At 38.0% G+C, this 72,089-nt stretch overlaps 1 protein-coding gene across 2 annotated transcripts; it reads right to left on the bottom strand.

The window, feature by feature from the left end:
• Positions 1-25,004: 25,004 nt before the first annotated feature.
• On the bottom strand, positions 25,005-48,688 carry SLC35B3 (solute carrier family 35 member B3). Of its 2 annotated transcripts, none has more exons than XM_054284957.1 (10): positions 48,648-48,688; positions 45,035-45,313; positions 43,647-43,768; positions 41,637-41,791; positions 40,081-40,188; positions 37,931-38,028; positions 35,141-35,233; positions 34,628-34,739; positions 31,673-31,742; positions 25,005-30,680 (listed from the first exon to the last, which is right to left on the bottom strand). In XM_054284957.1, exons 2-10 carry the CDS (start codon positions 45,233-45,235, stop codon positions 30,530-30,532), a joined length of 1,110 nt encoding a protein of 369 aa, XP_054140932.1. In that variant the 5' UTR covers positions 45,236-45,313; positions 48,648-48,688; the 3' UTR covers positions 25,005-30,529. The 2 variants fall into 2 exon arrangements, with proteins under 2 accessions (XP_054140932.1, XP_054140931.1); XM_054284956.1 differs by lacking the exon at positions 48,648-48,688 and adding an exon at positions 48,502-48,564.
• Between the last annotated feature and the right edge of the window lie 23,401 nt (positions 48,689-72,089).

The following is a 72,089-nucleotide window of genomic DNA, read 5'->3' on the forward strand; positions in this document are numbered from 1 at the left end:
ATTATTGTTACCACAATGAGCTAGCAGGATTTAATTTGCACAGGTCTCACTCAGCTGCTCTCCTGCAAAGTCCACTGAACTGAGTTACTTATCTGAGTTACTGGAAAAGCAGCTGTAGAGTGACCACTCTTCAGGCTCTGATGTGGGATTTTTAATCCTTCCACAACTTGTAAAATCTTGTAAGATTGGTCTTCCTTGAATATATGACACAGAACAAAAATGTTTGTAAACAAACATTTGGCCACAGGACATTCCTGGCATTGCTGATGAGTTTTAAATTTTGATTATCCATCAGTTTATATAGAAAATGGAGCATTTTGAACAACAAGTCAATTTAGACAGTTCATCGAGTTTTATAAGTTCCTTCTCCTTTCTCACCTCAAGTCTCTAACAGGAATAGATTAATGTATTACATAAAGTCATTGTTAGTCCCAGGTGCAGCAAATTCTGCCAATGAACAGCTACTTAACTAATTAAAGAAATCACCTTAGCAACATCTGTAGTCACTCCTGGATGCTGATGGAGACCTGTGAACATGCACAGATGACCTTCAAGCTGCAGAAGCCATGAGAGGGCATCAGAAAGACAAAGAAGCAAAACAGCTGGCAAGTTTGAGAACAATGTGGGCTAATGTTTTAGCTGGGCAGTGCCCTGTATTTCAGTCACAAAACATTAAATCCTACATGATATGCCATCCTATCTGGCAGTACAGATGCCAAGGTCTTTTCTATCAAAGGAGCTTCTTAAAATTCATGAGAAGCAATCAGAAAGACTTTATATGTGTAGAAAGTGAGGAGAAAGTGATTGATACATCAGGCAAATGCATACCTGCCCAAGTCATTAACATTAGGGAGGGAGAAAGGATACCATGGTTCACAGAGAAAATGCAGTTTATAGAAATATCTGAAAGCATTCAGCTAATTAAAGGCCTGACACAGGAAAGTATTACCCACATGAGTAGTCAAAATGGTAATCAAACCACCACTGTAAGGACAACTCATGAGTAAAGGTTTGCTGTCAAGACCTGAATGAAGCAAATGCATGAAAAGCCTCCACTGATGATTAAATCCTGTGCTTGTTAAAATGTAATAATTCCAGTGACAGGGAAGAGATTTGATTAGTGTGCTTTGACAGGAAGGCATTATTATGGAGGAGTGATTTATAGTATAGAGAGACACAAAACTTGCAGGTATTTTTGTACATATTCAAACACAATCCAAGGGTATTCCTTTTTACAAAGTAAGGCCTTGTGCAATTGAAAGCATTCTTTGATTTTACTGAAGTGGATAGAAATTTCTACAGGTTTGTAGTAAAAAAATTATCTTTCTAGTTTGTAAATGTTGGCTTGGTGGTTTGATCTATTTATTTTCCATATTAAATAAAGTTCATAAGGACTTTGCTCTTGAATAATTGAGACTCTGTGTGGATAGGTGGCATAAGATCTGTGCCAGAGTGACTTCGTGTGCTGTAGATCATGAGGAATAATAGTACCTGATAACTGAGTATAAATTTCATGAAAAAGTCAAATGTAGTCCACTTAAGTCTCTGGGAATGTTTCTGCTGCTGTGGTGGACTTTTCTCCAAGTCAGCAGATCTACTAGATCTTCAGACAGTATTTTCTTCTACATTTAAATGCAAATTAATAAGGATTTACTCTGTTATGTATTTTCCAATACAACAGCTATTGGGATATTAATGGAATAGGAACAAATTCAAAGCAAAAGAAAGAGGGTTCTTTATAACAATTCTTTCTGTATTATGAAAGCTTGAGATTCACGTGGAGTCCAGGACTGGACAGGCTCATTGAGGAGAAATCTGGTGATGATTTCATAAACAGAAACTACCTCTGACTCCAGAAGTCCCAGAGTTGCAAAGTTTCAGAAAACTGAAGTATATTCAAGGCTAGTATTGTTTCATACTTACTTTATTCTTGTACTTTTTCTTATGCATCTACTATTTATCGCCTTCAGAAAAAAGGTATTGAATTAGATGATCTTTTGATCTGACTTAATATAGCTGTTCTTTTGGTCTTTTCTCCTTTTCTGGTGTGTTGAGATAATTTTTTTCTTCTCCCCTGGAGCTCTTGGCTAAAGAATGCCCAGCCCTCTGGGAGCAGTGCACGTGCACCTTGCTCATTGCATGGGGCTGCTTAATGCAGTCAGGCTCTTCAGAGACTTCAGCTGTCAAAATCTTTCCAATTCTTGACAGCAGACTTCACAGAGGGTTTATAGAGATTTGAGATTTGATCAAATTTGTGCTAAAGGCATATATCTAGTATGATCTTCCCACTTTCCAACTTTTGCACTAGAACATAAAATGTGGGGCATATAATCAACAAATAACTGCAAGATTCTTTTATTAGAACCAGAAAACCACATTTTCTCTGAAAAATACTTAGCCCTTTTTGCTTTAAAACTATTAGTGATACAGATTCTTGCCCTGAAAAATTATTTCATTACAATTACTTAATTAATTAAATGAAAAAAGGTGATGCACAAATGAAAAATATGGTCTCATACTGGAAGGTGTTGGACAGATTTAATATCATATGTCACATATACCTATACTTTGAGTTGTGCTGGTTTCTAAACCATACAAGTTAGTCTGGACTTCCAGAGCTCACAGTCTGTAGAACAGTGCAGTTTAAATCCCATTTAGTTTAGTTAACAAGATGCAGAACTGGGGTGAAGAAGTCACAGACTGAAAACAAAATAAAATAAGTAGAACAGGCTTATAAGCTTGTGCTGTTCTTGACCATCCAATACCTTGAATCATCTTCAGCTTCAGATTCATTCAGAGTTACAGAGAGGTACTCCCATGTTCTACATAATAATTTCTGGGGGGCTGGATTGAGGGAAAAGGAGGAGATTTTATGAACCCTCTGAAGCCATTTTTGGAGACTACATGCTTGTGAGAGATTGGTCACTTTGCAGGCTACCCAGAGCCAGCAAACACAAACCAATTTTGTCATGCAGAATCCCTGGTCTGGCCAGCCAGGCTACAATACACAGGTTCACAGCCCCCCAGCCTGCTGACCAGGCAACAGGAGGATGTGATGCAGGTATGATGGCCACACTACATGACACGGTGCCTTAGAAGGCCAGGCCTTTTCACAGCCCATGAAACTTCACAGATTGTGCAACTTCTGACTGCTCACACACCTCAGTGGAGTCCTGTAGTCTAGGGTTAAGTATCTGTCTCTTGGAGAGGGGTTCTGAGTTTGTAGCATCTAAGAAGGCTAGTAATAAATTTCTCCTAGTCCTTCTCTTTGTAGTGGCAGCCTGGTTTTGGTGGCAACTATTCCTTAATGGGTGTTAATGTTGCGTAGGTCCCATTATGATTATGATTTTATGTGAGGCCAGAAATGCAAGTAAAATAGTGACTACATGATGGTAGTAATATTTTCTGGGTAGTTAAGAAGAAGACAAATAAAATATCCAGATCTGATATAATTTATTCAAATGGTTTTTGCTGGAAAAGTATCTCTTGATGTGCAGCTGCTGTGGCCTAATCTAACCTGTTTCTAGTGAAATGCTGTTAAAACAAACAATGGTTCAATCAGCTTCGTGTAGCCAAATACGTGGCAGAACCCAGTGAAGTTGTAAACTCTTTATAACAGAAAAGAAAATCAGCTGTGTGGAGAAAAAAAAATGTTTGTTTGTTGATTTTTTAAATTCTGATAACAGATAAAACAAGAACTTGTTTTGTAAAGTACTGTAGTGTCCTACTGAGGTATATGCAAAATTAAGAGAAAACCAGTCATTCAGTTAGTTCAGTTCTCTTTTCATTCTAACTCAGGATCTCAGTTTCCAATTTCAAAGGAACTCATTTTGGTCCACAAACCAAATAGAATTTGGACAGTATATCACACTGGAATAAGCCTTTGTGACAAAGAGGTATTCAAAGCTCAGTGAAGTGAGAAGTATATTAAAACTGGTATATTCAACATATCCATGTGTATTCCTGAGATATATATCTATATATTTTTTTATTACTAATACTAATAAAGGCAGGGCACGGGTGCAGCAGGCCTTAGTTTCTGTCTTTGGGGACTTTCATCTTTAATATAGTCTCTTAAAAATACATGCATTGCTACATTTTTCATTACCCTTAATTTTTTCATCAATCACGTTAATTTATACAGGGGGCACTTAATAATAGCTAATTAACACTTATGACTTTTTAAATTAAAAGACCTTTGGAGAGATTACTGCTGATTGCAAAAAGGTTTTTGTTCCTCCCATTAAAAAGAAAAGGAAAGAAAGACTGAAGATCTGGCTTGGGTGTATGAGGGGAACTTCTCTCTTGCTTCATTGATCATACAACAAATGAAAACAGCAAAGGCCTGTGCAAAGGCAATACTGCTATTAGCCTACACTCCTGAAAGGTGCCTTTATTTTAACTGATTATTAAGCAGCATATATATTATTCAGAGTGACCTTTAAATAGCTGAAAATTAAATTATAATTTACTGGGGAGATAGCTAAACCCATGTAGCTATTATAACAAAAAATCCCCATGATGTCATGTAATGTCCTGAAAATATATTTTTATTATTACCAAATGAAGTGAAGAGAGAAAAAGCTTTGAATTTTGACAGTAGATTATTGCAATCTCATGGATTGCAATAATATTTTTAATAACTCCCCTGTTATTACAGTGAGAAATAGACCGTGTTTAGTTTTTGACTGCAATCACTTTTGGATATATCAGGGAGCTGTTTGGATTCACACCACTTTCCTTCTCTAATAATGACAGTATGATTCGTTCCTTTTAATAAACATATGTGTCCCTCAAAATTGAGCATATGTGCTGGACACTTCCAGTGTTCTCTAAATCTCAATGATCTGGCCAGAAAACTTTGTTTGAAAGCATCAAGTGAGGACTTTTTTTTTTCTTTTCTTTTTTTTTTTTTTTGTGGTTGCTAGTGTCATTGTTATAATAACTATTACTATAATAACAGCAATATTTTATGATGATAACGATGATGATGATGAAGATGATGATGATGAAGATGATGATGATGATTATATCCCACCAATTGGTATCTCCATTCCCTGACAGAGCCCACAAAAATACTCAGTGTCTGGAACACCTGTAAGATTCTACCTCAGTCTGGTGAAGACAGGAGGGACTCCAGTCTAGAATGACAATATTCCATCCCTGAGGTAACCTCTGAGCACCTCCCTTGCAATGGCCTCCCTCCAGCTGCCCAGGGTCCGAGGGAAGGCTGTCAAACACACACAGTGATTCCTCCCATATTCACCCTGGGTCATGATGCTTTTACTCTTTACAGGTGAGCGTATCTGGCTACCAGTAGCAACTACTGTTTTATGAATATCTTTTCTAGGTAAGATGAAAGCAGGCTCTTGCAGTATAAAAAGACCAACATCATCCCTGTTTGAGAGTTTCACTCCTTTTTTTTAGGCACACAGCAAAAGGTGCCACCCTGGTGGCAGCAGCATTCTGTAGGCCACATCTCACAGTAAGGCCTATCAGTTTCATACAGTCGGCCTATCATGAATTCAAATCACATGGGGTGGTTTGCTGCTGCACCTCAGACCCAATAAAAATTGAAGCCAATTGAAATGATATCAGTTGCTCCTGGTAAGGCTTTCCCTCCATTATCCTTCACCATCTTTGTAGCTCTCCTTTGGACCCTCTCTAATACCCTTATATTCTTTTATATTGTGCCTCCCAGAACTGCCCCCAGCACTGGAGGTGAGGCTGCCCCAGCTCAGAGCAGAGCAGGACAATCCCCTCCCTTGCCTGCCTGGCCATGCTGTGCCTGATGCCCCCAGGACAGGGCTGGCCCTCCTGGCTGCCAGGGCACTGCTGGCTCATGTCAGCTTGGCATTGACCAGGAGCCCCAGGTCCCTTTCCATGGGGCTGCTCTCCAGCCTCTCATTCCAGTCTGTCTGTACATCCAGGGTTGTTCTGCCCGAGGTGCAGAATCTGTCACCTTCCCTTGTGGAATTTCACACAGCTGGTGCTTGCCCAGTCCTCTGATTTGTCAAGGTGTCTTTGCAGGACCTCTCTGCCCTTGAGGAAGTTGACAGCTCCTCCAATTTTGTGCTATCTGCAAACTTAGTATTTCTTCAAGCCCCACATCCAAGTAGTTTATGAAGATATCAAAGAGCACAGGGCTGAGGATGGAGCCCTGCAGAACTCCACTAGGGACCGTGCTACACAAGGTGATGTCTCAGCTCTCCCACAGCTCCAAAGTGGAGGAAAGAGACAGACAAACGAACAGCGGTGCCAGTTCAGAACACTGAATGCCTGTTTTCCCCTTTCAATCAAGATTTTCTGCAGTAAAGCAGTACTGAGTCACCAAAAAATAAAGATGGGAAAATTATTCTCAGATGCCAAGACAGTCTTAGAGCTGGGCAGCAGGAGTCAGCAGCAGTGTTATAAGAGGAAACATGTACCAGCCCAGCTGAGCGATGGGACTTGAAGTGTGATAGGGGCATTTGCTCACTTCTCATCCAAGGAAGGAGGCCAGCCTGTATCAGGAATCAAAGCAGTGCAACAGACAAAACTCCTGTGAGAAGATAGTAAGGCAGTGCAGCATGGCTCTGAAATTGCCTCATATCTCGATGAACTGGAGCAGGATTTACATATAAATGATGTCAAACAAACATATTCCCCGTAATGCTTTGCCAGTAACCACCTCAGCATTATTCATTTTGATATCACTCCACACTGTGAAAACATGCATGAACCAGATGAGCTTTACTGTGTTCTACAGGGTAGAAAAAACAATTATATAAAAAAATAAAACCAAAAAGCAAATAGTCATTATTATCTATTGGCAATTTACTTCATAATGGCCCACACAGTTACAACCAACATCCCTTATGTCAGAATTTCATGCCACAAGTGCCCTCACAGTTTAAAATAGAATTGCTCTTGTATGCTCTATTGAATTACCAAATAACTGAATAATAATAATTAAAAAGGAATTTGAAAAAACTAAGCTTCAATTTACAATGAGTTGCAATTGAACACTGAAATTTTTAAATCTCTTAGGCTCTTTAATCCACATTTCCAGAAGGCTCCTGATTTTTTCTCTCCCTAAAAACAGACAAATATTTTTGCATCATTATCAGTAACAGCACCAGTGATTCATACTTACTTTACTCTCTCAGAAAGCCTCAAATGTTCTGCAGATTGAAGTGTAGGAAATTCTGACCCTGCATATAACAACAGGCACTGGAAACATCATCTGTTACGGATCAGGAAGAAGGACATGTGTTTAATCTCTTGATTTTCTGCAGAGAGAAAGGTTATAGCAATACTTAACACAACTTGGGACAACAAATATTCAAGGGAAGATGGAATTCATGGTTATTGGTAGTGTGTTCTCAGAGAATGGATTTTTTTTCCCATACTATCTTCATACGTAAAGAGCAAAGATACTTTGCCAACTAATTCATCTCTCTACTTATCTGTTCAACAATTTAAAATTATCATCCATTGTTTTTTACATGACAGCAGTAGACATGGTGAAACCCCCAGTGGATTTCATTAAGTCTTTGGCAAATCTTCCCTTTCTGGGATTAAATCTCTTCTTTGTCTCTTTTTGGGAAGCGTATGGACATTTAAGGTTTACAGTGAGTAGACAGTTAAGCTTCAGGGGCTTAAATTACATGTTTGACTCAAAGTGGAGTTTCTCTGAAGGCTTGGCTGTTTTCCCTGGAGATTGAACATCTGTTTGATCTCTACTGGAAGACTAGGCACTGTGAGATCCCCTTAACTGGGGAAGATGTCCCCAGCATTTATGTGCTGCTTCTGGGGCTTTGTGAACTGCCTTGTCCCCAGGAAGCACTGCTATCATGGCAGTGCATAAATCAGAACTGGAACTTTGATGTAAATGGGGCTGAATCCATTAATTGCTTTAAAAGTCTTTGTGATTTGCATTGTCCCAGAGGACATGCAGTTATAGTGATTCAAAGATCATACCATGCTTTGATGTTGCCAGGGCTGGATTCATTATTGCCTGAAATTGTAAGAACAAAGCTTTACATGGACACTGGAAATTAGCTGGGAGCCAGTGCAAGGATGGGAACCATGGTATCTCCTTCTCCAGGCTTAATGAGCCTTGGAAGACCCCGGCACTTTCTGGGTACACAGGAGTTTAGTTTCTTTTCTGGATTGCTGTCAACATGGTTTGTGAAGAATCAGGATGACAGCTGTGCACGAATCTGCCTTATTGCGCACATGAGACAGTCTCTCTGAACATCTTTTAGCTGAAAATCACCTTTCAGCTCTGTGCTTAGAGTCTCCAAAAGCTGTAAAGATATCTTTGCTCACAGATATATCCTTAAACTCCAGAGTTCAAGTCCCATTGTTCAGAAATTGTACTCAGACTTCAAAGCCCAAAGTTGAATTATTTGTACAAATTTTAGTTTAGCTCTGTGGACCAGAAAAACAAGTCTAGTACTTCCCAGGATTCAGTTAATTCATTATACTGTATAGAAAGCTAACACACATGTAAGAAAGAAATTTTAGTTTCTTTGTTACAAGAATTTTACTTCAGGTTAGTTTTGTAGCCTGCACAGAAATAATTTTAAAATATACACATAGAATGGAAAAATGGGCAACAAAATAACAGTAATGAAATCAATAATAATAATAATTGTAATTAGCAATTCCTTTCAGTTTTCCAGACAGAGTAAGGAAGGGTTAAAACAGTTTGTACCAATTATTGACTACAAGATCTGCAAATGATTGCATAAAATTTCCAAAATATGCCTGCAAGCTTCTATTATTGATGTTGTGCCCCAGGACATGCACATATGGATTTAATTGTCTAAAGTGTTTTATTAATTAAATTGCTATGATTTACCTCTCCCATGTTAGCATTTACAGTTTATGAAACAGCTCGTAATTAGGAAATGACTATACTGATGTTGCTTGTTTACTTTGCAAGCAATACATAATAGTGCCACATTCCTCTTTTTAAACCCACCCTCCCAGGCTACCTTTTTTTCTAGCCCGATTAACAGGCAACGGCTGCTGGTGCGTTAAATTGCTTTTTGGAGATGTTTAGGGGCGAAGATAACTGCGAGGGCTACTGCTACTGTTGGAGTGCACAGCAGCATCCTTCTTCCTGGACTAGAAGCTTCATCCAGAGCTCAGTGAAGTTAACAGACCTCTTACATTGGTTTGTTTTGGATCTGTCCCAACAAGCAAAAATCAGTATTTTTTCCCCCTAAATACAGTATCATGTAGATTGTGGACCATCCTGAATACTCTAACCAGATACATACTGCTTTATTCTCAGAGACAAGGTTTTGTGGTTTCTTTACTGGCTCTCACAAAGATTTTCTAAGATACTCATGAATAAATGCCCTGAAGTTGCACAATTGAATTTATCCTAATGAAAGAGAGGCTGTAAGTTTAATGTGGAAGAATATTTGCAAATGAAGAGATCAAAGGTGCATCAAAGGGTTACTTAGCTGATGAAATGGACAATCCATCTCTGTTTGAAAGTTAGTATCATTGAATTTATAATTAAATTCTATAGTCTCAAAATTTTGCACATTTTTTGTTTACTTGGAAAATGCAAATACCATATAAATGACTCATGTGTATATATGGAGGAAGAGAGAGAAGACTGGAGTGTTATTATAGCAGGCAGTTTGACTTCATGATTGTTGCGGGTCCCTTCCCAAAGAAATTTCTATTCTATTCTATTCTATTCTATTCTATTCTATTCTAGTTTAGTCCAGTCTATGTATTAAGACCAGAATGGAAGAGAATGATCTCTTGAGTAAAATTTGCTATAAAATGTCACTTGCTAGCATATATAAATATTCTTTCTCTTTTTCCATTCTCCTACTCTTCACTCTGGGGTACGATCTTACATAGGCATGGCCCCTTGTGCTTCCATAAATTCCAAAAGCCTTTACAATCCTTGTTGATGCCAAATAACTCAGTACTCTGCTCTCACCAGCTTCCTGCTGAGTTCAGGGAGAATAGGGATGGGCATTATGCAATTGATGACATTAATTCATCTTAAATGTGTGCTGGCTCATTTGTCATGCAAGCCAAAACCCACATGCACCTTTGGTTGAAAGTTGCATTTAAAAAAGATATTTCGCAAAGAAAAGAAGATATGAGGGATGGGAAACGGGACTTGAGATGTTCATATGAAAACTGGTGCTTTCCTCTGAAAGTGAATTCAACCCTTCATATGAAACAAAATTCTTGCCCTGCTTAAAGTTTCATGTTATTAGTCTAGCTGTGCAGTAGATATCTGGTAGTGTCAAATTTTGGATTCCCTTGCCAATGTAATGTTTAATAGAAGCCTTTCACCAGACATCAGAATATAAGGTGATCTTTCAACTACTGTCATTGTTCTTAGCAGCCTTGGACTATTTTAGCGGTTCTGGTAAAACATGAGGTTCTCTTAGAAATTTGTGCTGCCCCAGTGGCTAATTGAGCCTTTGGTGTGCACGGAATTGTATTTCAAAGTGGTACATTAAATAAAGGGGCTTTTGTGAGAGATCATTAAATGGGATTTACTGACTCTGTTATCTACACTTTGGTTCAGTTTGATGAATTAGTGAGGTCATGTTCATCTTCAGTTGGGCTGATAAGTTAGTTTCTTCTGTCTTCTTTGCTATCTCAGGAATGGAAAATTTCTGTGATCAAGCAATGCAGTAGAAGAGAGTTGAAATCAGATAAATAGGGAGTTTTCAGGGGGAGCCTTATTTAATGTCTCTCGTTTAATGTCTCAAAATGTTCATCAAAGCCTATGCTGCTAAGTCCTATGAGGCTTGCTGGACAGGCAACATCTTTGAAAACAAGATGCTCATTGTAGGTGCAAAAACCCTGAGAATGCTGACCAAAATACCACTGTTCCCTCAGAGGCAGACTACCATGTTACACAAATATTCCTTTTTCCAGGCCAAGTTTTTCAAACATTAAGAAATTAGTCTCCTGCTGGTTTACTCTTGTAAGTACACTAGTACTCTTATTGGTACAATCACAATTATGGAAATAGGGATTTCAGGATAGACTCTACTGCATAAAACCACAGGAAGAAAAATAAAAAGTCTAATCTTTTTCTGCCATTTCCAAAGTTGCAGTGGACTAAGAATATGGACATACCCTAGACTTATCTATCCTTAGGAAATGTGAAATGGTGGTTATTATTCTACACTTGCTGGAGTACCCAAGCTACACTGATTCAGTGTTATCTGTTCATGCCCTTATTCCTCTTTGATTGATGGAGAGTCACAGCAAGGTGATCTGGAGGAAGGTGATTTGGGTCTAGGTTATTGCTGTAGAGACTGGGAAAACTCTCCTGTGTACTGAGCTAGGTACAGCCATGTTCTGTGTCAGCTCTTCATTCCATCTGAAAATCAGCTCTGCACATCTGCCTGGTGCTCCGATTTTCCTACGGGTAAACAAGACATGAATGAAAGCCAAAGAGTTCATTGCATCTCACAGGAGTCCTTACCTGTAGCCACTGCTGCCTCTTGGAGGAATCCCTCTTTTTCTACCCACTGCTGAGAAAACCTAGAAAGACATACTGGAAAGCTCAGCTTCCTGCTCTTGCAGTGGCAAAGTTTGCTTTCCCCACATCTGGGAAGCTTTGAGCAGACTGTTCCTTAACCATGTCACAGGCTGTTCTCTTTATGAATGCTAATGCACAGAGTCACCTCCTTCACCATCACGTACATGCTTCAGGCATCCCACACCTTCACAAGGTGATTTCATTAGGATTCCAATTAAAAGCCTGCAAAGAAATATCTCTGTTGCTCTTTTCCCTGTAAATATTGTAACTTCGGCTTGCTGCTGGAATTTCAAAGCCTGTATCTGTGCAATTAAAGTACCAATTAACTGCTTTTCAGTTTCATTTTCTCATTCACTTCTGGGTAAACTCCCTTACTATAGCTAATAATAATAAAAAATGAACTAATCAGAAAAAGAAAAAAAAAAAGAAGAAATGCATGAAATCCTCAAAGATATGATCTAACCTTTATGGGACTCAGAAAACCACTTAGTACCAGCACTTGTTATAATGTTTAGCTCCATGAGGGCAGCAGCGGTAAACCTACTACAGCAATGTTTTTGCCTCTTTAGAATAATAATTGATTGAATTTAAAATGGCAACATCAGTGTCAGCATGACATCTTGAAATCCCTGCCATGATTTTCAGCGTGTGTACAGAGCATTTCTGGCTGGAGCAGCATGTGGACAGCCTCTGGCTGGTGCAGAGCTCTGCTTGATCTCTCTGCTTGGCTGCTGGAAGCCCTAAAGTGTTTTCTTCCCCTTATGGAACAACTCACCTTTGCTGTAATGGACAACGTAGCAAGCAACAAGCACTGGATATGGGTAATGCTGCTGTGCACTCCTGCACCCTGTTGAAGCTCTTTGCTTCTCAACTAAAAATGACAGAGAAAAATTAATCTAGTATGTTTTAACAGAAGATGTTTTTAAAGGCATCCATACATATCTTGCCACCAAACAATTTTTTCAACAATAAAATATAATTCCTAACTGAGGGCTTGATACAAAGCCCAAGAAAATCAAGGAGAGTGATTTCTGCTCACTTTGGGCTATGGATGAAGCTCTTCAAGCAAAACTTTTTTCTCTCATCCACAGCTCATGTAAGTGACATGTAGGATCTCTGATCCAAAAAAGTGTTCCATAAATTGTGCTTTCTAAGAAATGAGGAGCAGAAGTTTTTCCCATGCCTTGTCACATCTAAAATATACCTGAATCTGTGAAATACTGCATATTACTGTGGCCATAAATGTAAAAAGATCTCACCTGTTTATATGCAGGACCACATGTTCAGAAATGCTCATCCTGCACAGGAGGACCAAATTAGATAGCCAAAGCTTGGATGATATCAGTTGTAGTCCTCTGGTGGCCTTAGGGCAGGATATGATGGCTGTGGATCCATCCCATGGCTTCCAGTGACCACCACCACATTAGTCCATATTTACAATGGTCTCTTTTCTAAGCTGCAGATAAAGGTTATCATTTCAGGTGCCCAGAAACAGAAGTTAAACCCTTTTTTTTGAGCCTTTACTTGAAAATTTAGCCTCCTATATGCCTCTGCCAGGGAGCCATGAATAAATGCTATAGTAACAAGGAGGTTCCAGCACAAGTGGAAGCTACACTTGGCACCCAAGAAAAGATAAATCCATGTCATTTTCCTCTTCAGTTTTATCTCTTGTGACAACATTCAGTGGCCCCAAGTGACATATTTTATGACTGCCTTATTTTATTAAGCACAAAGCAAAACCTGTATTTCTCCAGAGCACTGAGGGGCCACCAGTGTGAATGTCATTAACATGCTAAAGAGTTCTGCTTCAAGAATAGTGTGACCTGTTCGTTTGTATGTTAATAGAGCTCATGTCTAGAAAGATTGGAAGGCAGTCCTCCACCAGGCATAGGCTGCTCCTGAGAACAATGGACAGGGCTCCTGTGAAATAACAACAGCAATGATAATAAAGTTGGTACTTTTTATCCCCCTTCTATAGCACCTTTCATTCAAACAACTCCAAGCATTCTGAAAATTAATTAGGCCTGACAGCAATTCTCGTACATTGCATTCCCAACAATCTGTTGTGGGATCTGAGACAATGTAGATGGGAAAAGAGTGAGATTTGCCCTATACTCCAAGGGAGGTCAATGGAAGAGCTGTGGATAGAAGCTGTAGTCCCAATTCATATTTCCCTGAAGTCAGACTATAAGGCAACTTCATCTATACAGTGCAAAGAACACAGGGAGTTTAGAAGATGGAGAAAGAATTTTCTCATAAATAAAGTATCCATATCAGTTATTAATTTTCAGTCTGGGTTCCTGAAATCAGCTTCTGTATAAACACATAAAACTGCCCTGCTTTTCAGTGACACTGAGCACGCACAGCTAGATCTCAGTTTAAGTCTAGGCACCTCAGTATGAATTTCAACTTCTTGTTGAAAGGATCTGGGATTCAAACTGGAGGCAATTCAGCATCACAGCTAATGGAATCTGGTTATTTTCTTGATGTACAACTGATCTGTCTGTTTTGTGCTTAAGGTGCAACATGCCTGTGTTATACTAATAGAACCATAGGTCTATAATAGATCTGTTTTACTCATAGGACCAGGTTATGCTGCAAAGACATTTGGCTGACAGGCAGAACCACTGCTGAGAGGTTCATGTCCTGTGTGGTTTCAGTGGCATCACCTGAGTGCAGGAGTGACAAAAGTCTGTGGAAATTTTCTTCATACTGACCCAGGAACCTGAATCCTTCTATAGGCACAAATTTGTTCCCTTTTTGTGGTTACATCTCTCCTGTAGATTATCCCCTGTATTTAAATGGATATATAAGTGCACTCCTCTCAGCAATATTAAATACTTTTGAAATAAACTCAAAAGACTCACTGCAGAGAATGGAAAAGGTTATCTCTGCTTCTTACCCCAATTTCTTTTTTCACATACATAGAATTAAGGGGAAGGATCAAATCAATTTCTCTTCCTCACTGAGTCCAGATTTAAAAATACACCTTCCCAGGAAAGCTGTGAATTGCGCATTCCCAGCTCAGTACTTGCTCTAGACAGCTTTTTGTATCACACAAACAGTGTAAATGGGCTGACTGAAATTTAGTAGGGCAGGGCAGCAAAGTCCAAGTTTTGCCCTGTCCCCAGATTTGCATGTTTTGCAACTCAAGACATCCTTGATTTTCCTTGTTGGTCTTTCACAGGGACTGATAAACCAAACAAAGCAGGTGCTTCTGTGTAGCAGCAAAGTTACATCTTTAATCAGAAGGCGATTATGTGGCTCAGCTCTGTGCCTGTGCACTTGCTGTTGTGCTGACAGTGGATGCAGAGCAGACCATGAAACCAGCAGCATCTTTGCCCCGAAGAGCATTTAATCTGAAGGACAAGGAGAAACAACCAGTCATACATGTAATTACTTTGCCACAGGAATAAGGCAGTTTCATCCAGCCGATTACAAGGATATGTATTTAAATGAAGAATTCAGGGGAAAAAAGTAATTGCTTTACTGAAATAATGGCAGGTACCTGGGAAGAGATGCATAAAAAAGACTACACATGATTCATTAGGCAGGAATCAGAAGAGACCTCAAACGCACACCAAGGATTTTCTCACTGCATTCAGATGAAGCCAAAAGTTGGCACTCTATAATTACAATTTTTTTTTTTTTAAATTCAGATGGAAAATGTCTAAAACTGCTGCATAATCTGCACTCGTGGCTCTCATCCATGCCATGGTCTAGCCACATTGTGTAGAAATTCTTGGTAAAGTAAAAGTAGAGTCTAATAACACGGGGTTTTATAAAAAGAAAAAAAAATAAAAAAGAACACCGGGTAGTTTCCATTTGATTCCTTTTAAGGATGGAATGGGTCGAGGTTTACTTGAATTCAAAGAGATAAAATCAACTAAATCATACTCTGTCTGTGGGAATTGAAATCCATGTTGTCTAACAATAAAGGGAACGTTTTGAAAACCCAAGAGATGTGAAAGAAAAAAAGAAGCATAATGATTTAAAAAAAAAAAGAAAAAAGAAGAAAAAAAGCAGAATGGAGGAGACCTAAAATAGGGAAACTGTGAGAGAACACAACATTTTGGAGAGGGCCTTCTGCAAATGAAATTCTTTGGGTGCATCTTCCATATAGGTTCACATCTTACAGAGTTCATTCAGGGTAATTGAACCTAGAATGTTTTTAGAGGTTATTTTGCTAATTACTATATTCAGAGCTTCCCATCAACCATGCAAGGCTGTGCCACTTCAGGCCATTTGATATATCTCAGCCTACTGGTAAAACTAGCAATAAAATTTACTTAACTGATAGAGTCATATCAAAACCAGCAATACACTGCTAATTGCAACAATCCAATTTAGAACTGACAAACCAGCCAAGGGAAAGTTAAGCATCAGCACATGATAGCATTTTTGACCTTCTTCTGAAGGGCAACACAGCATTTTGGTAAAAGTATTAATGTGAGTTAGATTAGGGTTACAAGTTGCTCTGGGAATTGCCTGTCAGCTAGAAGTAGAAGAAATGATGTCTATTTTACTGAAGTCCAGAGATGTAAATTTTGTTGCAGGTTGTGTGAAACAGTTTCCCTAGGTTTTTAACTTGAGAAACAAACATTTTTACATTTTTACATTATTTAAAAATTTAGCCAGATTTCCATCTTATTAAAGGGGGAAAAACCCCTCCTAAAGCTCCCGCACAAGCTCCAGTCTCAAAGGGTGACATAGGAGCACAGTATGTGGGTGTGGAAAAAAAAAAGGAAAAAACAGAGAATGTTTAACATTCAGAATTTGTCCACAGCTGATAATTTATTGGAACTCATCTGTAACAAGGTCTGGCACTGATTTATAAGTTGATTTGAAAAATAAATAAAAGTGATAGAAACCTGCATTTGGTTTTAATGATAGACTGTTGCAGCATGAAAAGTAAGGATATGAAACATTGCAAGGAAATTAGATATTATGCCCTGAAGACAACTGCAGCTACCAGCCCATTAATTGTTAGATATTTATTATTAAAAATTTCTTTTCATGAGTGACTGCAGAATATTTGCACTCTTAAAGTTGTTGAGTTCTGACATGAATGAAGCATATGAAGCTCATTTTTTCTCCCCTCTCTGTGTGTCCGTGTGTTTGTGTTTGTGGAGCTGACAAGGTAGCTGACCCAAGAATGTGATGAATCTTTCCTGCACAAACCAAACACACAAGTGCTGCTTCTGAATTGAGACTGAATAGAATAATGAATACTGGGAAGTTTGCTGCTGTTCTGAATTGCAATAGCAAGGGGCTTGGCAGTGCTTGGAAAATAGTCTTTCTGAAAGTAGAGAGGGCCCAGCTCTGTTTCCAGTGAGATGAACAGCATCCCCCCAAAGCTCTGACAATCAGTATGGATAGTGTATCATCCCCTGTGTGTCCCCAGAGCTGAAGCAATTGTACACCAAGTGCTGCAGAAAAGGAGAGACAGGTAATGAGTCCAAACCAGCAGTGTATATGTAAAAAGTAAAAAAGAAGGAAAATAAAATATCTCTTCAAAAAGTCCTCTAAAGTTCTTGGCAAACTGAGGCATTATATCATGCCTTAAAAATCCAATGAAATTAAGCCTGAAACAAACCAAGTTTATGGAAAGGCAAGACTTTCTAACATATCTTCCTGCTTCTCCACTCCCACCTTAGAAAACAGCCATTCCACCTTAGAAAGCAGTATCTAAAGAAAAAGCACACACAGGAGGCACAGGGAGGTGTGTGAGTGTTGATTGCCACATTGACCTGCTGAGTGCTGACTGTGGATGCTGACCTGCCTGTAGGAATACAGATACTAATATGCCCTTTCTTTTAAAAGCATTTTGAGGGCAACTAAGGAAAATGGGAAAGGCACAGGGAGAGAAAAAACATAATGTTTTATTATTACGTGGTTGTTAGATTGTGTTAACATCTAGACTCACAAAATATTGCCTACATACATAAAGAGAAATGGTCCCCATTTCAATCTGCCTATGATTTATCTCAGAATTTGCTATGAATTATTAATAGCAGTTATAATAATTAAGTATGCTAATAATGTGACTACAGAGGCTTAGTAGACAAAGATAGGATTTAAAATCCATGCTACTTAGATTGTCTGAGGCAAGCCATGATGAGCCTGTGCAGCATTTGGATCATGAGAGGCAGCTATTGACTCTCACCAGGAAGGAGTACATGCCTCCTTGTTCCTCTTTTCCCTTCAAGGTTGTATAAACAGTTTATCTGCATTTCTCCATCCTCATTTCACTTGGAAAACTCTCTGTAAGGTTTCATGCTCTGCACAACAGGACTTCTGAAAGCAGGGATGTGTTCAGCTCCTGGTAAAAGGTATCTGGTACTTCATCCTTGGGATGTGAACACTTCTCTCTCTATAATGAAATATAACTTACATTCTACATTACTGTTCTTTCCTTGCTGATATTTCTGAATGGTTTCTAAAGAAGATAAAATCAGGGAGGCCAAGACTTCCTTTTCAGAACATGAATTTAAAAACAGAGGAACATTTTATGCAGTGCAGAAAAAGACAGGCAGCTATTAAAGAAGATTCACAGTTATAGGCAAATATATTAATAGTGGGGTTAGCTCTTGAAATGAGAATTTATAACATTCCTTAACCTAATCCCTCATTAAGATAATTTATTCCCACCCTCAAGGTCTCACATCACAGCTAGCACTAGGCAAATAATTAGTAACAAACAATTCATTTGATCAATTTCAACTCCTCTTTTAAAATGAATTGCTAGCCAGTGTGGTACAATTTTCTCAAATATATTTATAATGTAATATTATTTTCCATTTTTTTGTGACATATTTGTAGCCTGTTGTTTATCCAGGAAGAGTTGGGTGTTTCACAGTAGCTAGTCAAGGCATTTTGAATTTTACTTGCTGAACACCCATGCTTTCAAGATTCAAACATTATTTCCCCTAAATTAAGTTAAGTACAAGAACCTTTTAATCCACAACTCACAGATGACAATGGGAGCTCTTTGCTCTGAGGTCACATTGCCCAAGAGACTCACAGCTTCCTTTGTATTAAGATGAGAGGGAGACCTGTTTTTATCCTGCTGCTGAGAGAGCATCCTTGCATAGAGAAGGTTGCAAGCCTAGGTGCTAATTAAGGAAGCCTTAGGAAGTTACTGCACCAGAAGCATTTCCTGATGAAACTCTATCAAGCATCCAACACTTGCTGAAGTACTGACTCTGCTTCTTGCTCATCTGCCCTTCTGCCTGCTGTGGAGAAACCTGTGGGAGTCTAGTTAGTAAACGTGGCATCCAGAGGACTGAAAGGCTGTGAAATGAATTGGGGTCTCTGACACAGCCCTATCTGGGCCACCACAACAGCCCTGGAAGGTATTTTCAAACTACATTTTTTCATGTTATATCAGTCAGAATGAGAGCAGTTATCAAGCTAATGAAATTAATAAAATAAATAATTAATAAGACAAAGGAAGAGCAATACAGAGGTTATGGTACAAAGGCACTGGGCTGGGATCCAGCAGGTCCACATTTGAGTCACTCTCTTTTCTTTTCCTCTGAAGTGGGGAGAAATATATTTTTTCACGTGTGGCTGACTGCCTGTTGGTTTGGTTTGCTTCCCATGACAAAGGTGACTCTGCACCACAGGGCTGTTTGCAAGGCAGAGCTGGGTATGTGTTACCCCAACACAAACAGCCACAGCTATGTGGTTCAAATAACCTCCCTAAGACAAGCACGGTAAATCCAGAAAATTCAACTGAAGTTCCACTTATGAAATTATGGGGAACAAAGCAGAGAACGTCACTAAAGCCCTCAGCCTCACCTCAGACTGCAGAGACATGAAGCTGTAACTATTCAGTGACAGACAGGCATTTTAGATCTTCAAATTAAAGACTTTTAAAACAGCATTACATATTTTTCCTTCAGCGTTTTACCCTTTGCATGCCTTGATGCAAAGCAGGGAAAAGGTGTGGGCTGTTTGGGATAGGAGGGCAAAGTGATAAACTGGGCTGTTCTGGTTGGGGATAGTTATAACCTTCCCACAAAATTTATATTCTGCACATTTACATTATCAAAATGTGAACTCAAATTTAATTTAGCTCAAGACTCCTTAGGATAAACTATTAAAATCCTGTTACATTAATGCCAATTAAGAAACTCTACTAAGTACTAGCACTTAATATTCCTAATGAAGGTACCATTAAAATTTAAAAATCCTGAGCACTCATGCAGACCTTTACTCCAAAAAAAAAATGGCTAGAGCAAAATCAAAGGACAACAAGTATGCATTTTGACAATTTTTTTCTCCCATTTACTTGGTGTTTTAGAGGACTTTCAGAGAGGCAAGATTTTAAAAGGACAGGTAAAACAAAACCCTGGTATTTCTCCAGATTGAGAATGCTCTCTGGAACCCCTGCTAAACAGCCATGCCAGCCTTATTCTGGAGGAGTAACAGAACTGTGAAGGTCAGATTCCCGGGTGCTGATGCTCCAACTATAATGCTAGTAAAATATAAAGAATAAAATTAGAAAGAATATTTTGTGCTGATTCTATTTTGTCCTATAAAACTGGCAAGATACAATACACCTTTAATATAGGACCTACATAGAAGACCTAATTCTTTTATTTCAGTTCTCTCCTAGCTACAAAACTTCCCAAGTAAATTGTGTTCCACAATGTGGTGGAAAAGTGCCCATCTTGTCATCCTCTTATTTAAACCTCCTCTATAAACTTGTAACATTACAGTCTTCTCAAGGAAAGGGACTCCAGGAGTCAGGATGACTGATGTGGTAACTGGATCACTGCATAAAGATCTATTCCAGCACTTAACTAAAAATGTGACATCTTGTCTTAGATCAAACAGTATTTCCAGTAAGACTGAATTGTTCTTTCTTAGCTTTTGTTGTTCCTACCTTTTCTACCACCAAAATATTCCCTACACTTTCCCTAAGGATGAAATTTGTCCTCAGCCCAAGCCAAATCATACACACAATTACTCCAGTTTGGCTGTTGAGTTTGAAGGAGTTTAAATTGCTGAAACTCAGCCCCAGGGAGGAGGTGGTTGACCTCATTTTGTGGTAAACTGTATGTTTTTGCTTTTCTCTCCAAGAGTTTCTTCTAGTCTCAATTTGTATACACAGTTTCTTTAAAAACCATTAATTGTTGTCCATTCTGCAAAAACACACTAATTTCATGAATATTAAACATATGAGCTCATACAAGTGTGCTGTCCTCCATTGACAAGGCAAGGTCTCAAATATTTTCTTTTTCTTCAGGAAAGATCTTATTTTTTGGCAGAACAGAACTAATTCCTCTGTTTCAACAGGAGATCCCAAAGATAGGAGATTCTGTTCTCTTCTGAAATGTAAGTAGCAGTTACAGTCTTCTTGCAGTGAAGTCACAATAGATCTGCAGTCCATGCAGCTCATAACTGTCAACAGGCTTCATGGTACACTGTGCAATGCACTACATTCAATAGGATTTGGACAAATTTGTAGTTAACACACTTCTTGCAAACTAAAAATACAGATTTTCACAGATAGCTGTGGAGAAACAGGGAGTTGTGTCTGAACAAAACTTTATTAATACATTGTTTAAAAAATAAGATGCAGTAGCGCCAGACACAGACTTCTAAGCAACAAATACAAGTAAATCACTTGGTTTGCTTTTGGATACTAGAATTCCAGAGGCAAAGAGATGAAATTAAATTACACTCATAAGTGTCAGTTATTTCACTGTCAAAATAAATCTGCAATTGACTATATGGTAGTTAAGAGAGCCTGGATGTAGCTCACACTTTAACAGAAATGAAATTATACCTGATAGAAAAATGTTTTGGTTTTGTTTATTGGTAGGATAATATAACAGGTATAAATTCAGACTTAATATTAACTGGTTTAGCAGAGAGGGGAAATGTTCATCCCTACAGCAGTGGGAACTCACAGGCTACTGGTACTGCTGTTTTGATAGCTGGATATTAAAAGACCACAAGCAGTGGGCTTTGCTGTGATTTTTTCACCATTTTTTCTGCTAAAGAGACTGCTGAAGTTATGAGGCTACACATGTACTTAAGGAGGTATTGGCGGCATCCCTCTGCTCATTCCCAGATATTCTCCAGCTCTTTGCAGAATCTAACTGAGTACAGGTCACAGACACATCAAAGCTGCTGCAAAGTATGGAAGAATGTGATTTTATACTGTCAGCTATTCCACAGTGACATCCCATGTGCTCAACACATGAGATAATTTATGGGTTTTTCCAATGATAAGTGTGCACACATGGGCAGCTCCTACTGCGTGGAATTTTTCTGAGTCTCACAATCTCACATCACAGAAATTTGTGGACACAAACTCTTTGCTGTCTATCATCCATTTTAAGGATGGATGATAGCAAAACATTTACATATTTTTAGGGATCTGGTCCTTATTTTTAATAATTCAAGAACTTTGCACAAAGAAATAGTCCATGTATCTTCTGTTCAAAAGGAGAACAAAATGAACATTCAATAAGGGCATAGTTGTCATGGTGAAAGGAATACAAAACAACCAAAAAAATCCTGCACAGTACAAAATTAGTAACTAGGATGCCAGGTTTTTAAATGTATTCTCCAGTTATGAGAAAATGAAAAGGGTAAGGGCAGAGGAGCAAATATGGAGATAAAGCCACAAGCAATTTAGTGTGGGTTGCACCTCTGGCTAAAATAAAACAACATTCTCCCAAAGGCTCACATCCCCATGTAGCTACTTCAGCTTTTTTTCTGTTGCTGCCTTAAAACACCAAAGAGCAGAAAAATCAAGCTTTTTGCAAGAAATTACAGAGGTAATGGATGTACTGCCAGGCCTCCCTGCTGTGGCAGTTTGGAAAGGATGATGCACTATGCACCATCTTATTTGCTGTTGTGATGAGTTTCAGACATGTACCATTATTTACTACATGAAGTTGAGAAAATAATGCAGGTCACCAATTCTCTTGAAGAGAGATTGCAATAACAGAAATGAAGATGGACAAGAAGACATGCAGTTTTTAATGTGAGTCTCAATAAATAAGCTAAACAGAGGATAAAAGACTAATATTGAAAACTACTTATAAATAATCCCCTGCACCATAAAATTCTAATTAGGAAAAATAAAACAAATTAAAAAGAATCAACCTGAACTCCCTAAATTGTGCAAAACACAAGTATCTGAATTTTCTAAAAAAACACATTTTAACACTCTAAGTCATTAGCAGAAAGAGAACAGTTAAGCTGATCAAACAACTACAGCTCCAGAAGAAGAAATCTAGCATAGTGAGGAAATTGCACACTAAATTATAAAAAACTCCCTTTGGCCGCTTGTGTACCTACCAAACATTGTTCAGTCATTTTCAGTTTTGCACAGATGTTCGCAGATTTGGAGGACCTGCACTGAAGATGACTGACAGAAGCCATCCTTTTTCCAACCACAAAGTCTCAGCATACCTACATCAAGCAAGATATACATTTAAGATTAATCTGTCTTCACTGTGGATCTCCATAGAAAGGAAGAGAAGCTTTCCACAGAGAGAGGCAGCCTGATGCGCTTCAGTAGTGGTTGAATTTGATATTTTCAGAACAGTAAAATAGTAAAGGCTCAATAGTATTTAAATTGTCTTCAATTCCTTTGAAAAATCCCTGTCCTGAGCCTTAGTTTGATTACTGAAAACTGCTTTGCATCTGTTGCATTCAATGTTATGAAATGTAAAAGTAGGATGGCCAAGAATTAATACTATTGCTCTCCAACACATCTTGATTTTCATTCCTTTCTTTATCCTACCCCAGTGCAGAGTGCAGAAATATAATCAGTAAAAGATATCACATTGCACCTTTCTGATACACAGCTACACCTGTTCTCAGCACAAATTTAGCTCTCAGTAGGAAGAAAGTTGGCTCTCTTCACTAGTGACATTTTTACTGAGATGCCAAACTATATATCATTTGTACGCAGCCTATCCTTCAACTTCCTGGGAAAAAACCTGAATTCTCATCAAAGAATAGATTCTATTGAAGCTGTGTTTTGATGCAAAATTTACCAAATCTAAGATGGTTGATTCAAGCAGCCCTTACCTATGTGCCTAGGGATCCAAAAGCTTCAGGCAATAAATGGTCAGACGTGGCAAGCATGCAAGCATGATAGCTTAATCTCAGGCTGTTTTAATCCCAGGAAAGTTGAAGTCTGCAAGCCAAGCTTGTACAGCCAGGCATGAGCTATTTATTAAGAATAAGGAGTCCAGGGAGTCCAGGGAAATCAGGTGTGACTCAAAATAAGGATTAGCTACCTTTAAACTAGTTCTTATCTACAAAGTTACACAGAATTTGTTTTCTTTTATATATTTCCTAACAGTGAGAATACAGTCTTCATTTGAAGAGGCCAAGCATTCACTCAGTTATTTGTTTATAAGCTGCACTGCACAGGACAGTGTAAATTAGGTATACAGCACTACCAGCTGTCAGCTTGAACTGCTTATTAAGGGCAACTTTTAGTGTATTTCTCACTAAAACGATTTTCCAGTACCAAAATTTGGATAGTACATAAAATGAATAATCCTAACTTAAGGCTAAATCAACAAAAGATTAAAGGCATGTTAAAGCCTAAAGAGCTTAAATTCTGCTTGTGGCTGCCAGAAGCCTATACAAACTCTTCTTTTTGCATTAAAGCCTTCCAGGGGCCTCAAATTGCCTTTGAGAACATAGAATAGTTTGGTTTAGAAGAGACCTCTAAAGGTCACTTGGTCTAACCCTCTGCAATGAGCAGGAACACTTTCAATTAGATCAGGTGGCTCAGAGTTCTGTCCAACAGAACCCTGAATGTTTCCAGGGATGGGACATCTACCACCTCTCTGGGCAACTGTTCCACTGGTTTGCCACTCTCATTGTAAACAGTTTCTTCCTTATACCCAATCTATATCTACCCTATTTTAGTTTAAAACCAGTACCCCAGCACAACAGTCCCCAATAAACAGTTTGTGCATGTTCCTTGCAGACCCTGTTATGTACTGGACTTTTGCACAGATCTGCCCCCATGAATGCCTGTTACTACAGAGCTGTATTTAAGTGGAGTTCATACTCAGGTTCTGAACAAGTGAGAGGGCATCTACCACAGCTGCCCATGTTCATGCAGAATGCTGACAAGAAGGCAGCAGGCAGCGTAGCAGCACTTCCAGTGTACCTGCGAATCAGGTGCTGCACTAGAGCAGCAGAGAGCTTTGCAAGCTCTAAATGTAGAAAATAAAAAGCAACTTTGAACTCCTTCTATATTGACAGTATCAATTTCACCTACAAGTGTCTTGCATTTGCTGTCACATACTCTTGTTTTGCACTGAGCAGCAGTTACCAAAGGAAGGTGTCTCTCTCCCCACGGGATTCTGCTCTGGAGGTACTCCCTGTGCAGCCAGAAAGAACCACACTATCAGATGTTTTCAGCATGGCGCTGCCAGCTCCAGCAGTTACTGTAGCCAACTCAGAGATACTAATTTTAATCATATTTATTAACAATTTGTAAACATGAGAAAAAGTAGAAGATAGACAAAGACAGCAAGGTTAAAGATCAGAGTGACTGAGGTTGGAAGGTGCCTTTGCCCCTGCTCAAAGCAAAGCCATCCACAGCCAGCTGCCCAAGACCACACCCAATTTTTGAATATATCCAATGATGGAGACTTCTCAACTTCTCTGGGCAATCCATGCCAGTGCTCAATCACCTTCACAGTAAGAAAGTATTTCCTCTATTCAGAGGGAACTCCCTGTGTTTCAGTGTGTGCCCACTGCCTCAGGGCTGTCATTCCTGGTTCCCCCATCTTTGTGTCCTCCCTTCAGTGTTTGTACACATTGATGGAATTCCCCCCAGCCTTCTCTTCTCCACGACGAAAAATCCCAGGTCTCTCAGCCTTTCCTCACACGTGAGATGGCTGAGTCCATCATCTTCTCGTCACTTTGCTGGACTCTCTCCTGTAGCCCCATTTGCCTCTCGAGCTGGTGAGCCCAGAACTGGTCACAGCACTACAGATGTAATCAAAATTACAATGTAAAACTCCACACTTAAAACCTAAGCAATTAAAAAAAAAAAAAAAAAAGGAAGCATAAAACTGAGAAATCTAACAAAGAAAACATCTAAAAAGTAGAGACAAGCAATACATTACTAACACATCTCAAAAAACTAGCATAACAACACAATCCAGGTGTAGAGAAGTGTTAAGTCAGCATTGCATTCTAAGCTGACTACTTGTGCATGAATATTCTTTATTGCAATAGTCTTTGCTTCTCTACAAGAGAATGGCAAAGTGATACAGACCCCACAATGCATCATTATGCTTAATTCCTCATGTGATGACAATTCCTCATAGTTTTCCCATGGCAGCAGCTTTTGACTAGTAGCAAAGTGAACCAGTCACCTTAAAGTGAAGGATATTATGCTTCTCATAAATCTACTACTGTGTCCAGCTTGCTTCCACAGAGGTGCTCACAGAAAACAACAAATCAACAAAAAATGACAATGCAAAAAACTTCAAATAAAATGCAGAAAAAGCTATTTTATGGCTGCCTTATTTTCCCTTGAAATTGTACTTATACAGAACAAGGAAAAGAAACAATTTAACATCTCTAGTGCTGGGGGTAAAAGAAAACTGACCTTACTTTGGTACCATTTCATTTAAAGTACAGATGGGCTCTGCTGGACTTGGGGCACACTGGACTTAGGGTATAAACATCTATTCCTTGCTCATCAGACTTACCAAGGCAACTTTGGGCAAGATACCATTTATGCTACATCTCTGAAATGGTGATAGGGCTTTCCTGCCTCATAGGCAAGACTGAAATTAATCTCTAAAAGCTGAAACATCAGGAGTTTTATATTAAATATTAAAATTAATATAAAGACTTTTAAACAGGTAAAATGTAAAAGAAAACCCCTTCCACTAAAAAATTCTGAGCTATTAACTAAACCATATAAAAAATCCCTCCAGAAAAAAAGTATTAATCCATTTAATTACTTCCTTAACTTGTGAAGTTTACTTATTATTTCCTGCCCTCCAGAGTATACATGCAATTTTATACCTCTTTTCAGAACAGTAAACAACTCAGAAAGTTTCCATGATTGAACAAGCAGCAGTCAAACATGAGAGAGGGGCTTGTTTGTGCCTGGGAGCATGGGAGGCAGAAATAAAAGAAACAATTAAGACATACCAGGTTAGTGAGGAAGGCACTTATTAAAGGGAAAAAAAGAGCACTTGAAATACTTTATTTCCTCTTCCTCTAGTTCTCACAGGCAGGCAAAGGAGAAGAGAGATTTTCTTGGAAGATGGAATGAGGTCAAGGAGTTAACTCATATGTGCACTCATCAAGACCTTTCCAAAAATAATGAGAAGTATGAAAGATTTTTTCATGGAGAATAAAGAATTTAAAGTAATCACCCAGATGGTAAATGATAAATGATATCAAACAGAAAATCTGGAATGTGACCAACCTACAACAGTGTGATGTAAGCCCTTAAATACAGGAATACAAACCTGAAACAATCCACAGTGCATAAACATAACATGTTAAAAAAGGATTTCACATGCAAAAGCAAGAAATACAAGTAAGAAAGTCAAGTAGGAATGATATAAAGCCCAGGCTTTAGCTTAAAAAGTTTGGTAAGTTCAAAGCACAGGAGAGGTAAAACAAGATGAAGACAAACAATTTAATGCAAGATCAGGAAGCACTGTAGGTTTGGAGGGCAGGGCATTAGTTCTTCCACACTTGTATTCCCACACAGGTACCTGTGTAATCAGCAGCTCTGCTGATACTGAAGTACTGAAACACTGAAGAAATCCACTGCTCAGTCAATTGCCTCTTTACTGAAGTGTGCCAGAAAAATGCAAAAATGTAATATGAAAGCAACTGCAAATGCATGTTGATTTAGAAAAACAGAGCTCCCTCACCTATCCAAAGGAGGCAGAAGCAGGTATCATAGAAGTAGATTCCTGACATCAGAGAAGATGCTGGTCAGACTTAAATTTTACTCAGAATTTCAATGTTGTTATAACTAATTCCTACATCATAGATTTTTTTTTATAGAGAGGAAAAAGTTGTGTAGCACAAGAATAAAAAGCAACTAATTCACATTATATTTAGATTACAAATTTTCTGGTGAGATAATTGACTGGCTTTTTCCTATAGTTTCACCATGCCTACTGCAGAGCCCAGGAAACAATAAGTATAAAATGCAACAGTTACTATGACCAGCCTTCAACACTGGGAAGGGTTAACCAATACCCCGATATAAGTGCTCTTACACAAAAAATAAATAATTTACAGGTACTTTGTGGACAAGCCCTTATTCACATTTCACAGACAACACAAAACCAACATACATACACAGTACAGAAGACTCAACCCCAAAATTTTGTAGTAAGAACACTTGCAGGTTTGTAAGGTTTTCTAGCTTGCATGCACTATGAAGCTTATTAAAAAACCCCACAAACAGTAATTCACTGAAATGAAGGTTTTCTTAAAGAAGGCATCAAACTGCACAGACCATGATGTGTGGCAAATTATAAACTAATCTCACTTGTGTGTGCATTTTCTTTAACACACATATTGTTGATTGGCAAGTACTAGACTCATACCTATGAAAATAAAGGGCTAACTCTTAAATCTATGCTATTAACAGTAAACCTACAATATCCATTTGTATATAAAAATAATTTTGAAGTACACCAGTAAAACAAAACATACACTTCTACAGTTAAGAAAATGATAAAAAAAAATAAATCAAAACTTCCCCTAACGATAGTCCATGAACTCAGCCCTGTGTACAACAGAAAATAAATAAAAAGGTGAACTACTGTGATTCAACTATTCTCTTCAAAGAGAGACAATAGAGACAAAACTGGATTATATTAGCTGTCCAAAACCATACATACTACATTTGAATTCTAGTCAGAAACTTTGTGAGTGACTTCTCATCTATTTAAATAAAACAGATGCCAAATGAATTATATTTATTATGACTTTCTGCATATATTGTAGCTTTCACATAATTTGTTTTTCTAAAGGTTAATAAAGTTTAGCAACAGGCAGAATTTATGGCTGGCAGAATGAGGACTGTAAAATTATCTTAACCTCACTGGAAAGACCAACTTCATTTAGTGAAAAGAATGCAAGGGAATGTAAGAGTTGATAAATATTACAGGCAAAGAAGTGTATCAATCCCCTTGACTTGGTCAAATGCACTCTTACACCAAATTTGAAATTGGAATGCTTTATTATACCTTACCATAAAACTTGGGCTGCAACATGAAAATTGACAGCCATGGCAGGCCATCTGTCTCCCTCAAGGTGTGTCTGTTCATCAAATTCTCACCTCTCTACCTCATCCAGGACACAATCACGCAGCAGCTGGGAATTTAAAACCCAAAACTCTTGCATGCAATAAATTCTCCTGATTTGGCAACAGTGGGTTTGTATGTGTTGAGAAGCTTTGCTGACACCCCAGAGAAGTGTCAGCACTGGAACAGTGCAGTTATGTCAGCACAGCTCTTCTCTTGTTCATCCATTTGTGCTCAGCTGGCTGTTACTCCATGCTCTATTCCATAACATATTTAACATAGCAGATGCAAGCTACCAAATAAATAAGAAAAATTTAAGGCACATTTTGTGTCTGTGCTTTGATTACAAGCTCCTTTGAACAGCAATTCTTAAGTGTCTGAAAAACATTTTGTATATCTCGAATATTTTCATCAACTAGTATTTTTGACAGAAGGCCATCCTGTGAGATTTTTTAATTCTCAGTATGTTCTTTCTGACTATGTATTTCTATTATCTAATTAATTTGTGTCTAAGTTGAAAGAACACACACCAAGATGCATCTAAGGGACACAATAGCAAAAAAACCATGACCATGTAAGAATAATGATTTGTAAGGTGATTAGTATTTTTAAAGTGCTCTTGTTAAATATATAAAATGAAAGAGATGGCAAGTGATTCAAAAGCAAGTTGACTATAAAAGAACGAGAGATAAAGGGACTTAGTCTTCCTAAATTCATGATGAAAAAGACAGACTGGTAGCACATTGTCTCCTCCTGCCACTGAAGAAAGAAAACTGTAATCTGTACCCTAATCCTCTTAACTTCATCAGAAGACCACACGGACTGACATAACACATATTCCAATCACATTAGCTGAGGCTGTTATTATTTACCCCAATACTGAAATTGAAGAATTTTGATTTGATGATATAAATTTAAGAACTTCCATGTCTCTTTATACCACTATCAGAGAGAGGGTCACAGGCCACTAAAAATGATGTATTTGACCACAGATTAAGCAAATAACAGTTTCTTACACCAATGTTTCCATCTCACCCCATTCAAGCTTAAAAGCCCATTTCCTCCTAGCATAAGCATAAGTGTTGACTGCACAAACTCAATCTCAGTTTTGTGACTTGCAAGCAATACTCAAAAAGAGGAACACTAGGATTTCAATAAAATTTCAATTATTAAAACAAATATCAAGTTCTGTGATGATCTAAAAAATAACTTAAACAAACCCCAACATTTTTATTTAAAATATAAAAGAGTGAAAACATACTGTATTCTAAACCTTCCACCTTTGAATTCACGATTTGGTCAACCAGTTGGTGATTAGTACAGTATTACATTTAAATTACCCCACCTAGACAATTAACAAAGAACCACTAATTTCAGATCAGTCACACGGTCAATATTATTAAAATGCCCAAACCAGTCTTCTACTGTGTCTCACTTGAGTGCAGCTTCTCAGCAGTTTGCCAGGAGCTGCTGTCCTTCATTGCTGATAAAACCATCTGGCAATGGCCTACAACACCGTTTGTGATGAATTCAAGTGCTCTGAAGAATGGGCTCATGAAAGTGTGCACTTATAGCAATCTGCAAGCAGACAATATGCCTTCAGCTCCTTTGGTTTAAATAACATTCCCTTTGGAAAGTGAATCAGTTGAAGACTGTATAATGAAATAGTAAGTCAAAGTCTAGACAAGGCATGAACCACTGTCTATACAGTTTGTGACAACGTCCTTGATTTTCTTTCTTCCACAATTTTTTTCCAAAGACCAAGCAGTGAAGGCAGTTTGATTTTGTCCATATTCTTACTGTAAACATTAAGAAATATACCAAGGACAACCAGTAAGCCTGACCACACGTACCTAAACGGGAGGCAGAGGAGAGAGAAAAAGTTACCATTAGCACTTCATCTTTAGCAATTACATACCAATATTTGTGGATCAAACAAACCTCACATTAAGAAGAGAAGAGTTAAGTAAAAATCCCCCAAAAATCAGTGGGCTCTGAGATAGAATTTCCCTGAATATTTATTATTAATATCCTTCCACCTTTCTTTATTCCTGTCCTGGCTGGAGAGCTTATTGAAATGCATTTATAAATTAAATAATAACTAAATAGTATCTGTTCTTTCTTACATGAATAAAATAATCCTGAGGGGTTTCAGTATGTTTTTCCTTCCTATGATTATGGGAGCTATACTGGTCCAAAACATTTTCTCACTCAGTACATTATATTCATTCTTCCCAATATAGGCACATTTTTTTTCAGCTCTCCATTCTTTTAAGCCTCAATATTTTTAGCTGTAGTAAATTCCATTTGGGATTTGCATGCAAGCTTTTTTCTTAAAGCAATTTGTATATAGAAATAAAATAGAATTTTATGTTCTTTCAAACCTGAAGCAATTAAAATCAAAGTAGCAACTTCGCTGCATTTACTCCAACATTTGGCACTATAATACATCAAGATAATACAGTTATTTAAAAGGGCTAGCTAAGAATTCAAATTTGAGCTTATAAAAGCAGGAGCAATACCATAATGGAGAAAATCCCTTCCTTTACACAAGTTTTCCAACACAGAGAAAGTACCCAAACAATTTATAATGTATCATAAGCACTAGATATTATGATTAATTTTCTTTGCTGTCTTCCAGACCTTTAGAAAAATGTAAACTCTTTTCTCTAGCATGATTAGAATTAACAAGCCAGTCAATATTTACAATAGATTGCCAACATTTGCAGAAGATATGAAAAGATATTAACCCCCGAATATGATTAGTAAGTGTTGTTATATTTCCATGATGAACATAATTTTTTATAAAATACTTTGTAAACCACTGAAAACTGTAAGTACTTACTGTAACGTGAATGGCTTTGCAAAGAACAAAAAAGAAAGCACAATGGACATTGCTTTTCTTCCTGTTGTTACTACAGAGGAAAACAAGTATTAACCTCTTTAAGAATTCAGTTACAACAAAAGAACATAACAAAGGCTTAGCAGGTCATAAAATAATTGTCTCACTAAAATGATGATCACACCCTTGGTGCAAACACAGACTGCAATGCAATGCAAAACAGCACTGGAACCATGTGATTTTTGGAAACAAGTACACTGTGTCAGTAGTGCCATCTCAAGTCACACTACTCACAGCAAGGAAATTTCCAGAACAAGATCTGCTATTTAATAACTTCATGCTAATCAATCCACAGTCTCTGAGAGCAACATGCAAATAACTGATATAAACTCATCTGTTAAAGCTTGGACATAGACCAAAGGTCAAATATCTTGCTGTTTACACCTCATGTTATTACAACTCCGTGGTGTTTCGGGCTCTATTTTTGAGTGGAATGGGATTATCCTCTCATCATTCTTTTGAAGTTACTGAAAATTTCCATAACAGTGGAATTACAAATTTGCGTAGAAGCTTAAGAGACCAAGAATGTCTGACTTCAGTGACTGCAATAGGAAGTTTCCCTCAAAACCACTAAGAGACATTCTTCTACACCTGATCCATTCACTAAAAAGAATCAAGTAGTAAGAAGAGTGGAGAACACAATCCTGTTTCCAAAATAAAGATAAACTCTTTGTTGCTCTGAAATTAACTATAGCTCCAACAATTTTTTGAACAATTTCAATGCTACCTGCAATGAACAAGGATAAAGCATTACTAGCGAATTGTGTACCAGGAAACCTATGTAGTTTTTCACTGAAGCAAAACCAATAAATGAGTGAAAGTTGTAGAAAATGTTTAAAAACAAAGTAAGAAAGCACACAAGTTTAGCTATGGAAGCTAAGGGGCTGAGAAGGTGTTATTTTATATAATGGCACAGGGTTCTCACTTGAGAAAGACCCTTGCACAGGGTCTGCACCTAAAGAATATTATTACTTTAATATCAGAAAATATTTTGCTTACCATGAAGTCCCTTTAACTATATCATACTGCAAAGTCCCATTTGTGAAACTACATCCAAATTAGTCTTACTGCAACACACTGGCCAAGGGAACCAATGACTACTGATGCCTTTCCACAGTGCTTTGGCTAGAAAAGCAAGTTTCATTCTTCCCAACTCTACCCCACAAACAAATATTCACTTAAGAGTGTTTTATAGTAGAAGAAACAGCCTTCAGTACTGCTACATCTGCCCCAACTTCAACTTTTTAGTAATAATTTTCTTTTTACATTTTAAGAAATTTATGCACATCAAATAAAATGATTTTCTATTACATGAAAAATTAAAGAAGAATGAAAAAGAAAATTGAGTTTTAATTAGAAAACAGTTTACAAATGAATAATTTAAAAAAATGGTTAAATTACTTCAGTTTTTCTAATTACAATTATTTCTGTTCTTTCAAATCAGTTATTAATTAAAATATTTATGTAACCATTTCCTTCTAAATTAAGTGCCTTTTCTTCTTTTTCCCAATTAAGTCTGATAATTTCTCATTCTGCTAATAGAAATACAATTTTCATTAAACTCTTTCACCCCACTCCCCTCAAGAAGAGGGAGGGTGGATGGGGGAGCTGGGAGGGACAGTAATGAATGTGGTGTTCTTCCAAGGAACAATAAACATTTTCAAATTGCTACAGGCAAGACAGAAAGGGCTCAAGTGGTAGAATTGTCAAGGTCAGGCATAAGAAAACTGGGGAAAGGCTTACTATTCTACAGCATTTTTAAACTTTTTTTTAGTACAGTCAGACTTTTTTTTTAAGAGGTATTTTAATACATGAAACAACCCTCTCCTCTGGGTCAATTTCTAGTCAAGAGAGCTACTGAACTTGGTTAAAAGCAAATACAAAACAGATATGCTGGATAGGAAATAACTGATAGGAAATCAGAGCATGTAACCCTCAGGTCAGAGAACAATGATGTATTTTCCCTTCCACTACTGTGAATGAAGTAGAGCATCACCTGACAGAAACCAGGGTGTCTTTTAGGAGAAGAAGAAAGGCAAGTAGCTACATGACATCTTGCCACACCTTCCCCCCACCAGGCCCTTGGGACTAATGTTTGTAGTTTCACATGCTTAGAAACAATGTTACTGCCTACTATGCCTTCTGGAACATCCTTACCTTTCCTTTTGCATTTTAATTGACACATGTCTTTTCCTTTATGTATTTTCCTATGAAAGCAGGCTGAGAGACTTGGGATTATTCAGCCTGGAGAAGAGAAGGCTCTGGGAAGACCCTATAGCACCTCACAGTACCTAAAGGGGGCCTACATGAGAGCTGGAAAGGGACTCTTCACAAGGGCATGTAGTGACACGACAAGGGGGAGTGCCTTTAAACTGAAAGAGGGCTGCTTTAGATCAGATATTAGGAAGAAACTCTTTACTGGCAGAGTGGTGAGACACAGATTGTCCAGAGAAGCTGTGTCTGCCTTATCCCCGGAAGGGTTCAAGGCCAAGCTGGATGGTGCTTTTGAGCAAACTGGTCTAGTGGAAAGTGTCCCTGTCCATAGCAGCGGAGTTGGAACTAGATGGTCATTGAAGTTCCTTCCAACCCAAATGATTCTGTGATTCAATTTCAACTTCTCCACTTCGGACAGTGTTTGCTTCTGCACTAAAACATAGCACGGACTATATGCACAAGTTTACTTAACAGGCTCTTCATGGTTGAAACTGTGGCACAAAAAGAATCAGGAAGATCTCAAACACATTCTACCATGTGAAGATCCATGCTACACAAATCAGTCAGCACAAGGAACAGAAAAAAAGCCAGAGTAAGAACTATTCTCAAAAGCTCTGTCCTAAATAACAGAATAGGATTACTTTGTTTTTATACAAAGGCAGTAAAAATATAATTTGTTCATACCTGTTACAGCGAGAAGGGCACCAAAGATTTTAATCAAAGCTAGAACAAAGGATATGCCAAAATACCCAGTCAGGGAGAAAAGGAATGCATAACCATAAGTCTGAACTGGATGCTGCAACAATAAAAAAAGCCGGTTAGGAAAATGTAAAACAAACCCTGAGGTATTGCAAAATGACATAAAACTACAGGCTTTAATCAACTGCTTGAGCAATAATAAGCTGTTCAACAATGCATTCATGCAAAAATCCTTATTTAATTTTAGTTAAATAATGGAAAAATAATAATGAAATTATAAGCTCATAAGTCTGGTCCTGTGATTTTGTTGCTTTTTAAAACATTACCCTATCTAACACATCAAAGACTGGAAAAACTTGCTTACTGTATGAATTATACAAGTTAACCTGTTTACATTTTGAAAATAGAACTTTAGAGAGAGAAGTAAGATTTCTGAATCATAGAGAGCAAGGTTTTCCAATGAGGTTCTTCATAGAAAAGGGAAATCTTTACACTTACCTTTGAGCAAAATGTTACTGCAGGGCTTAATCCACTAGTGCATGTTAATCCAAATAAAATATACACAAAACCTATTGAATAGGAATACAAAACCTAGAATAGTGTAAGAGAAAATAATTACTAGGTGATACTTTTCAAAAGGACAAAATTAAATGCTTTCAGATGCTTGGCCCTATTAATATGCTCAGAAACTCAGAGCTGAATTTGAAGGGTTTGATGATATTTTTACTAGCATTTATATAATAGTTGATGTACAGTGAAAAGTCAACTTTAAGTGTTAGACACATTCTTCCTACCCACAACAACATAAAAAGTTTGGAAAGCTAGCCAGTTAATAATGTCCTGAGGTCAGTGTCAAATGTGGTAAATCCTTCAGGTTCAGGATTTCACAGCCCAAATAAAACTTCCCACAACTATGCAATTTAATAGTCTGAAGAACACGTTAAAATTATTTCATTTTCTGCTACTTATCCAGCACAGTAAACACCTGCATTACATTAAATGTGCAAAGGGTAGCACAGAACCATCACAAGTGTCACGTAAGTTTCATCTGAGTCACTTCATTTCACATGCATGGCACACATGCATGGTTATAACATGCAGGATTTTTAAATATGACCAGTTTTGGCCTAGTTGAGTGCTCAAAACACTCAGGAAACAGGTGAGCTCTTTATTTGTCTGCACCCTTACTCAATTAATAGGTGCACTGAGCAACAAAACAATCTTCATCTAGCCTTTCCCACACCAAGCCCGAAGTAGAAACTGGAACTGTCCGTCCGTCCATCCATCCATCCATCCATCCTCCCATGCAGCAGGAGTCATTCAGCTGTTTGGGCAACATTTAGTAGTCTTTTCTTGTCAACAGAACTATTCTACACAATACTGGCTAGCACATGCTGATCTACTATGCTTTCAAAACTCAGTGTCTTGTTATATCTCAGTTATTGAGAAAAAACCATTAAAAATTGTTAGCAACTCCATGAGACGACAGACCACTTATCACTGCTCTATAATAAAGACGGATGCATACATGTTTAAAGAGCAGACCTGCTTTCAAACACTTAAAAATCAATGACCTGATCCTCAGAGCTTTTACTTTACACTGTTTATACACAGAGAAGTCAGTCCCTGGTTGTTCACTTGCCTCTGCATCCAGCTTGCCTCCCTAAGTACCCAAAGACTTGACAGCCAGGAATAAGCACCACATTGCTATTTCCTTGTTAGGCAGTGTAATATATGTCACTTCCATAAAATGACACAAAAGGCAAAAATCAGGTAAAACCTTCCAGAACTCCAGTTACTATTTTAGCCACAAAACATCTTTTTTCAGAATTGCTTAAATCTAGGGCAATTTCCAAATTTGACAGAGTAAGAGAGACCCTGTGGATGACATGTACCTTTATTGTTCAATTTTATTTCCAGATCACTGTCCATTAAATATGATCTCCAATTCCGGTTCAATTTTTACCTAGAGTCTTAAGTATAAAAAATGATTTCCAAAATTCTGCTTGTACTTCTGCATTGAATTCACTGAACAAAATCCTGAAGTAGAATGTCCAAACCACAAAAAAAACCCTTTAGATCCTAAACCATTATACTCATTCCCTACAAGCAGTATGAGTATACAATATGAAGACCAACATTGTCAGACTAATGCAGAATAAAAGGCAAAGTCCTGGAGACAGCAGGAGTTTTGTAGGTAAGGCAGCAATGACTGTCAAATGCAAAGTGGGCAAGAAAAAAGCTACAGATTGCACTTTGGTTTTGGATTTTGGAAATGACAGCCAAAGAAGGCTGCATCAGGTCACATAGCCAAATCTCTGTTCCTAGCAGACCTCAACAGTGAACACTAAGAAAAAGTACAAGAATAAAAACAGGAATATAGTGGTACTTTTAGGTATACAATCTTCCACTTTCCAGAAACCTGTAGCTCAAACTTCTCAAGCCATCCTAAATCACTTCTAGCTTTAAATGAAGATAGTTTCTAACTTTTTCTCCATTTCTGAAGTTAGTCTCATGAAAAATTAGATTTTTCTTTTTAAATATCAAATACATGCCAAATATAGAAAACAAATTTCAGTAACTTTTTACTTGTAGCATATTCATATCATGCCTTTTATAGTAAAAGATTTACTTATATTTACTCAACTTCAGAGAGAAATATGCAAAATTCAAACAAGTCTTGTCTAAAAAGAAAAATAACTTCAGACCATATGAATAGATAATCTGCATTCCAAGTAAGTATATTAAAAAAATGGAGCAAGACATTGTCAAAATTGTATTTCACTGAATCAGGAACAAAAATATTCACCCAGAGTTTTACAGATCTCAAAAGATTTTAAAAAACCTGCCTCCCAGGTGCTAGCACACTCTGGAATATAAAGTATAGCAAGTAAAGTAAAGCAACATGCTCCATGTAACACATGCCCAGCTACACCAGAGGAACAGTGTGTATTTCTCAGAGATGAAGTGCATGATCATACAAAAAGCACTACATTGATCTCAGGCCTGCAGGGTAGACAAAGGAATTGTTGATAGAAATGAGTGTTTCTGTAGCTATATTGTGTTTGTATTTGAAGTTGCACTCAGAAAGCAGCACCCTTGAAAGATTGAAAATGAAACAGAAAAATCAGCAGAACTCCTGAGACAAACAGAAAACCCCAAGAACAGTACGCCAAGAGCTTTTCCCTCCAGAAGCAAGAGAAAAGCACATTAAGTCCCATGCTTTGTCAATGGATGCCTTGCCCATGATAAAACATGTTCTTTTAAAACTGCAAATGTGGTATTTACCATTTCTGAATTTGAACCATTGTGCAACTTCATAGCTTTTTCTTGTACATTTCCTATAATTGCATCTGCGCAGAGGGCAAGGGATATTAGGATCACACCTAATAAAACAAACAAACAAACAAAAAACACTCTTCAGAATATTCATTGCAGAATGGTGGCAAAAAGTCCAAGGGATAGAGCAATAATAACCAGCCCTCCCCTACAGAAGTCAGCAAAAATATTTCATGACACCAGCACAAGGAAGTTCCCACCTCCACTCTCCCTCCACCAATTAACCCCTGAGCACTGTGTGTCTCTAAGCTCGATGGGAACATCTGGACATTGCTATAAAGAAGCCAGCTGTAGCTTTTGTAGTAACAAGAGTGACAGAGTATCATCTGCAGTCAGTTAATGAAGACATATAACCAGAGAAAATGAAAATACTCTTTTTCAGTAGTTAATCCCACTTTTTTTTTTCCTGACAAAGGCAAATAGAAATGTTAGATGTGATGGTAAAACAAATGCAAGAGGATTGAAAAGTAGAGATCTTTAATTACTGAGACATTAATGTAAAAGAAAAACTACTGTTCAGGTACAAACTCCATGGTTTTAGGTTACCATTTATGCTGACAAGGAAGTCACTATATAGTCACTACTGCAATGAGCTTTCCAATAACAAAAAACCCAATAACTCTAGTCATGTCAGTCACAGCTCATTTCCCAACCTACAAACTTTCATGACTGTTGTATTTAATGATGAACACAGGTTGAAATATCACTTTTCCTAAGTATACAACATTACAGAAGATACTAATCATCAAAATGCAAATCAAAACTCGCTCTAGTCTTGGTTCCTTAAAAGATCATGTCAAGGAAGAAACTAGAAGACTGGAAACAAGCAGTGTTTTATTTTTTTAATCCTATGTTCTTACAGTCAGAGGTGGAAGATTTTCACATTTTTAAGGCCCATGAAGTTTAAGGTGGTATTTTCTTGAAAAGAACTTTAAATCAATGTTTTTAGTTTGGGAACCATTTCCTTTCCAAGGCCAGACTTTCCAGGTCTCTTCATCATTCAAGATTATCAGGCACTGGACAAGGTATAACTCAATGGAAAAGACACGATAACATGAATAATATTGGTAATGCTAAAATTATAGGTATCTCTTCTGCACAGATTCAGCTCTAGTCCAAAGATATAATAACGGCTCCAGTTCAGCAATTCCACTCTGTAAAGTGAGGGATGAATGTCCCTCCATGGCCATTCTTCATCATGATTCATGTTCTGGCCAGGCTTAATAGCCCAGGCACACCACTGGACAAATGCATGGATTAGCACTAGACTGAGATTGAAAGGTTACCTGGAACCTGAAGCACCAGTGCACATGGAGAGAAATGTGGGGAACAAGAAAAATGTTAATCTTATGCCCATTACACATTTTGGAGTGTGAGGAGAATTGCTCCAGTCATTGTGGCAGTGCTGAGCAGAAGCAGCAGCAGCAAAGTCATGGATAAGACCAAGAGTGTTTTATTGGATGTGTAAAGCATGAGTAAAAACAATTGGAAAAATTGGACTGAAATTAGTTCTGAAAGAAATCGGCATAAACACAGTTCCATACAAATCACTGGAATGAACTCAGGAATTCAGTTACCCTTTGTCATTTAACAAAGAAATTCAATTAAGTTTTTCATTCCAAGCAGTTTAAAATCCTTGCTTTGCTTCTGACTTAGATAGTATTAAAAGGTTAAAATGTGAGAATTCCACCTAAAAACTACAGCAAATCTGACAGCGATCATCCGTTAATATAAAGCAAACGGTTCTGAAATGGAAAAATACTTAAAAATTTAACTAGAAAAGACAACTTATCTTTTTAAGTTTTAAAATGTTCCAACCAAATTTTATCATATTTATTTTAATATATATGTACTGGGGTAAGTCTTTCTTGAGAATATATGAGAATTTCAACCAAGAGGGTGTAGTTCCTGGAAATTTTAGGAACCTAGGAATTTAAACTTCTTCTGCCACAGACAGAGTTCTGCTAGAGCAAAGCTACAATGAAACTGCATTTTCAGTAGGATACCTGAAGGCACTCCAGCAAGAACTCAGAACTTCAATGGAATGCTTATTGTAGGAAAAACCAAGCATTTTTTTAAACTCTAAATCGTGTTTTTACCTGTCAAGTTGAAGTTTGGTGCAACTGTGCTGTCAGCTAAAGTAAACCATATTAATCCAAGGCTCATACACAAGGCAGCAGACACATCTACAATATTGTAACGTTTTCCTACAAAATACAAACAGCAAGAATACACTGTTAGCACTCAGAATTTCATGTTTATCCTGTTTAACAGACTAGAAGACTAAGGAAACATTGTTCCAGTGTCATTCTTCTATTTAAATAGGAGACTCAATGCTCGGGTCTTTCACAACCAGACTTAGTTTCTTCTACAACAGAAATTCCTACCACAGGGGAAATACCTGATTCTTGTGATCAGCTTTGGTTTGATTTCACAGTTACAGCACTGACACAAAGCACATCCTCCCTGACAAAGCATTCCCCTAGCAACTTCAGGACAGCTTAGATGTTTCTTAATACTTTTCCCTCACACAAGACATTTCAGCTGCCTTTACTGATCAGAAACAAGTCAATTCCAAACACTGACAGACAACTTTGGTACTCTGAGAACTCTACATTGTCTTATAGTTTGGGAGAAACAGGTTGTGGAGGGGAATGGAAAAAGAAAGTAAGGGCATGAAAAAGCAGGAGTTAGTATATCTTGTTTAAAATAATGTATTCTTTGCTCAGAAGCTGAACTTTGAATATAAGCTTCCAAGGGAAGTTTGTTGAACTGAATTTTTGTAACAATAATATTACAAAGAAATAGCTTCTGAGACTACAACACTACTACAACACAATAAAAAGTTTCATAAAGCTTTAGGGAAATACCAGACACTTTGCATTAAAATGATAAAATTACTCCAAATAAAAGGTAAATACTAGGTAGGCATGTACATATGTAAAGTTGAAAACTCCTTTGAAAATTCAGTTGTTTTTCAACCAGAAGGCCAGAATTACCTACAGAAACAGAAATACAGCATTCTAGATTTTGTTCCATTATACTTGTCCATGTGGAGTGTTACTGACTAAACGTTTGTGTATTGAACACAAACTTTATAATATGCTTAACCCTCCTAAATCCAGAAACACTGAAGTATATTTATTCACATAACTACAAACTTTTTCTGTTTTTCTCCATATTCCACTTTCTCTTATTGGAATATGCACTGTGACTTTAGGACTAGCCAAAGACATGCAAAATCAGGGGTATTTCTGATTAAACATTTAATCAAAATTCAGGAATTAATCTTTTCAAACAAGAGTAGAGATTTTCTTCACAACTCATGGTTGGATTCTTTTTTCCATTTCAATATTGAAATTGTTTCATTTATGTAATGATTTAGATTAGAAAACAAACTTATACTTCTTAAAAATTAAGAAAGCTTGTGTAAAAATCAAGTTTTGCAAGTGACCAGTAGAATGTTTTTCCCCATATTTTCTGTTGATCTAAATACATTTGTACATTTCCCAGAAGACGCTTCAGAAATTCTCATTTTTCCTCCTATAAGAAAAATTCTACCAGCAGAATTTTTAAAAGTACAGGATTCCACCTATGACTGAATCCCAAAGAAAGAATTTTTTGAAAAATCATCTAATACCAAGATAACACTTACCTTGTATAAAAACCCCACCTATCATAACTGGAATCAGTTTACAGCACTTGAAGATGACTTGAGTAGGGTAATTCAGATATCCTAAAGAGGTATTTGACAAACCCATAGTTCCCACTGTCAAAAATGCTATTATCATGTAGGTTTTGCCAGGAATTCTACAAAACATAAACATACAAATCTTGGCATTACAGACTCATCTAGAGAAGATTTAACTTGGAAAATTCAGTTAAAGAAATACTTTTGTAATACAACCTCAACATTTTCCTCACTGAATTTAATAGAAACTTAAAAATGCACAAAAATCTCTGATTTCATATTTAATTTCTTTCAATTACTGCAAATAAAAAGCGAATACAAGACAATAAAAACTTCATGGCTCATGAAGTATTCAAGAAGTAATTCTTTAACCTGCTTCTGAGAAGGTATGTTATTTACACAAGAATCAAGACAAAGGTTTCAAAGGAAATGTGGAAAATTGGTATACTGAAATAACCTGGATCTTTGTTCTCTCACAGGTCACTGTGACAACTTCTTTGGTGAAGTTTTCATGTGAACCGGGACAATTTTAAAATGAAGAAAGTTGAAAAAAGTACCATTTTTAACAAAACTCAATGAAACTAAGAGAGCAGTGATTCAGACACCATGAACAGAGGGGCTTGTTGAACATTTTCAATATTTTGTTCACAATCTGATGAAATTACCACCTGACAACAGATGATCCAACAGTTACTTTTGTGCTCACTTGGTGATGTTTTTACAGTTACTGCTGTGCATATGTTCAGCTATTTTTCATGCATACTCAGAACCACGCTAAGAACATAAGGAGCTGTCATGCTGCAATCCTGTCTTATCTGTAACTCATTATGTGATGTACATATACTCTAAGGCATGCAAGAAAAATTAAAAATTTAAAAAATATAGATTTCTGCATGCCTACAAGAAGATGCCTGGGTTATAGAAAATAAAATGTAAAATCTATTTCAGATCTACATTTCCAACACGACTTACTTGAAGAGAAATGCTCTGTAAGCATTTCCGACTGGTAATAAAACCCCATTAATACAAGTAATCCAAAAGGTAACTGTGCAATATTATCTGATGCATCTCAAGAAGTCAGGTAACTTGAAATACAAGCTGTCAGTGTTTAAAGTAAAAGGAATAATTTATTAAAGTTATGTTGTTTTGCTAAAAAAGAATTTTATAATCTAAAACCAGTATATGCAAAATCATCCAAGGCTGACTGCAGGTAAGGAAAACTAGTTATGTTCAACTACAATATGAGGCAACTTTAAAATTCATGTACACCATGACAGCCTGTATTCAAGTTTCCAGAGTGCCTCAATAAACACTTTGCAGAGACTATAGCTGGGTAGGAGGCTGCAGAATGGCTACACTGAGTCAGAAAAGATCCCATTTCCAGTGGGATTCAGAAATCAAAAATTTCCTTGGTCCACTGCAGTGAAAACACAGAACAATTTGGTGGCAGAGCGGTATGAGTGCTGTCTTAAATGAAAACCACGACACTTCAGCACATCCTTTGAAGCAAACCCACTCAACTACACAGTAAGCAGAGAGCAGACCTCTGACATTCTCCAAGATGCACAGCATGTAAGAGGAATCTCTTGGTGAGGAGGTGCCAATATTTGCGGAAAACATATTCACTGACAGATGGCTTCAAGTGCTGTGAAGTGCATTGGCTTTATTCTAGATGTGATAATCCCAAGCAACACATACGTGACTCAGTCTCTATCAGCCACATTAAGGACACAATATGTTCTGCAAGTGGGACAGTGACAGCAGAGTCAACAGAACTACTTACAGGCCTGAAATCCAAGAGGGTGCTTCTAAAATATTCTCTAACATCACCCAGCAAATTCACTTCCTTTTATCTACAGAACTGCTAGCAATGCCTCACAGTACTCACATTCAAACAACAGAAGTTAAATTTATGCTAAGTATCAAATACTTCTAATTTCACGGACAGTGTAAAATGCTTGGAAAAACACATACCTTCTTCTTTTGTCCTGAATCAACTGCAATTCTATTAGTCCAAAAATGGAATAAAATCCAAATTGCACTAAAGTGAGGTACCAACCAAAAGGTTTAAAACCTTCCACTGAAAATATCAATTCCTATAAAAACAAAAACCCACCACAGTCATGTACATACACCAAAATATTAAATGGATAAAGAAGAATTAACAGACCTTTTCCCTTGATGTGCATGCAAATCTAGCCTTGCAGTTGCTGGTTATTAACTAGATTTATCTGCCACATGTAACTTGTGAAAGTATTGAGAAAGAAAAGACCATTTAGGTTCTCCAAAATGAAAGGAGAAAATTTACTGTTGTTGTAAATACAATAAAATTAATGGATCAATTCATTAGGGGAATACATTTGATGCATTACTAATTCTCTCATATTACAGACAGCTTCCTGTCTCCCTTTTTGCTGCTCTTCTGTTCATTTACTTCAGCAGGCCATTTTTATTCAGATTTTATAAATATCTCTAGATAAATTTAATACAAATTTTCTCTAACAAACATGCTTACTGATAATTTTCAGCTCTTAGAAATGCACACCCAATACTGTGAGTGCCAACATTAAACAGCACATGTGAGTTCATAAAAATTTGTAGGCTGTAGGAATATTTCAAAGCAGAGCAATTTGTTCTGGAAAAATACGTACACGTCATAAAGACTTATGTAGGTGTATCAGTTATAGAAACAAAAGGCTGCCTAATATCTGCCTTTTTGAGATTCTGCTTTTAATTACTGATCATATTTTCCTAAGTCTTTTGAAGTAACTTTATGTTCACAAACTTCTCAGCTGCTTTTGAAAACTGCATTAGAAATATGATTTTTAATGATCAAGTTTTTTAATCACTGCTTTATTCAGAATACTCAATGAATTTAAAAATAATTTTAAAAAGGGAACAGAAATGCAGCTGCTCAAGATAAGAGAGAAAAGATTAGTAGAATGGTGAATGTTTAACTAAAATGGCATAAACATTATCCTTCTGCTTAAAAAATTACTACAGTACATGTTTCAGCTCTATCCTGAGAGCAGAGAGAAAAATGACTCTAACTGTACAGTACTCATGGAACTTAGGGAGATCTAAAGGTTCCAGCATCAATGAAGACTTTGATGTATCTTGCACACAGAAGTAAAAGATCAAGTTATGAAAGTCCAAGTGATTTAAACTTTACAGGCACATGAACCATAATGGCAACTTAGATTATATATTACTTTCTGCTCTTGAATACTGTAAGACTGACTTTGTAATAAATATCCAATTTAAAATATCTACGCATATTAAAATACATACTATATTATTATGCTATTGAAAAAGACAAGGGTAGGAGGAATTGGCCTAAGTCACAAGCTCATAATATTTACCTGTAAATATCCATAGATTAGATAAAACATAAAAACTCCAGAAACACAGATAAAAAATTGAGTAGGTTTGCTAAATTTGCTGAGATTCATGCCAAGAACTACAACATCATCTACTGATTTGATATGGGGAGACATAGCTTGAGATTTGGAGGGTACACTGATGGAAATGTATTTTCTTGATGAAGGGAATTTCAGATCCATGGTTCCTGGCTCGCTGCATTCGGAGCGATTGTTGTCTTCTGCCTGCTTTTCTCCTTCTGTGTGTTTTCTGTCTGAAAGCTGAAAGAAATGCTAAAGTCAGATGGGACACAACATACAACCCTTCCACAACAACAGTAAATGAATGTGACATTTACAGGGGAAATACAAAGGTTTCAGAGTTTTGTTGAATTGTTTTTACTCATGAATTTTACTTATCTTTTCTGAGGCAAACAACACTTTATGAAAGCAGTTTTGCTTCATTCCTACACTCGACATAGCAAACAAACCAACCAATCAACCCCAAAACATCAGCAACAGAAAAGCAGCTTCAGTTTCCCAACATCTCTAACTGGTCCTCTCATGTACTCACGGACTGACTGCTTGGGACAGAAGTGATCTCCATGACCAGCAGTGAAAGAACTGGTATTGAAGCACTGTGGTTCTGCCTACCTTCCTTCATCTCCTCAGCAAAACACACCAGACTAGCTCACAACATGGGAAGCCTTGCTAAAAATTGCAGATTTGAGCCTAGGACCAGCTACAAGCATGGAAACCAAAGAAGTTACCTCCTCATCCTCACATTTATTCACTATTTCTTGCACAGTTTTTCAGAAAAGTACACGGAGATTGAAACAAGCAGATTGAGATGCCAGTCTCAAAAATCAGACTGTTTATCTGATGAGGTCTATGATATGGCAATCTCTTTAATATTTATCACATGCAGCTATTTCCACATGTACCAGAAAACAAAACCAGATGACTGAAGCCTACAGAAGGAATGTAGCAGCTTAGTAGATTGAGATGCAAATAATTCTGTTCTCCAGCTCAGCAGACAGTAAATATTTGATGGGTTTTTTAAAGATGAAACACACTGGTCAGCCAATTGCCCCAAGATTTTTAAGTGTAGGTCAGCATCAAGTTCAGTGAGCAGTCAGTAATTACACTGTGCTTGTCCCAACAGTTTAGTAATTTGTTTTTCCCAGCTCAAGAATAATTCTCCTCATCACACATACATAAAAAAAATGCTTTCCCCATTGTTTTAAAATTTAAAATGTCCCAGTACATTAACACTAGATCATGCAATAACTGTAGTCTGCAAAAACACTGGTAAATAGAATATATGATACAATACTAGAAATTTTAAGGTTAGCTGAGAAATTAAGTATTAGTATGAAGCTTGCAAGGTGCTTATGTTTTCTTTTTCATATGAGCTACTATCAGATTGGAACAAGACTCCTACTAGAGTTCTGAAAGAACATCTTGGGGAGTATAACAGATGTTTAGGGACCATAATAATTATTTGTGCTTATATTCAAGATCCAAAGTGAGAGATAGAAAGTTTACCCCTGTAGATTTTTAGCTAATCCGAACACAAAGTGACCATAAAACAAAAGAAAAAAAGTTTTAGACTAATTTTAGTAATACCAGAAAAGAACTAATGTCAGATAATGAGGCATGAGTGAGCCTTCACATACAATATAACAGAGTTCTGATCACCCTCAGAGAAAGATTGAAAGAACAATGGCAAACAAGGGTTATCAGGATGGACGAGCAGGCTGCCCATCTTAGGAACTGAAAAAAGATGAAAGCATAACTGGTCTAGCCTAACAAAACCCCAATGAAAATGAAATAGATCTGCTTTCAATACAAGTATGGAGTACCACTAAGGAGAAAAAACAGTTTTAAGGACAGAAGAATGAGAACAAGTGGGTATGAAGTGATCATGAACAAATTTACACTTTCCAGACTATCCAAAAGCTGGGGTTAGCCAGCTTTTACTCAGGAACTGGCTGGACATTGATCTACCGGTGGGGGGAGTGATCATCTTTACATCACCAGCTTTGCTTTGCTTCTCTTTTCCCATATTTTTCTCCCCTTCTTAAAAAATATTTATTGCAACCCATAATTTTTTTCTACTCTTCCTTTGCTCTCACCCCATCCCTCTGGGGGTAGTGAGGAAAGTGAGCAAGTGGCTGTGTAATGCTGAGCTGCCTCCCAGCATTAAACCACGCAATTAACATAACCTTGGATTTTCAACTATTTCTATTAAAAATATTTCCTCAGGAACACCGCCAGATTTTACAGTCTCTCCACTTAATTTTTTGCAGATTACTGAGTCTGTCATGAAAGTGGTAAACTGTGGAAAGTGGAAACTGATCACTCCAGACACACCCACAACCATCCATAAAACTATGACACACGGTAATTGTTTTTCTCTACATCCTTCAAAGAAAATTATTTAACAGCTGAAGAACCTGTAAATGTGTGTATGCATTTGAAAGTCGCCACCAAGTAATTTCACTAGCAACAGCGACAGAATTCTTCTGAAATTCACACTGACTTCTCAAACTGCTATTTTTCTAAGCATGAAAACTTATTCCTACTCCTCTCATCAAAATTCCTCAAGCACCTAATTCATATCTTGAACATTCAGCAAAAATCTGTTTTATGAAGAGTAAAGAGCTGTCCCGATTTGTGTAAAATACCCATTTCCCTCTCTTCTTTCTCCTCCCTTTCGTAAAAGTGTAAACAACAGATTCTTTAGATCAAAGACTTCCTGCTTCTTCCCCTTCAAAAAAAAAGTCCCTTGCAGATCAGTACTTTAACCTAGCACGGAAAATAGTGATTATTACATGAAGGAGAAACGAATGAACGAGTAGAAAAGCAAAATTTCTTCTGCCTCCAGAAAGTTAACAACTTGTACTTAGCATGGAAAAAACATCATGAAGGAGCTCAAGCCTTGGTTGGCCAAGGTTTTTTACACTGAAGAACATCTGGTAAACCCATCATCTTGGCAGAAACCAGCGTCTTAGTCTGTTCAGAAGAACTGCTCGCCTGAGACACACAAGGCGAGCTCCACGTTGGCTTTGGCCATGACCCTCCGGAGACAGTGCCAGGAATGCCTGGTGGCAGGACCGCAGCTGGCACGGCAGCAGGAATGCCCCAGGTGACAGGGAAACCAAATTCCATCTGCGGGAAGCCTGAGCAGACACTTCGCTTGGCGCTACCGCGTCCTGCTCCGGAGGCAAACAAGGAAGGGAACAGGGTCCAGCAGGAGTCCTGAGCCTTCCTTCCCTCCTGCCCGCTCTCCTGCGCCAGGTGTGCCCTTCCCGAGCGCCTGGCAGCTGTCCCGGCAGGGCTGGCACAGCCTCTCCAGCGCCACGGGCCGCCATTCCCCGCCCTTGCCCCGGGAAAGGGAACCCGAACCCTCACGGCACTCAGTGCCAGCTCCCCGCGCTCCACATCCCGCCCCCGGCGCCCCTCACCACCGCGCCCATGGCCCCCCGATGCCGGGCGACGCTTCGCAGGAAGCGACCCCGCCTCCTTCCCGCTCGCCCCCCGTGCCTGAGGGAGGAGGGAGGGAGGGAGGGAGGGAGGGAAGGAAGGAGCGGGGAGCGGCCCCGCCCCGTACCTGTCCGGCGGGCGAGGAGGGGCACGGCGGCTCCGGCCGGCCGCCCCCGCCAGCGCGTCCCGCCCGCCCGCCGGGATCGCCGCCTCCGCGGGCCCGCGCCGCCGGAAGTGGCGGCCGCCCGGCGCCAGGGGTCGGCGCGAGCAGCGAGCGCATCGACACAGCGCCGCCCGCTCGGCGATCCGCTACCCGGCCTGGGGCGGGCGGGGACGGCGCCCTCGAGCCCGCCCGCGTTAGGGACCGCCCACCGCGCCTGAGGGGCGGGGCCGAGCCGGGGCTCCGCTCTGCGTTCCCGGCTTTTATACAAAAAAACCCAAAACCGGTCCCCGGCTCTCGGTTCTCATGTTCCCGGCTGCCAGAGACGGCTGCAGAAGGGCTTCCCCACGTGTCTCTGGGGGAGATCACAGAATCACAGAATTGTCAGGGTTGGAAGGGACCGATCCAGTCCAACCCCCTTGCCAAGGCAGGGTGACCTAGAGCAGGTGACACAGGAACACATCCAGGAGGGTTTGGAATGTCTCCAGAGAGGGAGACTCCACAACCTCACTGGGCACCCTGTTCCAGTGCTCTGCCACCCTCAATGCAGAGAAGTTCTTCCTCGTGTTGAGGTGGAACTTCTGTTTCAGTTTATGGCCACTACTCCTCGTCCTCTCTCCGGTCGCCACTGAAAAGAGTCTGGCACCATCCTCTTGGCACCTGCCTCTGAGATATTTGTATGCATTAATGAGATCCCCTCTCAGTCTTCTTTTCTTCAGACTAAACAAGCCCAGCTCCCTCAGTCTCTCCTCATAAGAGATGCTCCAGACCCCAAATCATTGCGTCCTTCCACTGACACCTCTCCAGGAGCTGCTGATCTCTCCTGTGCTGAGTAGCCCGGAACTGGGCACAGCGCTCCAGATGAGGCCCCACCAGGGCCGAGCAGAGAGGGGGAATCGCCTCCTTCCCCCTGCTGCACACCCCTTCTTGGTGCCCCCCAGGGTACCGCTGGTGCTGCTGGCAGGGCAATAACCCCGCTGTGCCCTGCCCTGCCCCGCCAGAGAGCAGCTGGGACGTGGGGAAGGAGCCCGGGGTGGCAGCAGCACCGGGAGGGGCTGAGGAGCTCCTGCCCGGGCGCCCTGCAGCTGCCAGGAGGAGGGACAGGGACACGCGTGGGTGGGGGTGTCCCCTCGCCTCCCAGGTGTGCTGCGGTCAGGCATTGCTGTGGGTCCGCAGGGACGGGGACTGCCTCAGTACTCTGGAAAAGCCTCCCGGAGCAGGAGATTGTATTTCACGTCACGGCGACATCAAGGTTGTTTGGAGTCATGAAAAAGTTTTTTTGTTTTTTTTTTTCCGAGGTTTGGTTGATGCTCTGCTGTTCTGATGTGAGCAATGAATCACCCACGCAAAGCTGCTGCTTTCATGAAAAAAAAAAAAAAAAGAAAAAAAGAAGCGTTTAGAGAGAGGTATTCTTGTGATCATTCCACATGAGGCTGCACGAAGGAAATAATAAAAGTATTTAATAATGACAAGTGGAAAGGTAAATGAGAGCCATAACAGCAGAATGCATAGAGCCTAATGGCCAAAAGAATCAGGTGAAGAACTTAGGAGAAAGGTAGCTAAAGGCATTTTGGGCAAAATGTGCAAATTTGGTGTAGCTTGAAAATACATAAAATCCAGTTATTATTCATATCAGTCCATAAAATGGAAGTGCTGTATTTTCTGTAATTATTTGCAGAGGTATTTAACATTACACATAATCACTGCAGGAAAAGAGATATATATTTAGGAAATTCAAGCTTTTATGTTTACTGTGTCTTAAAAGTTTTTTTTAGCTTTTCCAATGTTAGAGTAGGAAATCAGTGTGTATTATAGATAGTAATAACATCTATTACTATCTACAGATAGTAATAACAGTGCTCCAACATTTAACAACATATTTTTTGAGGGACAAACAGCAAAAAGAAAATGTGCAATGGTCACTTAAAAACAAATAAACAAACAAAAATTTGAACTCCCTAAAACCTTTTAGCAACTAGCTATTTCTGAAAAACGAGATTACTAGTTATTGAGAAAAATACTTGCAGACCCTGTGAAGTTCCAGGGCTTCTTGGTTCAAGTTTCCTCTACCTGATTGAGGGATTTCACATTTAGCAAACAATTGTGCTTTTAGCAACAATATGGATGGTGCTTTTCACCATCTCCGTGACAGAAGTAACTTCCCCAATAACTCAAGTAAATATATTCAAGCTTGCATGTGATCAGCAGGGATTTTCTAGTTCATGTCAATAAAGTCTCTAGATATGCCAGCTGTAATAAACTTTACTGTTTCAGATGTAAGGGGAGTGGTTACACAGGAAGTTCCACCTGAACATGAGGAAGAAATTATTTTCTGTGTGCGTGGCTGAGCACTGGAACAGATGGCCCAGAGAGGCTGGGGATTCTCTTTCACTGGAGATATTCAGGGCTCTCCTTCACTGGAGATATTCAAAATCCATTTGGACACAATCCTGAGTAGTGTGCTCAAGGGCACCCTGCTTGAACAGAGCGGTTGGACTGGATAACCTCCAGTGGTCCTTTCTAACCTTCCCTGCTCTGTGTTTCTCTGAGTGCGCCTTACTGACTCAGTGGAGGCAGGCAGATAGCAGAAAAAATCAAACTGCACCTCTGAGTTGGATTGACTATATAACCTGTAGCTGGGTGGAAGGAACCTGAGTATGTGAGGCTTCTTGATTAGGAAGTGTATTGAGGAGAAACACACTGGCAGGTGTGATCTGATATTCCCTCATATCTGAGACTTGTTGATACCCTATTGTATTCTTTGGTTTCTAATTCGGAAATGTAGAAATTTGGCTGCTTGATTTTGGGACATCTCCTGCCTGTTGCTAAAGAGCATATATTTTGCTGTTTGCAATGTATTTTTCTATTTCTATTATCTGGATTCCATCATTCCAACTGGAAAGTGGCCTGAATGCTGGAGAATGTTCTCTTTAAATAAAGCAGAAGAGTAAACGATGAGTGGGATGTTTATTATTGATCTCACAGATGCTTTTGCAGCCTGCAATATGAACACGTATGGATTACTGGTAAAGCTGGAAAGCAAATTACATTTTCTTTTATCGTTTGTAAAAATGAAGTTAGGGCTTATGAAAGGCACTGGATTGAGGCTCTGGGGACCTAACTTCTCTGTTTATCCAGGAAATAGATGTTGTACATCACAAGCAGAGGCAGTGGAAGTATTAAAGATCTCAAAGTTCTCACACACCCTGTCTGTACTTCTCCGTCTTGACCTACTCAAGGTACCAATAGGCAAGTATAGTCTGTGCACAAACTTACTCCTATTTTTTTTTCTCCTGGAAGTTACACGATACTGTTGGCTGCAGCTTTATTAACAAAAGCTTTTGTTCACTACAGTCTAATTTAGAAATGTTAGCTCCATAATAGGCTTTGTTACCTTTGTTGTCTAGTCTAGATTGTTTTCATCCCCATTCAATATGAGCAATTCTAATTTTTCTGCAGTGAAATGGTACCCCTGTACCCACTTCCCATAAACCAGATTGGGAATTAATCAGAACAAAGGTGTTTGGCACTTCTTATTTGTGAAGAGAACACAAATATGAAATATTTATAATAGGTACACATCTTGCATTTTGTCAATGGGCTTTGGACAATAATATCTTTGTGGCATAATGTGTGTTGCTATTAAGAATTTAAAGGACTAAAAAATATTTCCTATGTGTGGCAAAATTACCAAATACGAGTATGCCTCCCCATGAAACGTGTGCAGGTATATCATGAGTGACACAAATATCCATGAACATTTTCACTAGGGTTATAAATAAAATGAAGCTAATGAAGTAGAACAATGAGGGGCATTTCCTATATTTCAGCATGAAAGGCAAATTAACACCACTTTCAAATGCTTGAACCCACCTCTCAGAGATGTGTGTTATTTGGGTAAATATTTTTAGAATCTTCTATGTTGACTACATCAGAGCATAAGTCAATGAAGATGCAGTTGTGAGTCTTGATACAGCTAAGGCTGATACCATTTATTGTTTTCTCATCCTTATCAAAAGTGATGGGTAATTACATGCAAAGTGAACAATTTTTCTGTGAATTTTGTTTTAGGGTTTACACTTGAGACGAGTATTGCACAAAAGTAAGTATTTTGGTTAGATGGAAATGTGTTTGGCTGTCATAACTGGTTCTCTGCTGACTTAGTGGGAGTTAGGTAAACCTAGAAGCTTTACTGGCAGAAAAAAGAGCAGCTGTTTACCTCTGTAGCATGGGGAAAAGGGGAGAAACTAATTTTCCTCTCCTGTTGACAGACATAATGATATTTCTGGTAATTTAATACATTAAAATTTTTCTGCCAGCCTTGTACAGGTTTTGATCTCTGAGATGCAGTAGAATATGAACAAAACAAATAAGACACACACACAAGAAAGACTTGATGGGCTTTTTGCTTGAATATTTTTAAAATTAGAAATAAGTGCCCATCAAAACTGAAGATGGCTAGCTGAGTATCACAATAGCAATGCAATTAAAAATCCATATGTTTTAATATATATGTTATCAAAATGTGTATGTTGTTTAGGCTTCTGTAATAAATGCTTTCTGAATACTTTCCTATAATTTTCTCTACTTAAATTCCAGCTGCAATGATTTTTCTTAGCCTAATTTTAAAAACCGTTTCTAATGTATTCCTTGTACTACTGCATTTTACTGCCTCAGAACCTAAATTGTGGCTTTAACAGTAACAAAAAGCTCTATGATTATAGAATACAGAGCTTGGAATGTGTGATACATCACTTCATATTCAAGGGAAAGCTATTGTATCTAGAATTATAAAGTTAAATTAAAGTTCTGCCTTCTGACATTACAAAGTACTGTAATACTGATTTTTAAATTTTTAAATTGCACTTAAAACATGGAACATAGGGCCAGACAGATAATCTATCCAGTGTTGATAACAGTCTAGATACAACTTCATTATTTCTGTCTCGTCACTATTGCATATAAATGCTAGTACTTAGAAATGCATACATTAACTAATTTGCTCAGAGAGAGTGGGTGTCCAGATGTATATTCTACAACTTATTTGCAATAACAGAGTAGGAAATTTTGCAGTCATAACTGGTTGATATCAGAAAAATCGTGCTTAAATAGTTTTGTACATTGTGATTGGAGGTGATTGAAGCAACTTTAGCTGCTCCGTGGAGGTCACAAGCAGCCTTCTTTGAAATAACTTCTTTTTATTCATACACAGTTGTGAATGGGCTTATGACTTGGTATTGACAGCATTACACTGATGACACTCCAGATCATGGGAGTAAAAGTGGTCTCACTTGTGCCTGCAGGTCTTGTGTTATGCTGGCAGAGTATGTGCTAGTGAGGCAGGTCAATTGACAGAAGGTTTGCTGTAAAAAAAAAATTCTCACTGTCCTATTGCATTGTTTTTGAAATAATTTTGGGCCTTCAAGACTATTCTATAATAATAGAGTATGTTGTGGCTGTGCAAGGCTTGAATTCAAGCCCTGCTTCTGAGAAGGAAAGGTGTGATGGGTGTTTTTTCTTGTGTGGGAGGTTTGCTGAGTAAGGATGAAGCTGTTTATATGTCCTGGGGATATGCGATGTGTGTTTTGATAAAGGTTGAGGGATCTCTGGGTGTGAGTAGTAACCTAAGAACAAGTATTAGGTCAGATCAAAGCTTTGTTTAGTCATTCTCTGTGATGGAGTCTAGGGAGCTGAGGATAGGTCAAGTAATCCCTCTCTTAGCATAGGCCCAACTTGGGCTAGTAACTTTTGTGGAGGTTGTGTGTAGATTGTTTAACGGCCTCTAGTAGACATTTCCTCCTACACTTGGTCTATTGCTTTGAAGTCATTCAAGTTTTTGGCCTATGTAATGTTCATTTAGGCAGCTGTAATGGATTATCATTATTATCCTGGATACCATTATCCTGGGTCAATCTAGGACTGAACAGTGGAGGTAATGGAATTGATAAGTGAAGTTACCCCAGAATGGTTTGGGTTGGAAGAGACTTTAAAGATAATCTAGTTCAAATCACCCTGTCATGTCAGCGACACCCTTCCATTGACCAGGTTGCTGAAAGCCCCATTCAGTTTGGCCTTGAATGTTTCCAGGGATGGGCATCCACAACTTCTCTGGCCAATGTGTTCCAGTACCTCATCATAATCACATGGAAGAATTTCTGCCTTATATCTGATGTAAACCTACCCTCCTTCAGTTTAGAGCCATTCCCCCTTGTCCTGTCATGACATGCCTTGTAAAAACTCCCTCTTCAGCTCTCTTGCAAGGCCTCGTTTAGGTACTGGAAGGCTGCTCTAAGGCCTCTCCTTAGTTCTTCTCTTCTCCAGGCTGGACAACCCCAACTCTGTCAGCCTGTCTTCATAGGAGAGATGCTCATGATAGTCTTCATGACCCTCCTCTGGACTTGCTCCAACAGATCCATGTCCTGCTTATGTTGTGGACCCCAGAGCCTGGACACAGAACTCCAGGTGGGGTTTTTTACGATACTGGAGTAGAGGTGCAGAATCACCTCCCTTGACCTGCTGGTCACAGGTCTTTTGGTGTAGCCCAGGTTATGATTGACTTTCTGGCCAGCTTGCTGAAGGTGTGCTCAATTCCCACTGTCCATGTCACAGATGAAAATGTTAAACAGGGACAGTCTCAACATTGACCCTTGAGGAGAGCCCCTTGTCACTGGTCTCCACTTGGACATTGAGCCATTGATTGCAGTTGTTTGAGTGTAACCATTCTTTATCCATCAAATCAGTTTCTGTCCATTTTAGAGACAATGGCATAGTGTGGCACAACATCAAATGCTTTGCACAAACCCAGGCAATGGCTTCAATTGCTTTTCCCTCATTCACCACCACTGTAATTCCATTATAGAAGCCCACCAGATTTGTAAGGCATAATTTGCCTTTTTTGAAGCCATATTGTATGTCACAAATCACCTCCTTATTTTCCACATGGCTCAGCATAGTTTCCAGGAGGATCTGCTCCATGATCTTGCTGGGCACAGAGGTGAGACTGACAGGCCTGTAGATCCCCAGGTTTTCCTTTTTTTCTCCTTTTTCTCTCTCTCTTTTTTTTTCTCTCTGTTTCTCTTTCTCTGTCATTGTACTCATGCATTATATTACCATATAATATATTTACAGGTACATAAACTTGGAAGTTGGTGTTTGGCAAGCAGGCCATGTTCCTGGAAAACAAAGCAAACAGGTTTTTTGGCTTCAAGTGGATACTGGAAAGGAAAGATTGATATTTCTCAGAAGAAGAAAAAAACAATATGGGAGTATGTTTTATACTTCTGATTGGTCACTTTAAGGAGAGAATAAGTTTGGACAGGCTTGGCTGGAGAATGACACTTTTAGATAAGCATAAACATATTTTATATTGAATAGAAATTAATTTGAAACAAAACTCCTGAATTCTGAAGCTCATTCTTCATTACATCTTAATTCCTCTTAAAAGAGGATTGCAGTAATTTTTGTACTACATTGGTTTCTTCTTCTGAATTAGTTTATAAGTTAATAATTGATGTCAAAGAAGTCTGTGTATTTGCTGATGTGATAAAAAATAAAATCAGCTGGGAATTAGTCACAATTGAAGTTAAAAGCAATATACTCTATTTATTACTAAAGATGTGGTGTAATAAATAATGGATTTTATACGTATTCATAATGGATTTTATACGTATTCTCAAATTTTCTGAAGGCAAGATTGTGAAAAACTTCTGTAGCATAGTGTAATCTGAAGTAACTAAAGTGTTATGAATGGGAAGGTATTGAAACGAATTTTCACATCACTTGTTTTGTACTCATGGGTGTTTTAGTGGTATTGTGTATTGTCTTAGTAGTATCTTTCTAAACTAAAGCAGCATTCCTCTGAAGTAATTTTGTCACTGCTTTATTGGCATCAGAACTGATATGTTACAAGATATGATGTTATGCTCACTTTTAAATGGATTCCAGTGTCTAAGGTAAAAAGGGAATGCAGATCTCCCTCTTGTGTTAACTCTTCCTGGTGTTTTACAAGGGTTGGGAATTTGTTCTCTGTGTACTGAACCATTTTAGTGATAAATTCTGTTAAGGTATCCTATCTCTACTCTGCAGTTATCTGAGAATAAGACACACTGTAGTGAAAAATGACCAGTGAAACTGTGTGCAATTGAGCCTATTTGTCCCTGCCCCAAATTAACATAAAATTATGTCTTCCATGTTTGAAATCACTAGAGATTTCTAGAGGAGTCACAGAGCTGATGACAAACATGTTGTCTTCTTGTCATTGGATATATTCTCTTTTGAACTGACATGTGCCAGGTGCAGCTTCTTCTGGTCCTTTTGGTGAGAAATGCCATTAAATTTCTGCAAAATTCAAGTGATCAAAGTCAGACATTTCTGTAAGTGCCAACTTCATCCTTTGGCTTATTCTTTGCTAAAAGTTTCCATGTTGGGTTGGTTTGTATAATTTAGTGTCACCAGGAATGTTTTCTGTTACAGATGTCCAGGAAGGCCTCTAAATATTTTATTTACACCATATTTTATTTTAGAGCAATGCTTTAAAAAATTGTTACATAATATCTTGTTTGTCCATTCTTGAATTGTTTTTATTGCTATGATAACATCTAGATTCTTTCAGCAGACAGAGCTTGAATTGTAGCCAAGTTTGCATAAATTTACAGCAAATAAGCCTCTCTAAACAGGGGAGATTATAATGTGGAATAATTTAGGAAAAAAGTAGAAATATATACTAATTCATATGATGCACATTCCCTTTGGTGTAGTTCACCCTCTGCACGGTCACAGATTTTTGTGTGTCTCGTGCTGTGCGTGAGGAGAATGCAAAGATAGCTGGAACTCCTTTGTCTTCTCAAAGCTTGAGGTTTTCCTGCATTGTTGGTGTTTTTTTGTTGGCTTCTTTTTATTAGGATTGAGTATATTGGTAAATTTTCTTTTTGCTTTCTAAAGCATTGGCTTTTCAAAATAGGGTAAGTTATGATGTATCCAGTCTATCTAAAATGTTTGAATAGAATAATATTTTGTGGCATAATAAATGCAACTGACAAAGATAAATTGATATCTAGAAAGTTGTGTGTGGAGAGTCTGCTTCATGCATGGCTTAGAGAAAGAGGCCATGAAGGTAAACAGCTGAGGGAAAAGTAAAAAAGGTAGTTGTAAAGCATTTCCCAGGCTTGATTCTATAAATAATTAGGCTCTCTCAAGCACCACTTTATAAACAATAAGATTCTCAGACAGTCTTCCCATAACAGGCAAAACATTCTGTCCTTGGGCTCTCTGGGAACAGATAGCTGTTTTGGGAACAGATATTAAGGTTTTGAGAACTTTTCATATCACAGTGAGAACGCTGGTCCTGTTTTCAATAAACAAACCACAGGTATTGTAAAACAAAAGGAGGGGTTAGAGTTTTCTCTGTAACCTATCGTGAGCTCGAATTTTGCAATATGCATGAAGTTAATTAACACTGTTATATAAAGTGGCTGATTTGGTCAATAAATGGGAGTCGATGCTGATCAAAAAACAACAAGATGGGTCTTCTCCCTTCGCTTTCAACAGTTGTGTAGAATACTTTAAGACTTGTCCTGTGTCTTACGTGACTTCATGGCCTTCTTAAAAAATCCTCATGGATGCATCCAGCATCTAACTACACAGGGATCATGCCCAAATCTGTTCTCAGCTCATTACACAAACAGTCATGAGAGGACAGTGTACAAAGTGTTTTAAATTCTAGATAATAGCAAGAAATTGAAACAAAATTAGTAGAGTACAAAATATTTTGGATGTAATTTTTTATTAAATTTTGAATTTTATTGAATTTTGAGTTCTGTTTTATAATTTTATTTGCATATTTTTATAGCCACTGAATTACTCCTGTAGGCATTAGGTAATTATAAAGCACTACATTTCTTTGGGTATTTATTGAGTTACCATAGGTACTTCATTTTTATTTCATTTTTGTTAACAATTCATGCACTAAATGGAAGGGAAAACTTTACTGATTTTGCATGAAATTGCTAATTCCACAGTCTGTGAGTACCCATTACACCATGAAGCAAAGAATATATATATTTTTTAATCTTCTACACAAAAGAATACATTATATTTTTTTGGGAAAAACACCACTATATTTTGCCTCTTTTTTTTCCTGGAAATAGTAATTGCAATAAAATGGCATACCATCTCCAAATATGCTGAAATGTCAGAATATTTACTGCCATAGTAGAGATGTAAAAATAAACTAGTTTTGCTTTACTGAGTAAACAACCAAAAATATGTTGATTATGAATATGTACCTGTCATTTATATGTGGGGTGGCTGACTTTTTCCCATCTGTCAAATCTACACAGATTAAGAGTCTGATGTAAATGTCAATATGAATCCAAGTATGACAGCTCTATTTATTTCTAAACATGATGTACACTGTGGTGCCTGTTTCTGTAACGAAGTGTGCCTGAAAATTAAGTGTGTCATAAGCATTCATTTAAAGAAACAGCCTACAGTCTGCTAAAGACATCATATAAAGAAAAATACCCTTTTCAAGAAGGGAATTTGTTACTTGACTATTTTAATGTGAATTGTTTCTTCTTTGCAGCATGTCTATGTCTTTGGTAGCCAACCTGATTATCCCATATCATAAAAATTTAGTGCCTTTCTACTGCAGTAGTTACTGGGTTATTGTTCATTTTGAAGGTATAATCAAGTCCATAAATTGCCAACTCTGCTGCTGAACTTAGGCCAATAATCTAAAGTCTTTTTTTTTTCCCTATGGTACACCTTACAAGCTTTTTTCCTTTGCTAAGCATTTTAAACTGATATTTACAAATAAGAGAAGCAGCATTGTAACATGCATATTATTCTCAGTTTAATACAGTTATATTCTGATTGCTTGGATGTGTTGAAGGTAGTGTATTTCTATTTTTTTTTTTCTTTTCCTGAAACCTACACAGCATTATTATTTGGGGTAATCTGGCCAATTCATCGAAAGCCTTCAGCATGTTCTATATAGATCCAAATCACATTGCAACATGGCTAGGTTGCAGTGTTCTTGGGCTCCATTAATTATATTGTTTAGTGATACCTGGAGCAGTAGCATTATTAATGGTGTGTGAGAAAGATGAAAATTACTTGAGGCACAAAAACTAGTGGCAGAAATTCCTACTACAAGCAAGAATCAGCAGAGTTCATTGTAAAGGAGTAAAGATAGTGTTAAACAATTTTTTTTAGGTAGAAACTAGTGGCCTTTAGTTCCTATGCACCCACTGCATTTAATTTGAAGATTAATCAATTCTTTTAAAGAAACAGAAAAATAAATTTTGTAGGTTCATTAACATAAAGCAGTGTTCTTTTAATGGTAATGTCTGTGGCAAATACTTTGACTGGTAAAAATTGGTTAGAAGTATTCTGTTTGTATGAGCAATAATCTCAATTGGCCATTCTGAAAACATGTTATACTACAGTTGTATTAGAAGACAACCTGGTTGTATAGAAAAATAATTTCATGGTCCTTTGCTTGTAAGATATTACACTTCAGCTATCTTAAAGGCAATTTCTTATGAAAAGTATCTAGAATTGTGCTAGTTTTCTCCTTATTAGAAGCTCTTTGATAGTTCACTCACCAGAACAATTTTCCCTAACCAGGATCATTGTTCTTGGCTGAGATGTCTGGACATCTTTCAGTGACTCTTCCAAAACAAAATTGTGTATTTTTTTGTACTGAAGCAAAGTTCCTTTGCGTAATTTTCCATGGGATTCTTTAGTGTCTTAATGTTCAGTGTTTTCCATGCTGGAGTGTCCACCTAGGTCTTTAAGTTGCTCAACTGCAAAACTGAACTCAGCTCAGTTCAAAGGGGTTGTAGTGGTAGGCATGACCTTAAGGGGTGAACACTGATGTTTCATGACTCATGCCATCCATTTTTAACATTTTCTATTATGAAAGAATGGAAACCATTTTGTTTACTCATTTCCTGAAGTGAAAAGTCATCTGCATAGAAATGTGGCCTTTTAGTCTAACCATTCATCTGTAATACTTTAATCTAGTACAGTGTCTGATAATTTCTGAAGCTGATGTAAGGTCTCACTAGTAGCCTTTCAACACCATGCTGTTTTTATTCCAGCTCCTGTTTATAGGTGAGAAAACTGAAGAAGTGAGTGAAGCATTTATAACACAGTGGGCAGTAGTACTTGTACTGTTAGAGCTCATTAATTCCTTTCACAGCCCAGTGATCATTGTCCCAGAATGCTCCAGCTTTAAGGACAGTTTGACTTTACTTTGCCATTTAAAATGTAGGCTGATTCTTATCATATTATTTTTTTAATTTGTTGCCAAAGACAGGCATATTTGTCTTTGTTCTCAAAATTTTGCTAGCTCGATGCATTTATCACCATTTTTAAAAAATTTACACATATAAGTATGTTTCTGTTCTGCGATTTATTTTATTTTAGAAATATTTGTGCATGTATCATAGTCATGGGAAAAGTTTAATTCAACCTAACTTTAGTTGTATGAAATTCAAGAGTTAATCAGGATCAGTAAGGCTTCTCTGATTGTGAATGTGAATAGTACTATTGCATAAGTAAATTTTCCTCCTAATTGTTTCTGCCCATTTCATTACCAGAACATGAAGCCTGTGGATTAAGTAATGAATTTTAAGTAATTAAAATGCAACCAAACAACTAAACAAGCTATTCATGGAGATATCAATTTCTGTAATGTTTGTTGAGGGGTGAAGTGTCTGTTTCCCACCAATCTGGAAGAGTCTGAAACATTGATCTACATTTGTGGCCATGTGCTTGAACGCTATTAGGCTCAGCAAATGTTGCCTGAATTTAATATTCTTTGGCAAAAATATTTTTCATTTCATGCAATTGGATTATCAGTGTGAAGTTACTAAAAATGATGAGGTGTTTTCACCTACTACTGAACTGAAAGTCTGGTAGGAGGAAGCATAGTTTTCCCTGCTGCACACAATACTTGGCAGTCTGTACCTGGACTTCTGCTACATTTAATTTTGCTGTGCTTGAGCCTTGTTTGGTGCTTCCTGCTGCTCTGCAGACCTAGGAAAAGACTTTTTCATTCATCTGTTTTGTGGCAAAAATGCTTGGTTTTGGTTTTTTTTAAGTGAAAGTGCTTTTTAATCTGCTCAGCAAGGCACATCTTGATTCCATATTTTCCTGGGTCATGGATTTGGGTACATCATTTGTTGTTCTTCAGAGTCGAAAGCGAGTAACCTGATTTCAGCTATGAATGTATTCTCCAATATTTTTTGCTCACTTAGTTGCTTTGGATATTTGGCTGCTTGAACAGAAGGGAAAGGGAGATTAGGGATGCATTTTTCCATGCCCTGGAGAGATGTGCCTAGAGGCAGCTTTTGCATAGTTTCTGGTGATAAGTGAATGTAATGCTGACAAACAGCAAGGTATTCTGCTGTATGTTTGTCATGAACATAAAAGAGTCTGGACAATCTTGATGGAGCAGAGAAGGGTAACTCAATGGTTATATTCCCAATGTAATTTGTTACATAAGCATGTCCAAAGCTTTCCAAACTCATTCAAGTTCTATTATTGTTGACCACTGAATAGAATTTGAGGAAGATAATGCATTCACAATGAGTGGAAAATACTTTGTTGTTTATTATTATTTTTATTTTTTATCCCTTTCTTATGTTAGTAAATCCTCTGCAAAAATACAAGCACTGTTTCACAAAAGCTTGTCTAAGAAGTGGTATTTGCAGAAATATCAGTTGTAATCTTTGCTTTCTTCATGTCAGTTTGATAAAGGAAAGGATAGTCTGCACTAGTATTTACTCTAGGCTCTCTGAAATTTAAATACAACAGTAATTCTTAATAAACGACCTTTGTTAAACTAAAACTGTGTTCACATGCTGAGAGTCAGAAGTGCTGGGGCCTGGACTGGGGGGATTTGCTGGTGGAGAACAACCACCAGCAGTACGATCTCAGGATGGTGACTGAACATGAGCTATTCAGGGACATGGCTTACCCCACAAGTCCTGTGCCTTTCCTCTCAAGGCAGTGGCTGACTAGGAAACATACTCTTTTGGGCAAATTCTGTTGGCAGCAACAAGGAGAATTTGCATTCTTGCAAATTCTGATTTTGATTGCTAGATGAATTACAGTATGCAGGAATGGATGATAATTAAAATTTCCTCACAAAGTAAGAATTCTTGGAAAACCATATTACATTTTGAAATATTTGTTAAAATTGCATATTGCTTTTGTAATTCTGTCTACTTCTAATAGTCAGAATAAAAATTTTGGAGACCTTCCCCAGAGGATGTTTTTCTAGTGCTTGCTTTATATAATAATGCTGCAACTAGATGGTCTTAGGTCTCAATGCACAGTTATATGTTCTGCTTTGAGGTAATGGTTAACAATTCTTTTATGTGGAAGGCAGCCTTAAGAATAGAAGGATATTTTAAACATGCAAAACATCAGGTGTGAACCCACCCTACATGTCCTTTATCTAGACTTGTGGGTCGCTATATATATGCATGTCCATCCAAGATTCTTATACTAGACTTCATTGGTGTCACATCTCATTGTGAGTTCTATATATGCAGAGGTTTGGACTGAGTAGACATCATCTACTTCCAGACTCTGTCTATTTCCATAATGAGTGGCTCAAGGAAGATTTTTGTCTTGTGTAAGAAGAAGAAAAATCTTTCCATGCTCGTACAGAGCAGAAATGTACTGTATGATTTTCACAGCCTTCCTTGACTAGCATGTTACTAAAGACAAAAGCAACCTTGTTAAACTTGGTATGGATTATTTCCTTCTTGGTGGAGTCCTCTCATATGATTGCCTCACTTCCAACAGTGCAAATTTCTGTAGCTTTTTATTTGCTGGAAATGCCAGCATAGCTTCATAGGGAATTGACACCAAGGAAACCAGATTAAACTGTATGGTGTTATATAGACATATGTATAAATGTAACATGGTATATAAGTCTTTCATGCCTTTTTGAGTATTAATTGCCCCAGAAGACTGTCCCTGCTCTATCACAAGGCTAGAAACAAAAAACATTTTAGAAATTAATGCTGTGTAGTTAGCCAGCATCAGGGCCATAAGAACTTTGAAAGTATGAATAAATGTATTCCAATTACTGACTAATGCAGGTAATGGGTTTATGGTACTTAGAGGGCTGGATCTGTTCCCTGACAGCCTGCAGACATTAGGGGCCCCTCATGACCAGCCTGCAATGTAGGCATTATGGAGTGATTTTTACTTTACTGCCTTTTCCATCAGATCATCCCCTCTCTTTCACACACAAGGTTAATTCACTTCTTGATCACATTATTTCCTCGCTGCTCTTTGACAATATAAAAATTCTGAGTGGACAGCTCAATCCCTCTTCCATCTCAGATTTGATTGTTATGGTATTGCCTGGCGTCCCTCAGAGGCCTCCAGCAGCCTTTGCTGCACTTTATGACACTTAAATGGCTGGGCTACAATTTCTCCATCTATTCACGAAATGCTGTTAATAACTCATTTTCAAAGAGGCCCTTCTTTATGTCTTGGCATTAAAGGATTTTTTATTAGGTGCCAGGATAGGTGACACACAGCCCCAGTAACCAAAGAGTTAATTAATCTGTTGAAATTTATTGCCTTTTATACTGCACTCAGTGTGACAGTCCCTAAGAGAAACAGATACTATATTTACAACTGAGCTGAAATATTCAGTAATATAGTCTGCATACTGACCCACTCCATCAGTGTATGCCTTTTGCTGGAGTACCCATTAATCAACTAAGATGGATTTGTGTAATCTGTCTTCTTTCTTATTCTGAGATTCCAATAAATATTGAAATAATAATTTATTGATTACTCTGCAATATAAATGTGTAGTAAAGCCACCCAAGATATTTGCATACTAATGCATTTCAAAGCTCTTGGCATTCTGTAGGTATGAGGAAAAGAGAGGTTGTAACAGGGGTTAGGATAGAATTCCTCTGGAATGTAGAACACTAAATTCTGTGTTAGCAGGATATGGTGGTCCTCTAAGGTAATTTTTGAGATTTTATGTTGAGAGAAAACATAACTTGTATTGCTGGTCTTTCTTTTGGGTGACAATAAGCACAAGAGTGTGTGTTTTGTTTTTGCAAACAAAAATTTTTCAATTCCTTTCAAGTGAAGTGTTTATCAGAAGATTCTGGCTTTGTTCTTTCTAAAAATAACCGTCTGGGCTGCCTACTATATTGAAGTCCTGCTGTAAAGGATGTGTGTGTCTGTAATATGCATGACTCAGTGCAGCAGATTATTTGATGCAACTCTCCTGGGAGTTGAAATAAAGAAGGTTCTGTCAAGGGAGGGATTATGACAGCTTCTGGCATAAATTAGAGAATTTATGTGGAGTGCTGTAATTCATTGCAGCCTTTCTTCAGCAGTGGCATGCAATATACTATGTATCTGCCATACACTGAGATCCAAGGTTTTCACACACCTAATCCTGCTCTGTACTAGGGCCTGGCATGGACTATAAGGCAGTTTTGTTTACTCTGTGTTGCCTTCCTGTGGTAATTTCTCCCTACCTCCTTCTGATTTACCCATCTTGCTTGTTTATCACATTAGTAGTGGTTAATCCAAGCAGCTCTGTTAACTACTAAAATGTTCTGTCCAAGTAGAGCAGTTTGCATTCATTTGCAGAGCTATCTCTTTGTTTATGACCTTGTACGGTACATAACACAAAATAGGATTCAAACTATGATAAATTTTAATTCTGCTTTCAAGAAAACTGCTGCACCAAAAAGGTAGGCTGGACAATACGCTTGGAGTATCACCTGAGGAATATTGAATGACTCTTGTGAGGTAGTAACAATGTCCCTCTTTATGCTTTGTTTTCTCTTCCTCATTTCTTTATGACTATGACAGCTGGAAGCCGCCTTACAGGAGAAAGTGGGACTCTGGTATTTTTGGCAGAGAAAGCTGAAAGAGAAAAGCTTAGCAAGGTTTTTCCATTTCTTGGAGATTTATTCTTTTATCAGCTTCAATTAGAATGTTTGCCTTTACTTCATAAAGACTTCTCCCTTTACCAATAATGGAGAAATTATTAGGTAACATTTTCCTTGCTGGCATTTAGAAAAAGGAGGTCCCTGTGCTTTCTTTGAGTATGCCTACAATTAAAAAAGTCTGCTCTGGTAAATCTCTTTCCCTGAGAAATTAGGAGAACCAGTCAGTATGCCTGATGATTTCCACTTCACTTTCTAGCACGGTCTAAATTTGTTCTAAAGTTTGAGTGGACTGTTCAGGAGACTCTATGGTCTCAAACACTGAGAAAGATCAATTTTCCAGAATTAACACAGAAATACATCCTTTAGAAAGTAGCTTTCTTAATAAGAGATTACTTATGATCATCAGCATGACTGTTAAGTGATATATGAGGTATTTAGTTCTGCTTAGCACTTAAGCTATAAATTCAAGAGTTTTCTCTCTCATGTGTATATGGATAACTTCTCTGGGAGACTTTCAGTGTAACTGTTGATCTCTAGGATAAACACGTCCATTTTGCCCTGAAGAATCAAATGCAAAATTTAATTGCTGCTTATATTTTCTAAATTCCAAATAAGTTACCAAGACAGGAATGTTTTGTGGGTTTTTTGCATATGAAGAACTTTAATCTCTTTCCAAGTCCTCTGCTTTCGTAGTACTTTGGTACCAATCAGTATTATCTGTTTGTCTAGTATCGAACATAGCATATTCTCACTCACGAAAACCATGATCATGAGTGGAGTTTTGGGGGATAATATTTTTCCTTGAATAGTTCTGGAGCCCTTAGTTCAATTCAGTCACAAGTGGTTTATGCAGCACATTTCAAGTCTCCATAACAATTTTTCATAGTTTTGGGTAACTGCTTCTGATGTACTGCACAGGATTTGTTTTCTAGTGTCTTGCTGATAAGGTTAACCAGATGGTGAAGTATAATCATCTAGGCAGTACCATAGATCATCACACACACACACAAATGGATAAAACCAGAGAATGATAAATTTTCCATTACTTTTATTTGTACATGAATCAAAAAAGACTCAAAACCTACAGAAAGCCAACCTTTTGAAACTAAAGAAAACCAATTCCATTAGTTTCTATATTTCTGTTCAACATTTTAAGGAAGTCCAAAACCTCTTGGTTGCCCTTTTTTCTTTAATGACATTTCATCTATTGTGAATTTTATATCAATTATCATGAATGTATATTCTCTTTAATAATTCATGACATTAAGTATCTTAATAGCAAAATAAAAGCAGTTAAAAATAAACAACCTAGTATGGAATTTTTATGCCATATGCATAAAAGTGCTTGAAGTGGTCAGCTATTTAGGAAGGTCACAGGATTAAGATGCTTTGCACCATAATTTGGCTAACCTTAAAATTGGGTTAACAATAATGATATTAACAATAATAATGATGATGATGGTGCTATAAATTTACAAATTTATTTTTGGTTTTGAGGGTTTTTCCCCTATTTGATCCTTGTTCTCAGGAGCAGCAGCTTCTAGTGATAGCAAAAATACCAGCAATGGTCTTGGGTATCTGGTGAGATTGTGCATTTCGAATATTAAGTTATCAGTTGTTTCTTTAGTCAGTAGCATTCCCCAGGGTGATCTGGTGATTATACAGGCTTGATATAAAAATGATTGCAGCACATAGCATTACAAGATGCACATCACTCAGTAGCTGTGGTTCTTCAGCTCCAAATTAAGTTGTATTGAGATTGACTGTACTGATTGGATATGAAAGACTTCGGGTGTCATGAGATATGCTGCTGTTTCTGCTCAGCATCATGGGAATTTTGGTTCATTGAAACCCTTTTTGGAATGCAAGATCAGGTCTGGTATCACATATATGTAATTATGTTAAATGTTGTGGGACTGGGCTTTGCAAGCTTTTCAAGGTGTACAAATTTGGGTTTTGTGGTGAGTTTGTGTGTGAATTATAACACAGTAACTGCTGCTTCAGTGCAAAGGATGAACAAAATGAATGAAAAAAAACTATAGCAAAGTATTGCTTGTGGGAGAAGTTATGTGAGGTGGTTGTTAGGAATGTGCTGGAATTTGACTGGAAGAGAGGAGCTGGAAAGAGGATTGCTGTAAGGGTAGATGTGAAACTCGTGGCAATTTATTGTATTCCATTGGATGTATTGACTGGTACACTACTGTTTCATGATGGTTTGTAGGAGGAGACCAATTATTTCAACTTCACAGGTGCTTGTATTTCTGGGAATACTTTTCTGTAGGCACAGAGTTTGTGGTAATTGGGAGTGGGGCTGTGATGGAGCCTCATCCCTAATGGGCTACAGCTGTGCAGGACAGGTGACCAGTATTGAAGGTAATGAGACAGGGAGTGCTGAGGTGCACTGACCAATCACCAAGGGAACAGAGAGCACACAGGTGTGAGGCATGTGAGATGAAGGGTATAAAAGGTTGGACTGAGGAGCAATACAGAGCAGCTGCTTGGTGCCTTCTAGTGTGGTGGTGCTCTGGGTGGGCTGATGATTCCTGATGCTCTGTGCATTGTGGCGGTCTCAACTACGACATAGGGTGACCCTGATGTGATTCAGGACTGGGTTGTAGGGTGAAGTACAGCCAGAGATGGAGCCCAGAGTAGCATTGAGAGCAGTGGGGAAACACTGCCTGGTCTGGACCTGGCTGATTTTGGCAACTGGAGTACAGGTGAGCTGCTGGGGACATAATGGGCAATAACTTATTAAATAAAGAACAGATTCTATTTATTGATGTGGAAAGACTTCCTGAAAAGAGAAGGCATTGAGACTACCGATTATGCCCTTTGTAGCATTTCACTATGGCAAAGACAAGATTTTGAGACTGATGCAAGTACTGTTGTTGTTGTTGGGAAATGACTATGCGTTGTGGGGGACAAGGAAGCTGCAGATTTGGCTACCACCTGGAGATTGTTTTCAATTCTTTTAAAGTTTCATAAAACAGAATGGGAGGTGGAAGAAGAATCAGAGCAAGAAATTGAAGTTAATGGGGAGCAACAGAAAAATGAGGTTCAGCCTGAGGATTTGCCTTTCCCTGAAGTAGAGCCTCCTGGAGCTGTTTCTGCTGAGATTTCTCCAGAGTCTACTGCTGTGGGAAATAAATGACAAACTGAAAATGCCTCTTGGTATCATCCCCTAAAGACACTGTTAAGCATATGTATCCCTCTGAACTACATGAATAAATGAAGTCATTAATGGTTGTTTAACATTGTGTTGTTTAATAGTGATAAGAAAGCCTGAACTGGTGCAGGGACCTCTTTGTAGCAAACCCAATAACAGATCCAAACCTGCTACTCCTTCGACTTTACCCCCTTGTCAAGTGACTGTGACCACTTGACAGCCTTTACAATTTTGGGAGCATGTTAAAAATAAAGCAGCTGAAGTGGGGGATTGAGATTTGTTAGAAAAGATAGGTCTACCAAAAATATCAAATATGCAGAGTGTTGATGTGAGTGTTGCTTGTAATGAACCTATGGCTTTTCCTTGAGAGCAGTTCCTAATTCAGGATGAAATGATATTCATCGCATTTTTGCATGGAAGAATGTGCAAGACCTCCCAGCAAAGTTAGCTAAATATGGTATTAATTCTCCAGAAGTGCAATAATTTGTGTTATTAATGCTGATGGGCTTGCTCCTTATGATGTCATGCATCTGGCTACGGTTTTGTTTCAGTCAGTACAATATGGTGTATTTCAAAATACCTGCAGACAAAAGAATTTACTAAAGCAGCAGTGGGAGCTCGCAGATGCATTCTGTGGAATTAGTGGAGCAAGGGATACTTGTACCATGTTTGCTATTTCTTTTGCAAGTGCCCATAGAGGGGTGGTAGACATGGCATGTATTTAAGAGAAAAAAAAGGGACTTGTAGGCACAGAGTTTGTGGTAATTGGGGGTGAGGCTGTGATGGGGGCCTCATCCCTAATGGGCTATAGCTGTGCAGGACAGGTGAATAATATTGAAGGTAATGAGAGATGGAGTGCTGAGGTGCACTGACCAATCACCAAAGGGAATTGAGGGCACACAGGTGTGAGGCATGTGAAATGAAGGGGATAAAAGCTTAGACTGAAGAGTGATACAGAGCAAATGCCTGAAGCCTTCTGGTGTGGTATGGGGTTACTCTGTATTGGCTGATGCTTGAAGTCTTCTGAAATTGTGTGGTGATACTCGGTGTATCATGGTTCTCTGAACTGTGATGTATACTGTGGCAGATGCTGTGACCCTTCTCTAGTTTTATGCAGAACTTTTTTTATCTTTGTTCGTACTAAAATTAAAAATATTATCCTTTATAAGTTCAGGACTTTGTACATTTTCAATTATTTTCAGCTGTTATATATTATTCAACTTGGGTGTGAAGAATCATTTTCTAACCAACTATTTTTGTGGGAAACTTATTTATATTTCCAGATGTGTCTCTATATGGGCCTTTTTTATTTACTTTTAGAGATATTACAGTGTAGTAAGAATTGTTGTGGGTGAGTGAACCCATCATTTAGGCACTGAAACAGCATATATGTTTTAAAATGAGACTACTCAGGAAAAAGCCATTCAATGGCTTGAAGGTGATTTCTGTTCACTATGCTTCTTATGATTTCATAATAAGCCTGAAAGAAATGAAGTCATTATATATGTGTCTGTGATTGTGATATTTCTTTAATTGAGAATGATATTTCTTTAAATTGGAAGTCACTTGGGACCATGTGCAGCTGTGGTGTGAGGAAGTGTTACACCATTCAAAGTCAATGGTAGTTGTCCCCTTATATGCCAGGCTTGCCTATGGCCTCTGTCTCCTTAGCCACACTGTATTAATATCATTTGGATATTCCCAGAGGTTATTTTTTCTTACAAACTATGTATTGTGGTTGGCAACTTGTGACAGGTAAGTTCTGGTTCCCATATGTCATATGCAAGACTGCAGGAAAATATATCCATGTTCTTCACATCAAACTGCCAAAATGTCAGCAGTCACATCACAGCATAAAGACCCTCAGAAATACAAAATAAGAGTGCTTGGCATCATCCCTGGTAGATGCAGGCTTGTCTGAGAGGCTGTCTGCAGAGCTAGATCTGTCAGTCGCTGTGGAGTCTGGTGCGTGAGGGAACACGGCTCAATGCTGTTGTGGCTTGAGCACTGCACTTTCCTCCCATGGAGTGATGCGTCTGGCACCAAGGCCAGCTGACCACAAAACTGTGTGACACTCAAGGTCACTCTGTCATTGGCTGCTGCAGTTATTAAGTCATCTTCTAAAGGAGTGAAGTTACGGCTGGACAAGTTGTAATGAATCCCAGAACCATTGAAAATTCTGATTTGGAAGGGAACCACATGGGCCACATGGATTGTTGAGTCCAACTCTTAAATTTCTCCACAGAACCTTCCTTAGGTTTGCCTCTTGAAAATTGTTTAAAGCTTTGATGTATGCATCTGAACTGTTTTTTCAGGTTGTTATGGGACAAAAACCTTGTAAGTGTGTGTTGAGTTATATTAGATCTCTTTTTAAAAAAACCCCTAAGCTGTGTGGTAGTTGATATCTTTATCTTACCCCAATCTGAGCTTCTTTTTTTGTTTTTCCATGGTTGCTAATAATTAAGTATACTTTGTATAGCATTAAGTTAGGAAGCCAAACTGAAAGGCAATAATACATGTAATATTTAAATCTGATTTGAAAGAAATTAAAGTAATGGAATCAAGTTACAATCTATGTTCATACCACCAAGAATTAAAAGTTAAATTATACCAAACTCTAGCATCCATAACCTGGACCTGAAAGAAGAACTGTCATTTAAAAGTCAGCAAAAACTAATATTATCTGGAGGTCTGATTTTTAGGAGTTATGGTTTTTAGGTTTTTGTTCCTTTGATTGTTTTTCTTAATATGTAACTTAAATTTTCTTGAAAATGATGTGAAACTGAATGTAACATGCATTTTGAGACTTCTACTGTTGAGATCTCCTTCAAACAATGCTAAAATTGTCACATATTGAAAACTGACAGTTATTTTATTGAAAAACAAATAAAAACATAGAAATACTGCTTGAGGATGGCATATGAGAATTTCATAAGTATGAACTTTTATCTTTTGGATTTGTTGGTCTTATTACATTCATAAAGTTTCATGTTTATTTGGGCAAATAGTAGTATCAAATTGAAAATATTCTGGTTGACTTTTTCCTTCCAAAGAGAAAATCCTAAAACCAAGGTACAGAAGACTATAAAGCACATGATACTTTATGTAATGTTCCTTATATATTTAGAAATTTAGGGCTTAGTTTGCCCATGCTTACTCTTGCTGTATATTGCTTTCTTGACTTTATTTTTTTTTTTCCAAAAAAATGCTTTATTTAATGCTTGTCATCACTGAAGCTGGCAAAAATTTTCTTGAATTCCTCTTTGTTCAGCTGGGCTTCATGTGTGG

The sequence above is a fragment of the Melozone crissalis genome, unplaced genomic scaffold (genome assembly GCF_028551555.1).
Source record: "Melozone crissalis strain CALT ecotype California unplaced genomic scaffold, PUWL_Pcris_2 ptg000042l_1, whole genome shotgun sequence".
Taxonomy (NCBI): Eukaryota; Metazoa; Chordata; class Aves; order Passeriformes; family Passerellidae; genus Melozone; species Melozone crissalis.

Coding starts and splice junctions, on each gene's coding strand:
- SLC35B3 (XM_054284956.1), bottom strand. Junction 34,740..35,140: donor CAGTAACATTTTGCTCAAAG/GTAAGTGTAAAG, acceptor TTATTGTTGCAG/CATCCAGTTCAGACTTATGG. Junction 31,743..34,627: donor TGCCCTTCTCGCTGTAACAG/GTATGAACAAAT, acceptor TTTCCTCTGTAG/TAACAACAGGAAGAAAAGCA.